At 44.1% G+C, this 71,464-nt stretch overlaps 3 protein-coding genes across 3 annotated transcripts in view; all 3 read left to right on the top strand.

Moving 5' to 3' along the window:
* The first annotated feature begins 24,188 nt into the window (after positions 1-24,188).
* On the top strand, positions 24,189-36,889 carry PLAUR (plasminogen activator, urokinase receptor). The gene is made up of 7 exons (XM_035119818.3): positions 24,189-24,503; positions 26,850-26,960; positions 28,195-28,341; positions 30,429-30,590; positions 30,726-30,863; positions 33,038-33,184; positions 35,681-36,889. Exons 1-7 carry the CDS (start codon positions 24,455-24,457, stop codon positions 35,941-35,943), a joined length of 1,017 nt encoding a protein of 338 aa, XP_034975709.2. The 5' UTR covers positions 24,189-24,454; the 3' UTR covers positions 35,944-36,889.
* Positions 36,890-41,215: 4,326 nt separating this feature from the next.
* LOC118087294 (uncharacterized) lies at positions 41,216-51,917 on the top strand. Its single transcript, XM_035119819.3, has 5 exons — positions 41,216-42,468; positions 44,800-44,955; positions 49,399-49,578; positions 50,346-50,480; positions 51,398-51,917. Exons 1-5 carry the CDS (start codon positions 42,390-42,392, stop codon positions 51,682-51,684), a joined length of 837 nt encoding a protein of 278 aa, XP_034975710.1. The 5' UTR covers positions 41,216-42,389; the 3' UTR covers positions 51,685-51,917.
* Positions 51,918-66,789: 14,872 nt separating this feature from the next.
* LYPD3 (LY6/PLAUR domain containing 3) overlaps positions 66,790-71,464 on the top strand; it is a 14,985-nt gene continuing 10,310 nt past the window's right edge. Inside the window, exons 1-2 of the mRNA XM_035119816.3 lie at positions 66,790-66,912; positions 66,990-67,133. Coding sequence (XP_034975707.2) covers positions 67,070-67,133 — 64 coding nt within the window. The 5' untranslated portion in view covers positions 66,790-66,912; positions 66,990-67,069. The remainder of the gene's footprint in view (positions 66,913-66,989; positions 67,134-71,464) is intronic.

The following is a 71,464-nucleotide window of genomic DNA, read 5'->3' on the forward strand; positions in this document are numbered from 1 at the left end:
AATCAACAAGTGTACACTCTTCCAAGCAAACACATCCCCATGTACAGGTGAAACTCAGAAAATTAGAATATCATTGAAAAGTGCATTTATTTCAGTAATGCAACTTAAAAGGTGAAACCAATATATGTGATAGATGCATGACATGCAAAGCAAGATATGTCAAGCCTTTATTGTAATTGTAATTATTTGTCGTTAGGCGGGTCAATTATAAATGGAATATAATTAATGAAATGTACCGGTAATAGCGATGTTTATTCTTGTTTATTTTTGTATTATTGTAACTATTTGTTTTATTACTGTGGAATTTCCAAAAGAAAGCATTTTTTAAAATTAAAAGAAAAATAAATAATAATAAGTTGCATTACTGAAATAAATGCACTTTTCGACGGTATTCTGATTTTCCGAGTTTCACCTGTATAGACACAGTCTGTACCCGTGTTCAGTGAAACATGGCAACAAGGCTATAGTTAAGCTGGTTTAATCATGAGTCCCTTTCCCCAGGGAGCTCTGCAATGGAGTGTTTCATGGGGAAATGCCAACAATCTAAACAAATCTCAGGCAGAGATTATCTGTGCGGTCAGCAAACTACAATTCCCAGTAGCTCCTTTGGAGGAACCCTGACTCTGAAATTGGCATAAATAAATGTGTTGTGTGCATAGGGGCCTCGTGTCCCATTGCCCTAAGGAGAAGAACCGCAACCACATTTCCCTACTTTTGTCTTTGTTAATTAATTTGCAATTGCCGCATGATATAACAAGTTCAGTTTCCATGGGGTGGGACAAAGCTAGGAGGGTTTGGAGTCAAGGGACCGTCTTCTTTGCTCCGTTTATTTATAACTCCAAGGCTTTTCCGTAACGGAAAGAACTTAAATTAGGGAGGAGGAAACCCAGCTAAATTCTTAGATTGCTAATTATAGAACCCTTGCTTTCAATGAGTTTGCAAGTGCTGCTGGAGCAAACGGAGTTTTCTCTAGGTCTAGACAAAAGTGTGACTGAAGTCCTTTACAGGCATTCTTAGCTTGTAGTGTGAGCACTTGTTGCTGGGGTGTGTGGGTGTATTATTGTGGTAGCAAGCTCTATCTCCATTCTGCACATATTTACTGTAAGATCTAACAACAACAACAACAACAACAACAACAACAACAACAACAACCAACCCCTGAAAAGAGATCTGTATTGGTGGAGAGTGGGAATGGTTGAGGAATGCAATATTTAAAAATTCCCATTTGAATTGATCTGATTCACGCCTCCCAATTTAATATGGGGTGGTCAAAACTAAGTTATCCACTGTAGGGAACAAGCCCCTGTTGAGATGGCCATGCTGTAACTCACTCTGTGTAGACTAAAGGTGTAAATATGTGTTATTAAACCATACAGTTGTACCTTGGATCCCAAACGCCTTGCAAGTCGAACGTTTTGGCTCCCTAATGCCGCAAACCCGGAAGTGAGTGTTCCAGTTTGTGAACATTCTTTGGAACCTGAACGACCGACAGGGCTTCCACAGCCTCCAATTGGCTGCAGGAGCTTCCTACAGCCAATCAGAAGACACACCTTGGTTTCCTAATGTTTTGGAAGTTGAATGGACTTCCGGAATGGATTCTGTTTGACTTCCGAGGCACCACTCTATTTCTAAAGGCACAAGAGTCTCCACCACGTTTAATATTGAGATTCTAAAGTAAGGCTGAATTTCTAAATACAGTTCTAGCTAGGGAGTAAAACGTGCCCGACTGAGGCCCTCTCTGATTGTTAAACCACTTTGGGGGTGGTACCTCTGTGAGGGGAATAGAGGTCTGCTAACAGATCTCAACCCCTTAACAAACTACAGCTTGAAGGATTATTTCCAGAAAGCTGTAACTGTTCAAAGTGCTTTGGAAAGTGCAAATACGCTTAGGAGTAGAATATGAATGCCACTCGGCAAATACAGGAGTAGAATATGAATGCCACTCGGCAAATACAGGATGGGTGACACCTGGCTTGAGAGCAGTACATGTGAAAAGGATCTTGGAGTCTTGGTAGATCCTAAACTTGACATGAGTCAGCAGTGTGATGCAGCAGCTAAAAAAGCCAATGCAATTCTGGGCTGCATCAATAGGAGTATAGCATCTAGATCAAGGGAAGTAATAGTACCACTGTATTCTGCTCTGGTCAGACCTCACCTGGAATACTGTGTCCAGTTCTGGGCACCACAGTTCAAGAAGGATACTGACAAGCTGGAATGTGTCCAGAAGAGGGCAACCAAAATGGTCAAAGGCCTGGAAACGATGCCTTATGAGGAACGGCTTAGGGAGCTGGGTATGTTTAGCCTGGAGAAGAGAAGGTTAAGGGGTGATATGATAGCCATGTTCAAATATATGAAAGGATGTCATATGGAGGAGGGAGAAAGATTGTTTTCTGCTGCTCCAGAGAAGTGGACACGGAGCAATGGATTCAAACTTCAAGAAAGAAGATTCCACCTAAACATTAGGAAGAACTTCCTGACAGTAAGAGCTGTTCGGCAGTGGAATTTGCTACCAAGGAGTGTGGTAGAGTCTCCTTCTTTGGAGGTCTTTAAGCAGAGGCTTGACAGGCATATGTCAAGAATGCTTTGATGGTGTTTCCTGCTTGGCAGGGGGTTGAACTGGATGGCCCTTGTGGTCTCTTCCAACTCTATGATTCTATGATTCTATGAAATAGCTAGAGCTCACATCCCCTCCTTATATGAGTGTGTGAAACTGTGGCCTCGACCATCTCTTTCCAGTAATAATGTTGAAACATTTGCAGAATAATTCCAGTAATAATGTTGAAACATTTGCAGTCTCCCCAGGAAGGGTGAAGTTTGAAGGATGATTAATACAAGCTGTTTGTTTTCCCCCAGGCCATGTGTATTTGAAGACACTGAGAAATAAGACAGTGCTGACTTCCGGTTTCTATCACCACCGAAACGGCAGCACCCTTTGCGAGCTCCGCAACAGGGTGATTGTTGAGAGAGGATTTTGGGGGGTAACGAGGGCTGCGTGACCCCCAAAAAAGCCAAGGGGGTGACTCTTGGTTGATCGTTTCCAGCGGCGTTGGACGGGACTCTTGGCATTCTCCAGCCAGCGGCAAGAGAGCGAAGAGACCCAGACGCAAAAAGGAATCAAACACCTCTCAGCAAGAAGCCCCTAAGCCTGAATCGGCGTGAGAGCGGTAAAAACCCCTTTTATTATTATTAAACCCGAGACGTGTTCTCAGCACTGAAAAACTATAAGGGTGGTGAAGAGACACGGAGGATAACTGGAGTGCATAAAAGGAAAGGAAAAGATAAAACAAAAGGTGCTGAGCTGAAAGGAAAGACTTTTTAAAACCGGGGGACAGTGATTGCTAAAGGAGTTTACTATCTCTGTATTAAAACAACCGGGCACGAAAACTAGAGGCTCAGTTTCTGTTTGAAAGTTGAAAAGAGAAAGACTCTCTGGAATAGAGCTTAAATTTGGGGAACACAGATTACTCTTAACGAACTACTTGGAATTGCTGCAGACGACTGCACAGCGTATCGCCCGCAAGTTGTAATAATAATGAAAGGGTTCCGCAAAGTGACGGAGATAGATGGTGTGGGACTTTGAATGGAGAGCTACTAAAACTGCGAAGTGAATTTAAGAGCGAGAGAAAAGCAGAAAACGTTACCTGAAACAAAATGGAGCAGCGTGGGACAAGGATGGGCGGAGACTATTAGGCTACTGGGACTGTGACATCAGAGGCAGAGAGAGGAATGGCGGGGAAGAGAGAGACTGTGTAGAAAGACGAGACGGCGGGAGAGTAGAGCAGCGACATCAGAGGCGTAGAGAGGAACTGCGGAGAAGAGAGAGACTGTGTAGAAAGGTGGAACGACGGGAGAGCAGAGCAACGACATCAGTGGCCATAGCCAGAAATGCAACAAGAGTGCTGCCAAAGGGAATAAAGTGGCAGAAAGAACTGCAAAGGGACTTAAAACTTTAAAAAAGAGAGGAGCAACGACATCAGAAGTCAAGTCGGAACTGTATTAACTGGATCGTGTGGAGGTGGGAGAGGATTAAAATGGGAAGTAAAAAACTTAATCAAAGCACATTGCTTAACCTGCAACAAGCAAGAAGGAACTCTGGGCAAGAAGGAGATATGGAGGTGAAAGAACTGATCCTAAGCTTGAAGGGAGATATAATGGAGATGAGAAAAGAATTTGCTGAACTTAAACTAGATGTAAATGAGAAAATGAGGGGGTTGGAGGAAAAATTGGATAAAGTGAATGAAAAAATAGAAGGGAATTCAAAATCTATAAGAGAATTGGAAACGCAGGTTAAAAAAATAGAGGAAGAAAACAAAGAGTTGGGAAAGACAACCCAAGAAAATAAGGATAAGGTGCAGCAGGTGGACGACTTGACAAAAAAAAACCTTGAAAGAAGTAAGGGATGGCAAAAAAGAGTGGGATAAAGCTAGGAAAGAAAGAGAGGAACAAAGGATACGTCAGGAAGCTACATGGGATGCGTTGGCCTTGCTACAGATGCAGGCCCAGGAGAAATCGCTCAGATTGAGGGGTGTCCCAGAAGAGTTAGAGGGGAACCTGCAAGAGGTAATAATAAAAGAAATAGCGGCATGGCTAGAAATAGAAGAAGAAGTGGTGACAGGAAATGTGGAGTCACTCTTTAGAGTGAACTCAAAGAAAGCTAAGGAAAATAACTGGCCGGGGGACTGTCTAATCACCTTCTACACAAAAAGACTGAGAAACAGAATGTTGCAGAAAAAAAAGGAGAGGAAACTAAAAATTGGAGGACAAAGAATTATAGTGATGAAGGAGGTGCCTCCCCGCTTTTTGAAAAAGAGGGAGAAATATCAGTTTCTTGCCAAAGTACTCAGAGCCAATTCTATCTTTTTTAAGTGGGAGTACCCTCAAGGTTTATCATTTAGCTACAAAGGGAGGTGGAGAAAATTTGTAACCCCTGAAGACGCTGATATATTTTATAGGAGATACAAATCACAACTAGGTGGAGAAAAAACTCCAATAGAAGGAGAAACTGACCAGGAAAAGGAGGAAGGGGAGGAAAGTGAAGACATTGAATAGAAGAGCTACAACTGGTTTTTTCCCCCCTTTTTTCCCCTCTTCTCCTTTTTTTAAGTTAAACCAGTAAATAAACGAACAAATAAATAAATAAAATTTGTGAAAGGTAACGCGTGCTGGAATTAATAATATGAATGTTAAATTAACTACATGGAATGTTAATGGCTTAAATGACAAAAAGAAAAGGAATAGGATAAGACATGTATTAATCAAACAAAAACTAGACATTATATGTCTTCAAGAAACACACATCAAAAAAGAGCATCAAAGATTGTTGATAGACCCAAAACTAGGAGTGGAGTTTATTGCAGCCGACGAAAGGAAAAAAAGAGGGGTGGTGATTTATGCTAAAGCGAACCTAGAACCACAACTACTATACGCAGACCAAGAAGGCAGAATAGTAATAATCCAAATTAAATATTTGGGAGAATCAATTGGTATAGCGGGTATATATGCACCCAACGAAAGAAAGGTGGAGTTCTACAAAAAGGTTGAGGAGAAACTATTAGAATGTATTGAAGGGAAAATGGTATTAATGGGGGACTTTAACGGAGTCTGTAATCCAACGATAGATAAAACTGGGACTGGGAAAGGGAAAAAGATGGGGAAGTTGCCCCAGACGTTTTTTGAGATGGTGAAGATGCTGGATTTGATAGATGGTTGGAGGGTCAAAAACGAATTTGAGAGGGAATATACTTATTTCTCCAATGCAAAAAACGTGGCAAGTAGAATTGATACAATATGGTTGACATCAGAATTGTTAGGAAGGATACAAGAGGTTAAAATTTTACCTAAAACCATATCAGATCATAACCCAATAACTTTACAGTTGAAACCAGAGTGGAAAGTTGGAATGAGGAGGTGGAAATTGAAAGAATCATTGTTGTACGATGAGAAAATAATAGAAGGAGCCAAAGAAACATTAAGAGAATTTTTTGAATTGAATAACAACAAAGAAGTGGAAAATAGAACTGTGTGGGATGCCAGCAAGGCAGTAATCAGGGGTTACTTTATAAAACAAAATGCCATAGTAAATAAAGCCAAAGAAAAAGAAAAAAAGAAAATAATAGAAGAGCTAGAGAAAAAAGAGAAAGATCTAAACAAAAACCCGAATAATGAAAGATTAAAGAAAGAAATTAATATGTTACGAGTAGACTATAAGACTAAAATAGAACAAGAAATGGATTGGAAGATAAGATCATGGAAACAGAACACCTTCGAATTTGGTAATAAGCCTAGCAAATATTTGGCTTGGCAATTAAAGAAAAAGAAAAGTGAGAGAATGATAAATAGAATAAGAGAAGGGGGAAAGACAATAGATAAGCCACAGGAGATAATGAAGAAATTTGTGAAATATTATGGAGAATTATATAAGCAAAAAGAGGAGGATAGGGAAGAAATAAAACAATATTTAGAGTTACATAGATTGAAAATAAATATAGAAGAAAAAACAAAAGAGATAGAAAGCCCAATCACAATACAGGAAATAAAAAGCATAATGAAGAAAAGCAAACCAGGAAAATCACCGGGTCCAGATGGACTTCCGGTTGAGTATTACAAAAAAATGGAAGGTATTCTCCTCAATCCATTAAAAGACCTGATGAACCAGACATTAGAAAAGGGACTAACTCCAGAGTCCTGGAAGGAAGCATATATTACGTTATTACCAAAAACAGAAGTAGACACAGAGATAATAGCAAACTACCGTCCGATATCCCTTTTAAACAGCGACTATAAGATCTTCGCAGGGATAATAGCACAAAGAATAAAAAACATCCTTAAAGAAATAATACATCCAAACCAGGCAGGATTCTTACCAGGGAGGCAGATTGCGAGCAATACAAGAAATGTAATTGATATTTTAGAATACCTGGAATTTAAAATTGATAAAAAAGCAGCACTATTGTTATTAGACGCCGAGAAGGCATTTGATAATGTCTCCTGGGAGTTCTTAAGAAAACAAATAGAGATGATGGGATTTAAAGAAAAAATACAAAATGCCATAGGAGCTATCTACAACCAACAAAAAGCTAGGTTAATATTGAACGGAAATGTGACGGACAGCTTCCTGATAACAAAGGGCACAAGACAGGGGTGCCCATTATCCCCCCTGCTATTTATAATGGTATTAGAAGTATTATTAAATAACATCAGAAATGAGGAAATGGTGAAGGGTATAACGGTCGGCAAAAGGTCATACAAGGTTCGTGCGTTCGCAGATGATATAATTATAACATCACAGGACCCTATTAAAAGTATTCCGAAAGTATTGGAAATCATTAATGAATATGGGAAGGTAGCAGGGCTAAAAGTGAATTATAAGAAAACCATGTTATTAACAAAAAATCTGGATAAAAAAGAAAAGGAAGAATTACAACAACTAACAAGTCTAGAAATAAGAAAGAAAGTTAAATACCTCGGGGTTTGGATTACAGCAAAGAGCCTAAACCTGTATGAAAACAACTACAAAAAAGTGTGGAACGAGATAAAAAAGGATATGGAGCAGTGGAGCAAGCTACAATTATCACTATGGGGCAGAATATCAGTAATCAAAATGAATGTACTCCCTAGGTTAATGTATTTATTTCAGGTAATACCAATACTGGGAGGAATGAAATGTTTTATAGAATGGCGCAAAGACATCACGAAATTCATTTGGAGTGGTAAGAGACCCCGTATTAAATACCAACTACTCACTGATAAAAAAGAAAGGGGGGGCTTCGCGCTGCCTAACCTTGAATTATATCACGCAGCAGCAGGGTTGGTATGGGTGAAAGAATGGATAACCCTGGAAAACCCAGAACTTCTAGACTTGGAGGGAGCTGACAATCGCTTTGGGTGGCACTCTTACTTGCTACATGAGAAGGTTAAAGCCCACAGGGGCTTCTTAAATCATTTGGTGAGAAAATCTTTATATACAATTTGGATAAAATATAGACGAATTTTAGAAAAAAACATACCTCTGTGGGCCTCCCCAATAAATATGATAACAGTCAAAAAAACAAATATGGATGAGAAAAGAGCTACCTACCATGATCTTTTGGAAATAAATCAAAACGAAATTAAATTGAAACAATATGAGGAAATCAAAGATCACCTTTCGGTATGGCTCCAATATTTTGAAATAAATCAAAGATTTAATGAGGACAAAAAATTGGGTATTGCTAAAGAAAAGTCTAAATTTGAAAAAATCTTAATGAATAAAGAAGGGAAACATATCTCACAGATATATGATTTATTGCTCGAGTGGGACCTTATAGAAGAACAAACCAAAACATCAATGGTGAGATGGGCCCAAGACTTTGGGTATAACATTCTCATGGAGCAATGGGAGAGGCTGTGGAAAAAGGACATGAAGTTTACCGCCTGTTACAACCTAAAAGAGAACATCTTAAAAATGTTGTACAGGTGGTATCAAACACCAGATAGATTAGCCAAAATGTACAAAAACCAATCCAATAAATGCTGGAGGTGTGGAACAGAAGCAGGTACACAAATACATATGTGGTGGAAATGTCCCATGATAAACAAATACTGGAGTATGATCTATGAGGAACTTAAGAAAATGATAAAAACAACATTTAAAAAGAAACCAGAGGTCTTCTTATTGAATATAATACCTGAAAATGTAAAGAGCGCTAACAGAACGCTGATGATGTATGGAATAGTGGCGGCAAGAATTCTGCTAGCGAGAATTTGGAAAAGTAATAACATACCCAGCAAACTCGAATGGCAATCGTTAATGAAAGAATATGCACAGCTTGCAAAATTTACAGGAAGGATTAGAGGACAGATGAAACAGAAAATTAAAAAGGAATGGAGATTATTTTATGAATACCTAGAATCAAATTAAATAATAAATAATTAAGCCAACCAGTAGAGTATACCTGAGCCCAAAACAGAACATCTGAAGACCAATGCTGTAGATAAATTAAGAATCGTGCCATGAAAATGAATGTAATCGATGAGGTACAGAGAAGTAACTGGAAGTCAAACCTCAATTTTTTTTTCTTTTTTCTATTCCCTTTTTTTTTCTCCCTTTAGTTTTTCCCCTTGCTTATCTTTTTCCTTGCCTCGTCGTCTCTGAGCTTGTTAGACGAGGTATATATCTTTATTTGTGTGTACTTCTGTATATTGTGATTTATTGTTTTTGTAATACTGTTGTGCACTGTGATTTTTAAATGGAAATCAATAAAATTCTTTTTAATAATAAAAAAAGAGAAATAAGACAGTGCTTGGTGTAACCAGCCTATTTTCTCCCCCAACCAGCAGAGGCAGCCAAACGCCACCAAACCCAAAGGGCATTTGGGGGCAACTACCATTGGCACCATGCCATTCCTGGATTTTGCAGCTGCTCCACTTCAGTGGAACAAATGGGATTTGCCTTCCAGCAAAAGGGATTCAGATGAAACTGTATGGTCCAAGGGTGAGGAAGCTGTGGCTCCAAGAACATAAGAGGACCAAGCCAGCCATTGTCTCTTAGCCCAACCCTACCTCACAGGGTTGTTGTGAGGAGGAAATTGGGAGGGAGATGGCCATGTATGCCAGCTTGAGCATCTTGGAGGAAAGGTGGGCTATAAATGGAATCAATAATATAATAAATTTTTTATTCCATTTTCCAATTTATCCAATTAAAATAATAATAAAAAACAATCTTTTATACAAAACATTTTAAATTTTCATCTTACATCTTGCTCTGCTGAGCTACGACTTCCCCCCCTCCCTTCACGCGGGTTTCTTGTTGACTCCATTTTTGCAGTTCCTTTTTGACTTTTTAAATTGGTTCGTAGGATTTATTTCAATCCTGCAAGTGTTTTTAAAGATCTACAGTTTTTCTCCATGTAATCCACATATTTACTCCAGTCTTTTTGAAACCTTGTCTCCCCTTGGTCGCGAATCTTGCAAGTCAACCTAGCGAGTTCAGCATAATCCATCATTTTAATCTGCCACTCCTCAATTGTTGGTAATTCCTGTAGTTTCCATTTTTGGGCTAACAAAGTCCTAGCCGCGGTTGTCGCATACATAAACAATACTTGATCCTCTTTTCTAATCTCTCCTCCTATTATTCCTAACAAAAATGCTTCCGGATTTTTGGGGAAAGTATATCTAAACATCTTTTTCAACTCATTATACAACATCTCCCAAAATCTTTTTACCTTGTCGCATGTCCACCACATATGATATAATTCGCCATCTCCCTCTTTACATTTCCAGCAAGTTTTGTCACTCATTCTATACATTTTGGCTAATTTAACTGGTGTTAAATACCATCTATACATCATCTTATACACATTTTCTTTCAAGGCAGTACATGCTGTGAATCTTAAAGTTTGAGTCCATAATTTCAACCACACGTCGTATTCAATATTATGCCCAAAGTCTTTTGCCCACTTAATCATCACTTCTTTTGTCAACTCGTCTTTTGTATACCATTCTAACAGCAAATTATACATTTTTGACAGAAGCTTTGTTTTGCCTTCTAGCACTTCTATTTGAAATTTGGACCTTTTGTCCTCAAATCCTATTTTCCTATCTTCCCTAAGAACATCATTTATTTGATGGTATTGTATCCATCCTGTTAAAACTCCTTTAATTTCTTCATAGGGTTTAAGTCTCCATCCTTTTTCAGTCCTTGTCAGGATTTCCTCATACGTGGCCCACCTCCCCTCCATATTTACTTTCTTAACTGTTAATACCTCTACTGGTGAAACCCACCATGGTTTTTTAGTCTCTAACAGCATTTTATTTCTTTCCCACACCTCGTACAGAGGTCTTCTTATCACATGATTTGTAAACCCAGTATGAGACTTCTTTTTATCATAACATAAATATGCATGCCATCCAAATCTGTTATTGAAACCTTCCAGATCTAGCAGATCGGTATTCTTTAGCGTTATCCACTCTTTAATCCAACACATACAAGACGCTTCATAATAAAGTCTTAAGTCTGGTAGAGAGAAACCGCCTCTTTCTTTTCTATCTACCAAAATTTTATGTTTTATTCTAGGCTTTTTCCCCTGCCAGACAAATCTTGACAAAATCTTCTGCCATTCTTGGAATTGTCTTGTACCCTTCACAACAGGTATAGTTTGAAATAAGAATAACATTTTAGGTAAAATGTTCATCTTTATTGCTGCTATTCTTCCTAGGAATGACATATTCATATTAGTCCACCTTTCCAGGTCTTTCTTTATTTCTCTCCATACTGGTTCATAATTGTCACTATATAAATTAATATTCTTTGCTGTCATCCATATTCCGAGGTATTTTACTTTTTTTGCCACGTCAAAACCATATTTTAGATGTAACTCCTGCTTTTCCTCTTTCGTCATATTCATTACCATAACCTTTGTTTTCTGTCTATTTAATTTGAATCCTGCTAATTGACCAAATTTCTCAATTTCTTCTATAGCTTCTGCAACACTTTCCTTGGGATTTTCTAATGTTAAAACTAAATCGTCCGCGAAGGCTTTCACTTTGAATTGTTTTGCACCTACTTTGATTCCTCTAATAGCGGAAAGGTCTCTTAATCTATTCAATAGTACTTCCAGGACCATGATGAATAATAAAGGAGATAAAGTATCTGAAGAAGTTGGTATCTGAAGAAGTGTGCATGCACACGAAAGCTCATACCAAAATAAAAACTTAGTTGGTCTTTAAGGTGCTACTGAAGGAATTTTTTTATTTTAAGGAGATAAAGGACACCCCTGTCTGGTTCCTTTTGTGATATCAAAATATTCTGTTAATGTGTTATTAATTATCAATCTTGCTTTTTGTTCTGAATATATTGCCTCGATCCCATTCAAAAATGAATCTTGCCAACCATCGATTCCAAATTCCTCTTCATGAACTGCCAAGATATATTATCAAATGCTTTCTCTGCATCCACAAACATTAATACTGCTGGCTTGTCTATCTTGGTTTCCAGGTACTCTATTACATCTATAATATGTCTAACATTGTCTTTTAACTGTCTACCAGGAAGAAAACCAGCTTGATCCTTATGTATCATTTCATTCAAAACTTCTTTCAATCTCTTAGACATTATATCTGCAAAAAGCTTATAGTCATTATTCAATAATGAAATTGGTCTGTAATTTCTAACTTCTAAGCCGTCCGCTCCTGGTTTTGGAATCAATGTTATATACGCTTCCTTCCATGTATTTGGGATCTTTCCTCCTGCAACAATATCGTTCATCACTTCTTCTAAGATCGGTACCAACTGTCCATTTAGAACTTTATAATATTTCGCTGATAGTCCATCTGGTCCTGGGGCTTTTCCTAGTTTCATTCTCATTATTGCATGATGTACTTCTTGTGCTGTTATCCTGTTATTAAGTTTCTTTCTTTCCTCTTCTGGGATTTGTTTCAGTCCATATTTTCTTAAGTAATCACTGATCTTCTTCTCCTCTTCTTTCTTTTTACAATACAACTCTTTATAAATTTTTTGAAAGGCTTTCTTAATTTCCTTTGGTTCCTCAGTCACTCTTCCCTCCATATTTATCTTAGTTATTATGTTTTGATTTTGACGTTTCCTTAATTGCCAAGCCAACAGTTTTCCTGTTTTATTAGCTGATTCGAATTTTTTTTGTCTCATCTGCTTTATTTTCCACTCTATCTCCTGATTGATCAACATAGAGAATTGTGTCTGTAACATCTTTATGTTATTTTTAATTTGTTGATTCTCTGGTTTATCTATCAGGTTTTTCTCATTTTCCATGAGACATTTCAAAATTTCCTCCTTCTTCTTTTCTTTCTTTCGTTTCAGGAAACTGTTTTGCTGTATTAGAAAGCCTCTCATCACTGCTTTGCTTGCGTCCCATACCATGTCAAGTCCAGTGTCTTTATGTAAATTCCAGTGGAAATAGTCTTTCAGGACATTCTTGGCTTTTTTCACAACCTCTTTGTCTTCGAAAAGCTCTTCGTTCATTCTCCACCTAAAAGAATTTTGGTCTTTGCTTTTCAATTCCATGAATATTGAGTTATGATCATAAATGGAATCAATAATAAAATAAAAGTCCCATTATTTTCTGATTCAGTAGTTTCTCTTGCACTCTAGGAAGTTTAGCTGTGACTTTGGAAACCGCCAAGGCAGGTGCTTAAGGGCTCGGCACCGTGAAAAAGCAAATTCCTTAAATGCTTAAGAGATGAGTGAAAGCACTTCTCTGTTCAGCCTCCGAATTACGTCATGGCTCCTGGTCAGATACCTGCTTTAATCCCAGCCTCATTCCTTGGCCCACCCCAGTGACGTTCCTCTCTGGAATGTGACTCGCAATCCCAGAGGGTTGTTCGTAGGCAACTCGGGTGGGAAAAGAACAGCAGGACAGTTTGGAGGGAAGCCTGCCAGATTCAACTGCACAGCCTCCTGGATCCTGGTATCCTCTAGATCAGGCATGTCAAACCTGCGGCCCTCCAGATGTTTTGGCCTACAACTCCCATGATCCCTAGCTAGCAGGACCAGTGGTTGGGGAAGATGGGAATTGTAGTCCAAAACATCTGGAGGGCCGCAGGTTTGACATGCCTGCTCTAGATGGTTTTGAGTTTGACTACAATTCCCATTAGTCCCAGCCATCATGGTGATGGGAGTTGTAGTCCAAACGACTGTCGGATGCTGGAGCGTCTAGCCCATGCACTTCCATTAAGGGTGGATAGAATCATAGATAAAGCAGGGCAAGCCCAAAAGAAAATCAGATGTGCACATATGGTTGGCTGGCACATCCAGAATAGACCCTAAATCCAACTCTCTATCATTTATTTATTTATTTATTTATTTATTTATTTATTTATTTATTTATTTATTTTCTATCTATACTGCTTTATATTTTTGAGAAAAATCTCAAAGCAGTTTACAGCCTATTTAATCAATAAATCAATAAAACAATCTGATGAAAGTCAGTTACAGGTAGGTAGCCGTGTCGGTCTGAGTCGAAGCAAAATAAGAAAATTCCTTCAGTAGCACCTTAAAGACCAACTAAGTTTATATTTTGGTATGAGCTTTCGTGTGCATGCACACTTCTTCAAAAAATGTATTTCTTGCATAGATTGGTTCATTGTTAGGTTGATTGGTTCATTGTTAGGTTGATTGGTTCATTGTTAGGTTGACTAGCCACTATGGATGTGGAATCTCTATACACCAACATCCCACACAATGATGGTTTACAAGCCATAAGGAACACCATTTCTGATAAAACCACAGCGGACTTTGCTACCAAACTCTGCCACTTTGTCCTTACCCACAACCACTTCAAATTTGGTGATGACCTGTTCCTCCAGATCAGCGGCACAGCCATGGGCACCCGCATGGCCCCACAGTATGCCAACATCTTCATGGCAGACTTAGAACATCGTTTCCTAGACTCCTACCCACTCAAACCTCTCTTGTACCTACGATACATTGACGATATCTTTATTATCTGGACACATGGACAACAGACCCTGGAAACCTTCCACCAGACATTCAATGACTTTCACCCCACCATCAACCTAACAATGAACCAATCTATGCAAGAAATACATTTTTTGGACACTACTATAAAAATACAGGATGGACGTATAGACACCACCTTATACAGAAAACCAACTGACCGACAAACATATCTACATGCTTCTAGCTACCATCCCAAACATACCAAACAATCCATCGTATACAGCCAGGCCCTACGTTACAACCGTATCTGTTCCAACTCTACAGACAGAGAATCTCACCTAAGAGATCTACAGCAAACCTTTTTAGAACTAAAATATCCACCTGATGAAGTTAAACAACAGATCAACAGAGCCAGACTGATACCTAGGGAGAACCTGCTGCAAGACAGACCCAAAAAAGAAAATAACAGAACACCACTAGTCATCACATACAGCTCCCAAGTTAAAACAGTACAACGCATCATCAGAGATCTACAGCCTCTCCTGGACAATGACAGCTCCCTTTCTCAAGCTCTGGGAGGAAGACCTTTCATTGCCTACAGACAGCCACCCAATCTTAAACAACTCCTCACCCACAATAATACAACCACCAGACTTAACATGGACACTGGTACCAGAGCCTGCAATAAACCCAGATGCCAACTTTGCTGCCACATACACCCGGACAACATCATTACTGGCCCCAACAACATCCAACATACCATCTCAGGACTATTTAATTGCTCATCTTCTAACATTGTGTATGCCATCAAATGCCAACGGTGCCCTTCAGCTCTCTATATTGGACAAACAGGCCAAACCCTACGCCAAAGGATAAATGGACATAAATCTGACATCAGGAACCATAAGACTGAAAAACCAGTAGGAGAACACTTCAATCTCCCAGGACATTCTATACAAGATCTCAAAGCAGCTGTTTTATTACAGAGAAATTTCAGGAACAGACTGGAAAGGGAAGTTGCTGAATTGGAAATCATTACCAAGCTTAAAACCATGGAAGCACCTGGGATGAATAGAGATATCGGATTCTTATCTCATTATGCATGATCAAGCTTTCTTTAGCACCTCAGCCCAGGACTAATTGCAGCCATCAGCAGCCATTAACACCCATCTACAGGTTTACCACTCCCATCAGCCCATCTCCCATTCCCACCCACCACCCTCTGTATATATATAGGGTCTGACACTTCTGTTTCTAGTGTATCTGAAGAAGTGTGCATGCACACGAAAGCTCATACCAAAATATAAACTTAGTTGGTCTTTAAGGTGCTACTGAAGGAATTTTCTTATGATGAAAGTCAAATATAGAGTATACAGTCAAAGCAACATAACAGAAAACTTAAATATTATCTTAGAACATTACAAAGGAGGTCAACTACAGAATACATATTTAACACGGAAGGGCTGGGTGAGTCTTAAAATCTAATAAAAATAGATAGGTATGTTTCAAAGTCCTCTCATTTAAACCCGATTAAAACATACGGTCAGGTCTCTTCCCCCAATACTGCCCACGTTTCAGAGTGCAGAAGCATCAATCCTGCTAGGTGCAGTTTTGCCAGCTGTTTCCCTGTGACAAACACAGCTGGTGAGCAGAGGGTTCGATCCTGCTCCGTTTGACTGCATGCGAGTGTTCTCCTGCTTGAAACAGAGACATACAGTCAAAGTTTGTGTATGAATGCACATACAGCATTGGTGAAAATAGCATGCAAAGATGGTATTTGTGTTAGATCATGGAAGCCAAGACTAAAATTTGGGGCATACACTCTTTGATGAGAGAACTCCAGCAGAGATTTAGCATTACAAATCATGCAGCAAAGAAAAGCATGAAAATATCTGTAAAACCTTTAAAGTGTGTCCTTCGAGTAAGTCCCCAAAATATCCCCTTTTAAATTCTCCTAGCTTTCCCACTTCCCTAGCACAGAGATAGACCACGTGTTTACTAAATCATAAAATGGTTTACTTACAAAACTGTTCAAAGGTCAGATTCATGTGCTTTTCCATGCAGCAGTTAGGAAACATGCACAGGCAGTTAAAATGTTGCTTAGTTAACAGAAGGCAAAAGTTTCTAAACTATTGATATAGGGGGCAGGGAACCCACTAGTTTCAGATTCCATTCTGATCTGAAACAAAAAAGACTGGCTGAGTTTGGACTGACCCGCTCAGAGCTCCTTACATACTGAAATCCATATGGAGGGAAAGAAATAGCAAAGGCTTGGTAACTCATTGCCTCTCAAGGTGAGGGGTCATGGCATAGGCTAAGCCTGGCAAAACAGCTTATTCAAAGGTTTAACTCCTTCATGTGCACTAATTAGATTCAAACATGATAGAATTATATGAGGCTGGAACCCTACAATTTGGACTGCATTAGGTTAGGGAAACCATTTGCCCAAAATTTGTATAATTAAACAAAAGTGCAAACCACTATGAATGTGCTAGATAAGAAATGCACTCTGAAATGCTGGCGAATTTTTGTGAAGACTTTAGAAGAAGAAGAAAATCACAAACTGAGATGGAAATGTGGTGAAGCATAGCTGCCAAGTTATCCCTTTTTTACAGGGATTTTCCCTTATGCTGAATAGGCTTCCTCGCAAGAAAAGCGAAAACTTGGCAGCTATGTGGTGAAGTGAATTTGAGATTTGAAAAAAGAAAAACAGAGAGAAACCGAAATTGGTGGTAATACACTCCTGGTCAGGAGCGTGAAACTGCCCCCGCTCCCTCTAACCATCACTTGCAAACCTAGTTCTTTTCAGAGTTCTGACTCTGAGCCACCCAAGAAAGATCCGCTAAGGCTGAGGTGAGTCAGCATGACTGGAACCCGAAAGCAGAGCAGAACACCACAGGAATCTCCTTATTGGGAAGGTGGCATAATTGCCTTGTTTTCAAACTCTTTGCTCGTAAAAGAGGCCATCAAGAGCCTGCTTCCTTCTGTTTTCTTCTTAGAGAATTTGATTTAATTGTGCAAACCTCTCTGGATGCAATTTGGGTGTATGAAAAAGGTTTAAGCATATTCAACAGCAATTTAAAGCCTGTGACTTCCCCCAGAGAATTCTGGGAACTGAAGTTTGCCCCTCACAGAGCTACAGTTTCCAGCACCCAAAACAAACTACAGTTCCCATGATTCTTCAGGAGGGAGTTGTGGTTTAAATATGCACTTCATGGGTGGCGCTGTGGTCTAAACCACTGAGCCTCTTGGGCTTATCGATCAGAAGGTCGGCGGTTCAAATCCCCACAATGGAGTGAGCTCCCATTGCTATGTCCCAGTTTCTGCCCACCTAGCAGTTCGAAAGCACGCCAGTGCAAGTGGATAAATAGGTACTGCTCCGGCGAGAAGGTAAATGGCGTTTCTGCGCGCTCCGGTTTCTATGTCTGTGGACAAACGCCGGCTCCCTCAGCCTGAAAGCGAGATGAGTGCCACAACCCCATAGTCACCTTTGACTGAACTTAACCGTCCAGGGGTCCTTTACCTTTACCTTACCTAGATATGCTTTAATTTCATTGTGTGGATTTATACATTTAAGACAGTGTCAGAAATTAAAATGCATCCACCTGGCACCATTCAGAGAAGCATGGATGCTACTGGGTAGCCTTTGGGGATGCATTGAAGGTCCCAACAGAAGGAACTCCTTCCAGAGGACCCCCTCTGCTCAAGCCCACAACTGACCTGTCCAAACAGCCAGCGTTTTACCCAAACAATAAGTAACATTGTGCTCTGTGAGGTAGCAGTTGTGAGTGGCATTGTCCCTTCAACTCATCCCAAAAGTTGGGTTTCTGGTATAAATCAGAATTCAGATTGTTTGGGTTTCAAGACTGCTCTATGTGGTCAGTATAAGGGAAGGCTTAGTCAGCAGTGATTCAAACAATTATGGGATTAAGAGTGCCCAGGGGAATCCAGGAGAAAGGGGAAGAAGTCTGTCTGCTTTTGCCACATGGCCTTCCCATAGCTGCCAAGTATCCCGTATCCGCCGGGAAAACCCATTTTTTCTTACCGTTTCCCGGCGGTCTCCCGTTTAGCGAAAAATCCCGGTATTGTCCCTTAAATCGGGATACTTGGCAGCTATGAGTGGAGGAGAATGCAATTGTTAGCAACCCTAATTACCCGGCCATTTTTCTGGTGCCGCTTGCCCTTCGATGGGCACCAGAAAATGGCGGCGGCGGTGCCGGAAGTCGCTTCCGCGCATGACCGAAAGTTGCGTGACGCGACTTCCGGTGGCGCTTTGCCCTTCTATGGGCATCAGAAAATGGCGGCGCCGGCGCCGAAAGTCGCTTTTACGTGTTTCCGGTCATGCGCGGAAGCGACTTCCGGCGCTGGCGCCATCATTTTCTGGTGCCCATAGAAGGGCGAAGCACCATCGGAAGTTGCGTCACGCAACTTCCGGTCATGCGCGCACTGCCGATCCCGGATATTTATGACCCGGACTTGGCAGGTATGGGCCTTCCTCTTTCCCCCAGTTGCCTCATATGCAGGGCCGGTGCTAGGGTTTTTTGCGCCCTAGGCGAGATCACCTTCTGCCCCCCCCCCCCAATTTCCAAGAGTTGTTGACCTTTTTTAGAAAAAAATATAAGTGGAATAAAAAATAAAATATAAATAAATAAAAATAGACAATAGAAAAAATAGAAAATAGAAAAAAATTAAAAAGTAGAAAAAATAAAAATAAAATAAAAAATAAAAAGAGAGTTCCTTGGTTGTTGGTGAGGGGAAGTGGAGGCAGTGAGAGATTTTACTTTCTTGGGTTCCATGATCACTGCAGATGGTGACAGCAGTCACAAAATTAAAAGACGCCTGCTTCTTGGGAGAAAAGCAATGACAAACCTAGACAGCATCTTAAAAAGCAAAGACATCATCTTGCCGACAAAGGTCCGTATAGTTAAAGCTATGGTTTTCCCAGTAGTGATGTATGGAAGTGAGAGCTGGACCATAAAGAAGGCTGATCGCCGAAGAATTGATGCTTTTGAATTGTGGTGCTGGAGGAGACTCTTGAGAGTCCCATGGACTGCAAGAAAATCAAACCTATCCAGTCTGAAGGAAATCAGCCCTGAGTGCTCCCTGGAAGGACAGATCCTGAAGCTGAGACACCAATACTTTGGCCACCTCATGAGAAGAGAAGACTCCCTGGAAAAGACCCTGATGTTGGGAAAGATTGAGGGCACTAGGAGAAGGGGACGTCAGAGGATGAGATGGTTGGACAGTGTTCTCGAAGCTACCAACATGAGTTAGACCAAACTGCGGGAGGCAGCAGAAGACAGGAGTGCCTGGCATGCTCTGGTCACGAAGAGTCGGACACGACTAAATGACTAAACAACAAACAACAACAACAACAACAACAACAACAACCACTCAATGCCCACCCCCACTCCCAGGGCAACGCACACAAACGAGCAGGGCAGTCTCGAGCAGGTCGCGTACCCTGGCGCTGAGGGGCGGAGATCGCTCCGGCGCCCCCGCCCCGCGCCACCGGGACTCTACCTAGAGCTGGTCCTGCAAATGAGTAATTTTGCGCATGAATTTATTCGGTTTGGGATCAAAGTGCTGCAAGGGGGATTCAGTAAAAAGTTCCTATTTTTGTCTGCAGATTGGGGAGGATTCTTCATGGTTGCCAGGGAGATATTTATCCAGCCGGGCGTGAGAAGGGCTGATTTCCTGGAACCGCTCGCCTTTGAAGGAAAGAGGCAGCCGGATGCCTGCTTTCACTTTCGATCCTCCGCTATCTCGCCACCCAGACAGAGGCGAATCTCACGTTATCGCCTAACCTGCCCCCTTGGACATGAAGCGGGGCATTGGTGGCGACGCCCATGAGGCTGGATGCAGCATCCTGTTCTCAACAACATATATATGTATATAATTTGGATGAGAGATTCTTTGGGGGACTGTTAAAGTGGTGTAAGAGTGCTTTAAATAATGCTTTAGTTAAAATTCCTGCATTGCAGGGGGTTGGACTAAATGACCCTCAGGGTCCCTTCCAACTCTACAATTCTAAGGTTCTATGAATGCCTATAGACAAGAGATGAATTCTTTTTTTAAAATACCTCAAATATGTGACAAGATGTAACCCTAGTAGTTGGATAAACTTGTCTGACTATGGTGTGTGTGTGTGTGTGTGTGTGTGTGTGTGTGACTGAATTGGCATTAGCAGGTATATGGAAAGAGATGTTGGAAGCAAAGTTCTGTTTGGAAAAGAAACAGAATTTTTTGCCACCTCCACCTCTTTCTTTCTTCGGCTGAGTTTCTACATTACCATTCTTTTGACAGGTAGAAATTCAGGAGGTGGGGGAGGATGTGAGTCATTGAAATGAATGTGCATTGCTAACTTAGAGCCGTACATTTCATTGGGTCTACTCTATGAGCATGGCCAGCATTTGAAGCAACCCATTGTAATGGATTGCTTTGAAGTCATTTCATTATGCAGCAGGTCAAGTAATTTATAGCCACCTAATCCCCCCCCCCCGCCGCCGCCCATGTCCCTTATTTTGCCTGACCGAAGGTGGCAACCCTCATTCCAGGGATCGCGCCCAAAGCCGAATTTGCGTACTGTATAATCAAAACAGATTGGGAGCAATGGGGGGTGGGATTGCCAAAGTCTTTTTCCCTAGACGGCCGCCCCCTTTTTAACTTTTTAAAAAGCCAAGTGCATAAAGCTAAATGCACACAAGTTAAACACATGCAAGTTGCGGGCTTACTGTGCTATTAATCTGAGTTGTTGGAATGATTTAAAATATTGTTTGTAATAAATAAGCTAACAAATTAAAGTGGTGCTTGAAAAAACAAAACAAAAACCTGCCCAATGACTCTTGGCGTTGTCCATGTTCATAGAAGTCGGCTCGTTTCAGAAGTGCCGTAACTGAGGAGTGCCGCCTCCTGCCTCCCTCTCTGGAGGACTACAGTTCCCGTGATGATCCGGTTTGATGAGGTCACCGCTTCCCCGCCCGCTTCCCATGCTATATGTGTGTGTGTTTGTGTGTCGGAGTGGCCACTGCTTCTTCTGCCTCTGCCGCTGACCCTGAGGGCTGCTGCTCGGATTCTTGCCCCTCCGCCCTTGCCGCCTTCCTTGCATACCTGGGCTCATGGCGCTCTGCCGGCCGGTGCCGTCACTGCTGCTGCTCATCGCCTCGGAGGAAGTGAGCATGGCCGGAGGAAGTGTGCGAGGAAGGGAAAGGAGCTGGGTGCGCGCTCAGGTTCCCCCTCCTCCCTGCCTACTTTGATTGGTTTGACTTGAGTGCCCCCCCCATTTCTGGCTCCATCATGTGGCACGGCCCTGCTCCCCCTGCAGGGCATTGCAGGGAAGCGCCTCTGCAGCAAGCAGCAGCAGGAGGAAAAGCGGGTGGCGGTGGGCAGGCTGGCAGTGCCCCTCCATGACAGTGCCCTAGGCAGCTGCCTAGCTCGCCTATATTGATGCACCGGCCCTGCTCATACGCAGAAAGTCTGAAGAACATCGCAACATTCAGTTCAGCGCTTTGTGTAGTTTCCTCTGCAAGAGCATTTCCTCAAATGTGTTTGCATCAAGCAGCCATGGAAGGATCTGTCCATTTCAGTTTCCTCAGTTTCTCATTGTTCCAATCTTAAATTCAGTTCTTCACATTTTGCAAATGTTTATTTTTAAACCCCTCATGAAAAGTCATCATGTTAGTGCAAATTTCATCTAAAAGCAACACTTTTTATATGCAGTTGTGAGCAATGTATGTTTCCTTGCAAACAATTTCTCCATACGTAATGCATGTTTGTGCGTCATTTTTCACTAATTTATTCATTTTTATGCACACTTTCCCCTAACATGTGCTTTTGGGGGGGGGGTAAACATTGGTTGGCTGATGAATTGCATTGCAAAATTCAGATATGTACAAGTTTCAGAGGATAGTTGTGTTTTGGTTTGCATAATTCTTCAGAAAGTGAAAATGTGATAGATTCAGATTCGTATGTGTACTGATTCGAAATTCTCCTCCATTCCTAGCATCAAGTAATCTCCACAAGCTTATTTTAAAAACAACAACAACAACTTTGCTCTTCAAAACTAAAAACATTCCAAAAGTTGCTAACTATTTAAAGCCAACCATTGAAATTTTAAAACCACCATCAGCCACCATAAAGAGACAATTAAGTGATGGAACGTTAGCCACAGTAAGGGACTATGGAGGAATTCATTTCAGTTTGCCTTTAAACGCACAAATTACCTCATTTGAACTTTCTGGAAAAATACTCAAGTCAAAACACAGTCATCCATTGAGATCCACTTTGGAACTCCCTGCCTCTTGAGATCAAGCAGCCACCTTCTCTGTATTCTTTTCGGTGCCTGACTAAAACACACATGCCTTTTCAAGTAGACCCATCAAATTCAGTGCCAGCATTCATTTCCTTAAAAGCTGCCTTTAATTTAAATTTTTAGGCCTGAGGGAACTTCACCAGGCTGAGTCAGATGCTGTGCTCAGTGTGTGGTTCACAATAGACGGTGATTCATGCTACATCACCAAGAGTCTACTTGTGTGTTTGTTCATGTACACCTGAAATCCTACGCTCACTTATCGAGAGCAAGTCCTGTTGAACTTAGTGGGGCTGGGGCTTATTTCTGAGTAGGCACTGCAAAGTACAGTCATACCTTGGAAGTCAAACAGCTTAGTTCCCTAATGTTTTGGCTCCCGAACATAGCAAACCTGGAAGTGACTGTTCCGGTTTGTGAACTATTTTTGGAAGCCGGACATCCAGCAGGGCTTCCGCGGATTCTGATTGGCTGCAGGAACTTCCACACACCCTTACCTTGGGAGTACGGCTCACTGAACTCAATGCAGCTTTCTTCTGAGTAGACAGTTATTTACTAGATGTAAGTCAGCAGCTCCAGATGACCCCGCTCAGCTAAGCGCTGGGGTGGATTTCACCTTGCAGAAACGAGCCAACATTGCTGATGGGCCCTGCACCCCTTGGCAACATCCGAAGGCACTGATCCACTGGGCCCAGCACTGGCGGCAGCAACAAGCAGCTCTGGCTCACCCAGCCCTACCCATTGCCACCCCACAGCTGCATTTATCTGACCTGGGGGTTCTGGATCACGGGCTCTGCTGGTCAAAATGGGAGGCTCAGCAATTGCCCTCTCCCTCCGGAAACAAACCAGCACTGCTCTAAGAAAACACATGTGGCAAAGAGAGAGAGAGAGAGAGAGAGAGAGAGAGAGAGAGAGAGAGAGAGAGAGAGCGCATTAGCCCTACTGGGCTGCCCTCTACTCACTTGTGATTGGCCAAGTGGATACCCCGTCAATCAGGATTTTTTTTTATATAAAAAAGATTTTCCCCTCCACTTCTCACTTCCCTCTGTGGCCCCCTAGCCTTGTACTATGCCCCCCCCCCGTTTGCACGATTTTCACCTGGGGTGAAATTTGTTTTTGTTTCAAATGCTACACCAGTTGGCCACCCGGGGCTCCATAGGGGCAGAAGGGTGGAGGTGTCCAAGATGATGTTCCCCAGCTCTAAAATCGTATAAAAGGCAAGAACATGGAACCTTGCCCCATTCCTGCTTTTTATTTAATCTCCCTCCCTCCCTCCCTCCCTCCCTCCCAGGACTGCAAGGGCTCAGTGGAGGTGAGGCTTGCTTCTTCTTCATTCTGGTTTCACATTCTCCAGGGCTCTGTGCTGACGATGACAGTGCATTTCAGCGAAGAGCCTTGAAACCTTTAAGACATAACCAGCACACAAAGGAAAACTGTCACCACTTTCCCTCAGTTCCCCCCCTCCCTCTTCCTGCATCAGTCACATCATTGACTGCGTCACCCTCTGAGTTCTGCATAGCAGAAATGATAAAAGTTCCTTTCCAATTGATTTCAGGGGTGGGGCCAGAGGGGGGAAAGAGTTTTCTTTTTCTTTTTTTAAGGAATAAGCAGAGAGAGAAAGAGGGAGAGAGGTTGGCAGAACATTCTTCCTGTACAGAACAGAGGAACCAGCCGGGGACAGCAAGCTAGATCTGTGAATTAGAAGGAAATAATAACTTCCCTTCTAAACCACATCCATGGAATTGTTTTGGTTCAGCTTCTCCCTGTCTTTGATGGTAGCCCACGGTAAGTCTTGTGTGTGTGTGTGTGTCTTACAGATTATCTTCTGCCTAACGGCTGTCTGCTGTATCACATTGGTGTGTTTCCCCCCAGAATGGTGGTTATGTCTTTTTTAGAATCCTCAGTTGTTTTCCAGCAGAGGAGAGGAGCAAAGTTCAGTTGTGATCAGAATGTGTAACTTTCGGGGGAAGGGAGGGCGTTCAGTTCTCAAACCTCCTAGATTTTTATTTTTGGTATCATTACAAGAAAATGTGGGTCTGGTGTGCAGACTAGAGGTGTAAAGCAGAGGAGAAGTGGTGTGCTGACTGGCAGGCAGATCACCCATGGCAAAAAAGCAAGAGAGAAATGGTTAGAGCATTTGCCCGGTATGCAACTGTCAAAGTTTCATTGTAAGCATACCCCCCCCCCCTGCAAGCATGGTACAGTATATTTATATTGAAATTATGGTTTCCTGCAGTTTAACTACAAACACAGATATCTCTGACTACTGTACTTGTTAAGATCCCCCTGAAATTCACCTAGTAGCATACATACTGAAAAGTATTTTAAAAGCTGCTGAACCATCATTTCTCTTGCATGGATTAAATATTGGTCTCAACCTCATCTCATGTCCCAGGATTTGATCCCTGGCCTCTCCAAGGTAGAGCTGGAAGAGGTTCCAGCTGAGATCTTGGAGACCCACTGCAAGGCAGCATAGACAATACTTGTTGTTTAGTCGTTTAGTTGTGTCCGACTCTTCGTGACCCCATGGACCATAGCACGCCAGGCACTCCTGTCTTCCACTGCCTCCCGCAGTTTGGTCAGACTCAAGTTGGTAGCTTCGAGAACACTGTCCAACCATCTCATCCTCTGCCGTCCCCTTCTCCTTGTGCCCTCCATCTTTCCCAACATCAGGGTCTTTTCCAGGGAGTCTTCTCTTCTCATGAGGTGGCCAAAGTTTTGGAGCCTCAGCTTCACAATCTGTCCTTCCAGTGAGCACTCAGGGCTGATTTCCTTCAGAATGGATAGGTTTGATCTTCTTGCAGTCCATGGGACTCTCAAGAGTCTCCTCCAGCACCATAATTCAAAAGCATCAATTCTTCGGCGATCGGCCTTCTTTATGGTCAATAGACAATAGACAATACTAAGTTGACACAAAGGTCTGGTGCTCCTAATTCTGGGCAGAGAGCAGCGTGCAATGGTTGGAGCAAACAAACTAAAAGGAGAACAAGGTGTTTTATTCTTAACTGGAGAAAGGGGGAGAATCTCAGCTGAGGGGGAAACTATGAGGATCTGGGTGCTTGCTGTGTTGTGTGCATGTGAATACAAGCTTGGTCCAGCAATTGGGGAGGGCCACGTGCTTCCCAGCCCTGCAGTAAATCAACTGTACAATTGCTTCTTGAGCTGTCACATGAAAGTAAAAATAGTCATAATTTTAAATTGGAGAAATCCTTTGTTGAGCCCTGACTCAGACCAAAGCCTTGCCACCGGACCCCATTTCTTCACACCTGACAGATGTGTAATATATTCACATCCTGTTGAGTTGGACATTTCCAAGCAGAAGGAAGGAAATGCCCGGTCAGGCAGGAACATAACCTTAAAAGGCGTGATGAGTGATGCCAGGGGGCTAAGGATTTCCCCATCCCCAGCAGTACTCGTGTCCTCACACTACCCTTGTGACAAAACAGCACCCTGGCTCAGCAGAGCCTCCAACCCTGGAAGGATGGAGCCTCAAAGACTTGACCCCTTCCCTCCCCATTTCGCTGTCCCTCGTCCTCTCATCTGTGAGCTATGCCACACAAGTAAGATCTCAGCGAGGCCAACTTCACCCTGAAGAGCACTCAATTCCAAGGCCCACATGTTCTGAGGAAACCCCCCACACACACCTCATGTGAAAGAACGCAGGAGGAAGTTGTGGGGCTCTCTGTGTGAGCCCCTTGATATGCCGTGCTGTCATGCACCATAGCCATGGGCCAACACCTGCATGTTCACCTGGCATAGGAAGGGGCTCCACTCATTTCAAGGACTGCCTCTCCCCATACGAAATGGCCTGGAGCCCACACATGCCATCTGTGGGCCTTCTCTGTGTGATGGAGGACCCGGGGGTGGCAACATGAGAACGGGCCTTTTCAGTGGTGGCTCCCCACTTGTGGAATGTTCTCCCCAGGGAGGCTCACTTGGCACCATCTTTACACATCTTTAGGTGCTGGTCAGATTGTCAGCATTTCTCCTGCGAAATGGGCATTTTTTGTGGCCACTAGAGGAGTTTCCTAGCCCCCAGATTCAAAAAGGTCAGGGACACACACACATATACACCCCAATTTGCATTATGCTGAACCTGGTTTGCTAATGGCTTCCCTTCTCTTCTCTCAGTCGCTGGACTTGAATGCTATGCTTGTGATGGCGACAGCGACTGCCAGGAAACGGAGACCTGCGAAGAGTACCAAGAGCAATGCAGTACCACCATAATGACTATACTGGCCCGTGAGTATTTTTGGCTGTGAGGATTGGAAGGGGAGGAGGACGAGGCAGATGAGAAGGAGCTGGAGAGCAGAGGTGAAGAACCTCAGCTTAGGCAGAATGAGTGTCAAAGGCAGCCCTCGAGGACAAACTCCCTCGTTCCACCTCTTGAATCATGCCCTTCATAAGCCCAGCTTTGCACCCTCCTCAAAGGTTTTTGCTTGGCTTGAACTCTGCCAATGCTTCATGCTTGGCTGGATGGAGCATGGTGTGGAACAGCATAGGCAAACTCGGCCCTCCAGATGTTTTAGAACTACAACTCCCATCATCCCTAGCTAACGGGACCAGTGGTCAGGGATGATGGGAGTTGTAGTCCCAAAGCATCTGGAGGGCCGAGTTTGCCTATGCCTGGTGTAGAAACTAGCCGACCAAACAAAGGTAACTCCGCCCACTTTAGCCTCTGGCCCCACCCACCAGTGGCATGCGGTGCCTGGAAAGTTGCCCAGAAAGGAAACTTGCCTCAGAAGGGAAAAGACACCCAAACCCTGAGATAGATGTTTTTAGAAGGATGTGAAAAATGGAGAGAAAGGAGAACTCTCTTCTCCTCATGATACCAGAACTGGGAGATCACCCAGTAAAAGGAGAAGAAACTTACTTTATTGTTTCATTTTCGAGATATATTTTCCTTTTTTTATCAGTGGGGGTCTGCTTGTAATGTTTTTGTTTGTGTTGCAAGTGAATAAAAGGGATTTGGTCAGGTGTGGGGGAAGGGCTGGTGGCCAAAGGGCAAAGGGGAGGGGTGGGGTGGGGTGGGTGTTGGCAATCAGAGCGAGAAGCTCTGGTAGCCCTCAGTATTTATATCTTCTGTGTGTGAAGTGAAGCAGCAACACACTGTTTTGCTGGTCTATAGCATGTTGTGTGTGGACAGTGGCGGTGACGAGCACCTATTGGCAAGTGCTTGTGACGCCACCCACACTCCGGACTCTGGAGAAGCTTTGCACCAACTTTTTAAATGTCAATAAATTTTATTTCAACGAAGGATGACTATGTACAAACTTATATGTGCCACAGTCTGTGACAACCAAACAGAACCACAAGGGGAGGGCCAAAACTGAGAACTAATCTGGTTTGCATATCTGTAAGCTGTGAAACAGGATTTATGCTATGAGCACTAAGTCTGTGTTTAGGAATGTTGCCTTCTAAGAAAGGGGGGGGCAAGAACGGTGCCTTCATTTTCTCTCTCTCTCTCTCCTTGCAGGATCTAAGATCTCCAGTTACATCCTGAAGGGCTGCGATGTGGGTGGGAAGCCAAACAGCTCCATCTCCCACCTCTCTGGCAACCAGGTCGTGTTCTTGGCGGAGGAGCACTGCGGGACTGAGCTCTGCAACCAGGGGGTGCTAAACGGTCAGTCCATGTGAGCGGAGAGGATTTGCTCTGCAGGCCATGCTGCACATTAAGTTGGAACCGCATGAACAGAACTCCCAGGAGAATTTTGTTTTCCCAAAAGCAACTGCGAGGGTGGGTTTGGAACAGGTGGAGGGGCAGTAAGCCTTTGCCCCAACACCTGTTCTGGTGTGTAAGCAGCCTCACCCCTGGAGCCGAGCTGAATCACCCCCATGCCAAATGACTCCTCTGTCACAGGGTGTTGGGGAAGCTGCAAACCCCACCATATCCGTGCTGGCTGGGGCTACAGAGTCCAACAGCTTCCCAAGGGTATCAGGCTGGGAAAGGCTGGTCCCAAGACCAAAGTAAGCCTTTTTCTTCTATCCATTCACATGCATGCATTTGAACCACTAAACCTCATGCAATTAGATCAGCTAATTTCGGTAACCGGGTCACAGTTTCAGCCCTGATGTTTCCCTCGCCATGCACATTAAATTTTATTTATCAAACGTCAAGTTGGCATTGCCCGGCTGGCATTCGTCTGTCTCAAGAGACAATGGAGGACAATGAAATCAAACCATTGGAGAGCTACAGTGCCTGCTGTGGCTGCAGAAACTGATACAGGAGAGACATATTTTTCTGCAGCTGGGGCAGATGAAGGCATACAATTTGTGCTGCTGCAGATGCACCCTGACATTTCGTCTCTCTGAGTTCCTCCCAGCGGTCATTCCTCCTCTGGCCACTACTATGGACACACATTATTTATTTACTTATTGCCTGCTGCGACGAAAGTCCCTCTCACTTTCCGTCTTATAACTCTGACCTCTCAATTATTAAAAGCACTAGCAGAGATTTCTGAGGTAAATCAAACCTCCCACTTATCCCTCTAGCCTTTCTTTAAACCCTCTAGCACTTGTGGGTTTTCAAAAATAAAAGAGAGTCCTCTTCCAGCCTAAACGTGACCAGGTACCTATACTGTATAGACTTGGGGCTATAAATAAGACTGTTCCTATGTGCGCTCAGATAAGGGTTTCCCTTCACTAGAACCTCCCTTACTGTAAAGCTAGCCTCCTTCCTGAGGTAACTTTATTATCGCTCAGAACCTGTCTCCTCCTTTAGCCCCCCCCCTTTCTTGGTGCACTCTCAGCCACAAACTAACCTTTCTCCTCTAAAAGGCAGTTTTGACAGTTTAAAAGGGTTCCCCACCACCTGGGTTCCTGGGTACCTTAGCTGGAAAATGAAATAGACGATTACTAATGTGACACTTTAAAGATGGATATTTATTGGCTTGAATCTTAATGGTTGCTTTCTGGTAACATTGGTACAAACTTAACTTCACAGGTAACGTTCTTGGTAATCAAATAACAGAATACCTATCCACTACTTCATCTACTCTAAAATCTACCTTCTCCACAACCACCCAAGCTCCCACACAGAAAAACCCCCAACCACCAACTCACATAACTGTTGCACATCATATTTTAAACCCTCGGCAGTCCCACCTCCAGCGGAATGTTGCTGCCAGTCACCAGGGAGACTGGGTTAACCTTTCAAGCGGCCTGCTTGGAGAAGCAAAATACAACAGAACATTTCTTTAAAAACAAAACAAAAAAAACCAAACACGTCACACCTGCCCTTTACCTTAAAGTCCCAGGGTGGGTTCCTACATTAGAACAAACTGTCAACACTTTAAAGAAACTTTATGCAGAGTTTTTTAGATGTAGATTTTTATACAAGTGAACTCAGCGCCAATTCTCATTTTGCTTAAGGTGTGTGTGAAATTCAAGAAGTAACGAAAAACACAAATAAAGCAGGTGGAGGGAGAAAAGAAAGAAGAATGCATCTATCTAGACTTTCTCTTCTACTCATATTATTTTGTTTAATGGGAAAAGTGAACGCACATAAAAAATAAGATTTACATGCTGACAAAATAAAAGATTGCATGACTGTGTAGGCTTGGTCTCCTTAAATCCATGCGCCTATATAAAATTGTTTGATCCCAGTCAGATGAAAATATATCCAAATGCTTTGTGACTGTGGTTCACCTAATAAATTCAGCCCTGATTTTTCTTTCTGCTTCTCTCCCTGCTCCTTTCTTCAAACTGCAGTCGTGGACATGCTCACTGCTCGCGGTCGCCCACCAAATCCCTTGAATTGCTATTCCTGCAGCTCAGCCGACCAGACCTGCTACAACTCCAGCCATATGCAGATGCGCTGCGCGCGGCCAGAGGAGAAGTGCATAGACATCACGTCCTTCACTGGGACAGAAGGTGAGCTCCTGAAGGCCTTGGTTTGATGGGGTTCTTCCTAACCTCCTAAGAGAGGTTGTTGCAATGAAATTTGCACCAGTGCCTCGTAGAGACAAAAGGCCACAATTACAGCCACTGTTTTCTCCCAACTGGCAGAGTTTCCAGGGGACCAACAACGCATCAAAGGCTGCAGCTCGCTCACCCACTGCCAGGAGCCTCTGGGCTTCCACAACCAGAACAGTTTCCATCTGATCAAATGTTGCAATTCCAGCCAGTGCAATGATGGCACGCAAGGTAAGGTTTTGGATTCCAGAAGCAACGAAATGTTTCTGTGTATTTTGCCAACTCCTGATGGCATTGTTCTTGCTCAAGGGGGAAGACAGAGGACTCAACTATACAGCTGCAAATAAAATGTTTTAAGTGTGTTGCAAATGTGAACCTAGATGGTGATGGTGAACTATGGAAAATTCAGAGTATTTTTCAAAACGTTTTTAAAAAGCCATTTTCACAACATTTTTTAATATGTGTCCAGATTCCACCATAGTTCTGTGCATAGCTGCCAAGTTATCCCTTTTTTAAAGGGATTTTCCCTTATGCTGAATAGGCTTCCTCGTGAGAAAAGGGAAAACTTGGCAGCTATGGTTCTGTGTGATACTATAAAGTGTTAGCAAACCAATTCATTCCCCTGAACCCCCATAGTTTTCTATTTCCCTTTTCCAGATGACCATCAAATATAGCACCATACTTTTCAACAATTTTTCCAACGAAAATAGGGACACCCTATTTCATAATAATTCCACTCTGGAATTTAAGAACCTCCCTATACAGACAGGGCTGCCTTCAAATTTCTTCTAAAGGTTGTATAGTTACTTATCTCCTTGGCTTCGGGGTTGCATAACTCCATACCCATCAACATTTTTCTGATGAAAACAGAGACGTCCTAAGGAATCAAATCAGGATCAAATCAGAAACCAGGATGGCTTCTGTAAATCCTGGACTGTCCCTGGAAAATAGGGACACTTGGAGGGTCTGTAGTAGCCACTGAGCATCCTCAGTCCTCACTGGGCTGTTGAGCAGGGTGGGGTGTGTATATATTTTTTGTTCTTCTGAAAACTTCAGAGTTCTCCCTAGCATGCCAATACCTCCCTAAGTTCCTATCCTATCAGCACAGCATCAGCACTTGAATTTGCTATTAAAGGGAATGAGGCTCAGAACCAAGGGTGGTCAGGTGGCATCTGTTATATAATATAGAAGCCTGGTGCTTTTAACAGCTGTGTTGTGTCTTTAAAGTCAACACATGCAGCTTTCCTGACTGCCGCAAGTTAAATATCAAATACTAAATACATACTGCTTGTTGATATGGTTGCTACCTAGCCTGTGTTTTTTGTAATCAGATGTGGGTCCGAGAGCTAGTAAATTCTTTATTCCACCCAGAATCTAAATATGAAGTGGGGGGATTAGGGTCAAAAGGAGGGCTGAAACCCCATCAGTTTGGGGGCAAGGTCAGGTCTGGCCCACCTATGAGGCAAGGTGAAATGACTGCCTCAGGTGGCAGAATCCACCAGGGCAGCAAATTCCTGTATAGATCTTCCTTCCCCCTTTGTTCCTGATGTAGGTCTTCCCTTACCCCTTATTTCTTCATGGTGTGTGTGTGTGCAATTTTGGGGTCTGCCTCAGGTGCCAAAAGGTTTTGGACTGGCCCTGGGCAAGGCAAAACTCACTAGCCCCACAGGTGTTGTTCACACATAATGCTAATCCATGGATTGCAAAAGGATTGTTTAAATCAGGGTTTCGCAAACTTGGGAAAACTCTCCAGCTGTTTTTGGACTACAATTCCCATCAAGCTGGTCCTGCTAGCTAGGGATGATGGGAGTTGTAATCCCAAAACAGCCAAAGACCCGATTATGGGAAACCCTGGTTTAAACCATTGCTCAGCATCATGCCTAAACCCTGCTCAAGAGTTCAACTATTTCCTGCCAACAATTCATGATTCAAAGCTATTGTTACTTGTTACATTAGAAATCTTGGTTTGTTTTAACAATGTCTCAGCATGATGCGTGAACCCAACATCAATTCCTAACCATAGTTTCTTTGACCACCCTAACCCGGCTACAAAGGCATGGTGTAGGAACAGCTGGAAAAGAAACCAAACTTTGGGGAAACAAGTTTGGGGGAAATAACCCATGGTTACCTCAAAATTTGTTCAACAAACCATGGCTTAAACCTGCCATACAGTGTCTTTTCAGGTGGCTGCTGGGCTGGCGCCCACAATTTCTTTCTTTTATTACCCATGATGCCCTGGGATAGTGCTACACTGTGGTTGCACCCCTTTAATAATGGCTTCCATTTTTATTTTTTATTTTTTAAAAAGGACCCAAATTTAAAGCCATAAATATGTGGCCTTGGTGCAGGCAGCCTGGGGTGAACTTTATGATGGTACTGAGAATATTCACTCATTCTGCCTACAGACTACAAGGATACCCCACCCCACCCAAATGGGGTCACGTGTTTCAGTTGTGAGGGGAATTCCACCCATGGTTGTTCCCCAGATGACATCACTAAGGTGCAGTGCCAGGGTGTGATGACCCAATGCTTAGAGGCCTCAGGGATACATGGTGAGTATCATCTACTCATTCTTTCTCACTCCATCTGGAGTTTAATGTGACCAGGTTAATCCCAACAGAAAGAGGCACAGAGCAGAGGTTTTCAACCCTTTTGAGCCCACGGCTCCCTTGACCAAGTGCCTTCTTTCTGCGGCACCCATGTGGGGCTCAGGAGCAAAGTTATGTCAACCCTTGCCTGCAGAGCTGGCAGCCTCTCACCCCTTTTTTAAAAAACACCCTCCCTTGTGGAGTCTTCCCTCCTCTCTTCTCCCCTCTTCTTGGCCAGCTGCTGCTGCCACTCCTGGTCTCTGACCTGCCCTCCCTGCCCTCAAGAGAGGTGCCTCTTCACAGTGCCCCACAGGGGCCTGGGAAGCACCCCCTGGCCATCCCCAGAGGTACTATTCGCCTGGGGAACTTGTAGCCAGGGCTGTTGCAACGAACAGCTGCACCAGCCTTTGGGAGGCAGAGACACGAGAGGGCATCAGAGAAGGGAGGGAAGGAAAGAAAGAAAGAAAGAGGGACAGAGGCCTGTGTTGACTGCAGCACCCCTGACCATCATTCAAGGCACCCCAGGGTACTACGGAACACTGGTTGTAAATCACTGGGATAGGACAATTATGTGTTCTTTGAAGGGGTGGGAACAATTACATCCATTTAGGTGAATGCACATCATTTCAATGCTCTCAAAACTGGCATGGGGAGGCAGACAGTCTGCCAGAAAGATAGGGAAGGGGGAGGTCATGCTGCTGAGTCAGGGCCAAATCCAACAAGACATATTAGAGCTATAATCATTCCCAGGGCCGTCTTAAGCTTAAATGGCACCGTGGTGCAGGGATCCCTCGGGCACCCCGCCCACACCCCCATGTTTCCCTCCGGGGCGGACAGCACCTCTCCCTTGGGCCCCTTTGCGGCCCACCTCGTATTGCCAGTGGGCGGCCTGCAGGAGCTGCCAGGCTTGGTCAATGGCGCAGCCAGCGGCCACCACGAACTGGCCGATCAGCAGCTGCCGCTTCAGCTCCTCCGAGGCGCCGTCCCCGTCCCCCCGACATGGCGCGCCTTCTGCTTCTTGCCTACCGCGGGCAGGACCGACGCCGGTGACGCCATACTCGCGCTCCGCCGGACTCGCTGCCAGCTGTGGTCCGCCTCCACCTGCTCGGCTGAAGCGGCTGCACGGTGCTGCCACCAGGGAGCCCTGGGTGCTGCGCTGACAGGAGGCTCAGGGCTGGCTCCCCTGCAACGGCGCCTGCAGCCCGAGAAGAGGCCTGATGTAGCCGGAGAAGAGGCAGGCGAGGGTGGAGTTGACAGCGGGGTTTCAGGGCGGCTCCTCCAGCAGGAGGGCGCGGCGCAGCATGGCGGAGGCGCCCTCCAGCACCCTCCAAAACTTGCCACCATGGCGCCTTGCGCCAGTAGCCTCTATGGCTAAGACGCCCCTGACCATTCCCCACCCCCCTTTGACAAGCGGTTCCTCAGTAGCTCACATCTAAGGCCTTCCAAGCAGACTTCAGACTTCTACAAGGAAAGTCTAAGGAAAGTTTCACCTGCTCAATGTCACTCTTTGGACAGGTGTTCATGGAACGGGGCGGGGGCATGCACACATGCACAGGGTGGAAATCCTCCACAACGTACACTTACCTTTTGGTTCAGCAACAAAGTGATCCAAGTAGTCACCAGGAGTCAGATGATGAGATACAAGCAGGAGAGGATGTCCAAAAAGGCTCCCAGTCAGAGTCTATCAATTTCATTTTTTTTTCAATCTTAAATTCAGGTCCCCACATTCCACACCAGTTGGAGAGGGTTGTTTGTTTGTTTTTGGTAAAGTCCTCATGAGAATCCACCAGCATTTTAGCATGGATTTGTCTTTATATACATGCTTTCAATGCATTTTTGCCTAAAGTACACATTTTGGCAAAGCATATTTCCCCTATTATAATCCTAGAATTGTAATGCTGGAATCACAACTAAAACATCAATGACAGATGGCCATCCAACTTCTGCTTAAAAACCCAAAGGAAGGAGAGTCCACAACCTCTCAAGGGAGACCATTCCACTGTCGAACAGCTCTTACCATCAAAAGGTTATCCCTGTGTTTAGTTGGAATCTCTTTTCTTGTAGCTTGATGCCACTGCTTCAAGTTCCACCCTTTGAAGCAGGAAAAAACAAGCTTGTTCCCTCTTCCATATGACTGCCCTTGAGATATTTAAAGAGGGCTGTAGTATCTCCTCTCAGTCTGCTCTTTTCCAGGCTAAACATACCCCTTCAACTGTTTCTCATAATGCATGCTTGCATGTTGTTTTCACTAATATATGCATTTGAATGCACACGCATTTTTGTACCCATTGGAAAACTGCATCGCGACATTTGGAAAAGTGTGCATTCCAGAATATGGCTGCGTTTTGATTCTCAAATTGTTTCAGAAAGTGTGCAATGGGGAGAAAATTGGCATTTAAATGAGAACTGAAACCAATTTCTCCCCATCTGTCACTAATCACTGCTCATTTCCACATTCAGGCTCTACTGGGCAAATCTCTGCCGTCAAGGGTTGTGCTTCGCCATCCTGGTGTGACAGTCCTTACACTTCCGTCTACAAGAACCTGGGTGCTATTCACAGCCGCTGCTGCACTGGTGACCTCTGCAACAATTGGATTGTCGATGGGACGCTGAAACCATCCCCTAGGAGCCAAGCCAGCTGCAGAGTCTCAGCCCAGCACACTTTGCTCTCAATGGGTCTTTTGATCCTTCTGACCTTTCTCCTCTCCTCAGAGAGCTCCTGATCTCCACCGCTAAGATCAGGGCATATTCCAGGCCAGGATGTTCCAGGGTTTTCTCCCCGTCTTCCAATATTAGAATGCAGCTGTGAAGAAAACACGCGACATAAGAATGGACCGCCTCTGAGCATACACAGAGTGCCTTTGCCCACACCACCGAGGAACTACAGCCCACTCCTATAACACTTTGGGGATTAAGAGGCAGACCTTCCAGGTTGAAGTTCTAACCAAGCACAAGTTCCACGACCTTCTCTTTTTAAAGTTGCTGCAAACGAGAGAAGGGGAGAGTCGTCTTTTGTTTGGCTCCTGCTTGAGGGTTGTCCACTGTGAGAACAGGATGCTGACCTACAGTAGATGGGGCCATCTTCTTACATTCTGATGTCTGGGTAAGAAGCCCCATTGCACAAAGCAAGGCTTGCTTTTGAGTACTGAATCAGGCAGTACGTTATTTGTTGAGAAAGGAGTGGAGTGGAGAGTGGCGGCTGGGGAAGAGCGAGACTCAGGACTCCTGCGTTCTCTTCTCTGCTCTCTGTGTTGCAAATTAAGGCAGAGGAGCTCGACACCTCTCCTGACTAGAGAAATCCTGGGGGCCATAACTTTTCTTTCATTTTCGAAAACAGATATATGCAAAACAGAAACGTCCCGCCTTATTATTTATTCTTTTCGCACTGCTGTGGAGGACTGCAGGACTCTTTCAAGAAACAAGGATTTGTCCCATTGTCTGTTTAAGATCTGGGAGGCAATTTTGGGAAGCAAACACAAGACTGTTCAGAAAACCAGAAGTTCCATCAGACGTGGGAAATTGTGCAAGGCACTATCTAGACGCCATTCCGGTTTGGACTTCCTGAAGTTTGTTAACCACAGGATGTAGTCACTGCCCTTTATTTTATTATCCTTATACGCGTTTGAACATTATTTATCTTAATAAACTATTTTTATATTATTTAAAGTATACGCTTGTGTGTCAGCTGTTTTAAATGTAGGGCTGGGGAACTCCGGACGTTGTTGGACTCCAACATCCATCAGCCCCTGCCAGCATGGCCAACCATCAGGGATAATGGGATCTGTAGTCCAACAAACTTGCCAAGTTCCCAGGTCCCTCATCCATAAAGGAATTGACCCTACACAGAACAGTTTCTGCTCTCATCCATGACATATATTTATAGTACTATAACTAAAACATCTACGGCTTCCTGCAAAGAATCGTGGGAACCATATTTTGTTGAGGGTGCTGGGAATTGTAGCTCTGTGAGGGATCCCCTAAAAATTCTCAGCACCCATAACAAAATGAAGTTCTCAGGATTTCTTTTTTTTGGGGGGGGGACCCATGGCTGTTAAAGGAGTATTAGAGTGTTTGAAATGTGTAGTGTATGTTTGACCTTCTCCCTCTCTCCCTCTCCCCCTCTCTCCCTCTCCCTCTCTCTCTCTCCCTCTCTCTCTCTCTGTGTGTGTGTGTGTGAGAGAGAGAGAGAGAGAGAGAGGGAGAGAGAGAGAGAGAGAGAGTCTCTCGCTTCTTTTGTCCACATCCACATGTACCTTTAAAGCATTATGATACCACTTAAAAAAGTTATGCCATCCCCAAAAAACCTGGGAAGTGAAGTCTGTTAAGAGTGCTGAGAATTGTTAAAGGTTAAGGGAAATGGACCCCTGACCATTAGGTCCAGTCATGACTGACTCTGGGGTTGCAGCGCTCATCTTGCGTTATTTGCTGAGGGAGCTTCCAGGTCATGTGGCCAGCATGACTAAGCCGCTTCTGGCGAACCAGAGCAGCGCACAGAAACGCCGTTTACCTTCCCGCTGTAGCGGTACCTATTTATCTACTTGCACATTGTTAGGAGACCACTATTCCCCTCAGAGAGCTACAGTTCCCAGAATTCCCAGGGAAGAGGGACTGGTTGTTAAACCACTTGGAGACACTGTAGCCCTGTAGCCCAGCTGGATCAGTCAAAGGGCATTGCCTATGCACACTCACAGGTTCTATCTGCACTAGGGGAGCGGGTGGCGCCATGGTCTAAACCACTGAGCCTCTTGGGCTTGTTGATTGGAAGGTCGGTGGTTCTAATCCCCACGATGCATTGAGCTTCCGTTGCTGTGACCCAGCTTCTGGCAACCTAGCAGTTCAAGACAAGTACTGTAGATAAATAGGTACCACTGCAGTGGGAAGGTAAACAGCATTTCCGTGCCCTCTGGTTTCCAGCACGGTGTCCCATTGCGCCAGAAGTGGTTTAGTCATGCTGGCCACATGACGCGGAAAACTGTCTGCAGACAAATGCCAACTCCCTCGGCCTGAAAGCGAGATGAGCGCCGCAGCCAATAGTCGCCTTTGACTGGACTTAACCGTCCAGGAGTCCTTTTCCTTTACCTATCTGCACTACATATTTAAAGCAGTGTTCAAAGCACTTTTAAATGGTCCTGGCTTCTCCTTCAAAGAATCCTGGTTGTTGTAGTTCAGGGGTCAGCAAACTTTTTCAGCAGGGGGCCAGTCCACTGTCCCTCAGACCTTGTGGGGGGCCAGACTATATTTTGAAAAATATATATGAATGAATTCCTATGCCCCACAAATAACCCAGAGATGCATTTTAAATAAAAGGACACATTCTATGCATGTAAAAACATGCTGATTTCCGGACCGTCCGCAATTGGGCCGCATCTGGCCCCCGGGCCTTAGTTTGGATACCCCTGTTGTAGTTTCTTAAGGGTGCTGAGAGTTGATAGGAGACCCCCCTCTTCCCCTCCCAGGGTTGCTGTTCTCAGAGTCCCCTGGAAAGAGGGATTTATTGTTAAACCACTCTGAGAAAACATTAGCTCTGTCATGGGAATAGGGTGTCTCCTAACAACACTCAGTATCCTTAGCAAACTACAGCTCCCAGGATTCTCTGGGGGAACCCAAGACTGTTTACAGTGTTATCCTAGTGATTTAAATATACAGTATGGCACGAATCCCCCCCCCCCCGCCCCTTAAACTTCATTTATTATTGCAGACTTGCACCTGGCTGGCATTGATCAGGAATCCTGGAAAATCACTGGTTAAAATCAGTGTAGGTTCTGTTCACCATCCAATTTGGCTATGGTGTCTTAAGAAGTATCTAAATGCTTAGCAAACAAACCATTTCCCAAGAATTCTTTCTTCTTCTTCTTCTTCTTCTTCTTCTTCTTCTTCTTCTTCTTCTTCTTCTTCTTCTTCTTCTTCTTCTTCTTCTTCTTCTTCTTCTTCTTCCTCTCCTTCTCCTTCTCCTTCTTCTTCCTCTTCTTCTTCTTCCTAGAATTGCCACTCTACGATAAAGTTATCAAGGCAGCTCCCAATTTTGCAGTAGGTGTGTGGGACCAAACTATACCCAAGAACGTCTCCAGTGGGACTAGGGAAGAGTCCAGCCTGAAAATCTGGAGATTCGCTGCCAGTCACTGTTGCCACTACTGAGCTAGATAGACCAACACTCTGACTCAGGATAAGGCAACTTCCTGTGTTCTTATGATTTCTCCTAGAAATGATATTTCCTTAGATACAGGTGGGTTTCTGTTTTAAGAACATGGGGTGCCCCTGGGAAAATTGATTTTCCCAGACCTCCCTCTGTGCTACAGCCACTAAAGGATAACACTTTATATTCTAGTTACAGGTAGGTAGCCATGTTGGTCTGCCGTAGTCAAAACAGAATAAAAAAAAGTCCCTTCCAGTAGCACCTTAGAGACCAACTAAGTTTGTCATGGGTATGAGCTTTTGTGTGCATGCACACTTCTTCAGTTGCGAAATGAGGTATCTGAAGAAGTGTGCATGCACATGATAGCTCATACCTATGACAAACTTAGTTGGTTTCTAAGGTGCTACTGGAAGGATTTTTTATTTTGTTTTACCTTTTTAATCTCTCTCTTTTGCCCTGGCCACCTGCCCACTTAGCAACTTCACCAACTTCTAGTTCTACAGGTCTCCCTTCTTCATGATACCAGTCATTTCCTTTGCAAACGGGCAGACATCCTTTGTGGCACCCCAACATTTTAAAAGACAATGGGACTGCCCTCTGAAAGCATTTCAAATAGAGGACTCCCCACTGCAATGTAGAACATATGACCATCTTGTTTCAGCCCCTATCTGGACAACGGGCAGACATCCTTTGTGACACCCCAACATTTTAAGAGACAACGGGACACCCACCACCTTGTCCAGATAGGGGCTGAAACAAGAATGTCATATGTTCTACATTGCAGTGGGGAAGTCCTCTATTTGAAATGCTTTCAGGGGGCAGTCCTCTGGTTGAAGGTGACCTGTATCTGAAGGGCTTGTGTGGTCTATGTCTGTTGGTGACCCCTGATCTGGGAAAACCATTAAGGGGTCCCTATGTGAGACATTGATCTCCTTTCTCCCCCCCCCCCCAAGGAATCTGCCTTCAATGTGAACGTTGTGAAAGTGCCACCCGGTCGTGCTCTGGGCCTCTGCAGACCTGCAAAGAGCCTCAGAGTGCCTGCCTCACCCTCACAGTAGAGACCAGAGTGGGTAAGTGGCTCATGTTTCGTGGGCTTGGGTGGAAGGTTACCATATTTTTCGCCCTAGGGGACTCTGCCTTTAGCTGTTCCTCTTTTCTTTTTCTCAGTTTAGCTTACCTCACAGTGCATGTTGTGAGGTAATCATGAAATAACCCAGTCATTACCAGCTCTAGGGTTTGCAGGGTCCCCAAAGGCACAAATTAACCAAGAGTTCCTGCAGTTAGGACCCCTGAGATAGCTGGTTCTCTCCTTCTTCTCATGCAACCAGGCAAAATGAGGAAAGTGGCCACTTACAAAGGATGCACCAAGCTTGAGTATTGCCCTCCATTTAACACTCTCAACTGGAGTTACTGAAAAAACAGAAAAACAAAAAACTCTCTAGCCTTTCCAACCTACAGGCTACTAATCAAAACAGGTATCTGAAGAAGTGTGCATGCACATGAAAGCTCATACCAATGACAAACTTAGTTGGTCTCTAAGGTGCTGCTGGAAGGAATTTTATTTATTTATTTGTGACATTATATTCTATTTAGAGCAGGCATGTCAAACCTGCGGCCCTCCAGATGTTTTGGACTACAATTCCCATCTTCCCCAACCACTGGTCCTGCTAGCTAGGGATCATGGGAGTTGTAGGCCAAAATATCTGGAGGGCCGCAGGTTTGACATACCTGATTTAGAGGTATCTATTATTTTATTACATTGCCAGATCACTGCACAGAAATTTGACACCATGTAAGGTGGGAAGGGGGAGTTGAAATATCCCTTGGGGACTGCACTCTTGCTTTTGAAACATCAACCTGTTGGGCAAATTCCTGGATTGATTGATTTGAAGAAATGAAGAGAAGCAAGCTGGGTTCGGAAGCCCACTCGATTTTGCTCACATCTGAGAGCTGTACAAATGGTGCTGTGCCTTAAGGGAACATCAGAGAAACAGGAAGCATCTAAAGATTCCTGGGAATTTTGCATTTGCATTTGGTTCCAGGAACATTTCCACACTGCACACCTCTTGTATCATGGGGAGGGCAACCTTCTCCAGAGCAGCTCTTCTGTTCTCAGATTTGAGAACCACCTACCCATAGGACCTCTGTCTTGTCAGGATTGAGTCTCCACTTACTGGAACTCACCCACTGTACCACTGTATCTGCCAGTCTACAGCCTGCCCAGCCTCTTCTAATGCAGCTGGCATTATTGATGCTCCAAATCCCACTTCCAACAGCTTCCAGTAGAAGCAGTGTAGTGCAGTGGTTAGAGAGTTGGACTAGGATCTAGGAAATGGGGTACAAACCCCCAACTCAGCCATGAAACTCACTGGGTAGCCTTGTGCCAGTCACTGCCTCTCAGAAAAATGCAGTAAATAAATGCAACAAATAAAATATGTGATAAATTAATAATATTCAGAATCATGAAGTTGGGACCAGCAGGGTCTAGAAAACAAGCCTTATGAGGAACAGTTGAAGGAGCTGGGTATGTTTTGCCTGGAAAAGAGGAGACTGAGAGGAGATATGATAGCCATCTTCAAATATCTTAAGGGCTATAACTGTCTTGGTGATTTTTAATATCTTTTTTCCAGGGAGGTAACATCAGGCTGGGGGAAAGGAGAGGAAGATAGGGTGGGGAAAGAGTGTGGGGAGAGCAAGAAAGGGCCTGTCTCGCCTTGTACCAGAACAGCTGGTTTGCCATTGCTCTGGGGTGCCAAATTTTGGCTTCATATGGGGCTCCATATTGCCAGAGTCTGCCTCTGTGGCTGCTTACAGTTTCCATAGACTTCCTTCTTCCTTGCATAATCCTGCCCTTACCAGAACTGCTCTTGTATTTCAGGAAGTCCCTCCTGCTATTCTCTACCTAGCATGTTTGTGCACATTATATATATATAACCAAACAGCCCAACTCTCTCAGATCATAGACTGCTTTCCCTTTCCTCCAAGACTCATCAGAAAATTGGTTCTTTGGCTCAGAGGGCCTCTCGGCTTCAGACCATGGAGGGTGTCACGTTGAGATGGGGAGCTGCAACAGTTGTACTGCAAGGACTGCTGGCATTGATCTTTCTTCTTTCAGGTACAGTACCAGTTATTGCTATTAGGATGTCCTCGAGTTGCAGACCTGGGTGGTTGGGTGGCTGCCAACTAGATTTGCATGGAAAACAAGAAGGAATCTTAAGGTGTATGGAAAAAGTTCAGAAAGGGGCAACCAAAACTCTTCAAGGGGATGGAGCGACTGTCCTATGAGGAAAGTCTGCAGCATTTGGGGTGTCTTAGTTTAGAGAAAGTATGAGAAAGAGTTCACATGATAGATGCTCCAGAATGATGCGTGGCATGGAGAAAGTGGGTAGAGAAACATTTCTCTCTCCCTCTCAAAGCACTAGAAATCGTGGACACCCATTGAGACTGAAAGTGGGCAGATTCAGGGCAGATAAAAGAAATACCTTCTTCACACAGTGCAAAGTTAAACTATGGAACTCCCTCCCACAAGACACAGGGATACTCACCACCCACCTGGATGGCTTTAAATGAGGAATAGGCTGCCTCTCAGCTTGAGCTCTCTGGTTCTTCTCAAGAGCTGGGATAGCTCAGCTGTTAGAACATGAGAGGCTTAATCTCAGGGTCATGGATTTGAGTCCCACATTGGGTGACAGATTCCTGCATTTAACATGTACATGAGGACTCTCCTTAAGGGCATGGAGAATATTAACTCTTGCCCTTCCAGACTCCTTCCAGATCTTGTAGCTGAGCCAGCGTCCTTTTAGATCAGCGACAAGAGAAAGGATTGATAGAGTACTGTACTGTATTTAAGCCACTGCTCTGTTGTGATTCTCTGCTGCAGACTAGCTTAGCCGGGTACTTTAGATCTGAGTCTAATGCACTAGGATTTTTTTTCTTATATTATTGTAAACAAGCAAGCAAGCAAACAAACAAAAACCAGGACATTTAGTCAAATTTTAAGAATCCTCCCAGGCAGAAATTTCAGTACTGAAAATGAGGATGTGCCCAGGAGAAAGAGGACATATTGCAATCCTACTCAGGAGGTTTCCTGGAAAGTGAATGTGCTATGACTTGCTTAAGTCACCTTTCGGTGACTGCTGGTGGGGAGGAGTGTCTCTTTGAGGTGAGTTTAGCCCTCTCTGCAAGAAGGTTTGGGCTGTGTCAGGAAGGCGGAGTCATGTCCCGCAGGAGGTTTCCCGGAAAGTGATTTGACTTGCAATATGCTGGAACTCAGTAGAGAGGCAATGACTAAGCAGCCTAATGTTGGGGTTTAAAAATTGTAGGAAAATTTACCCAGGGAAGAATAATTTGGATGAGGAACTGTGAAGTACGACTCCCATGGAGCTGCCTGCCTCCTCCTCCCGCTCCTCCTCCTGGTTCAAACTTTGTTTTCAAACCTGCATTGTGCTGTCAGTTTTTTTAAAAAATCTTCTTCATTTTTTAAAATTCCGTATTAGGATAAGTTCAGGTTAATTACAATGACTTGTTCGGGGGAGGGGTGTAATGCCTATAATTTGCTTTTGGTTTGGTTTTTGTTTGTTTGTTAATATTTTTATTTATTTATTTATTTATTTATTTATTTCATACAAGAATTTACAAAAATTAACAAAAATTGCCATAAACAAACCAAAAATACAGTAAATAATAAAAAATCAATACATAATAGAAATACATTTTCATCTCTTCAGACACCCCCACCACCCGTCCCTCCACACACCCTATTGTGCTTTCCAGCCAATCTTATATTGCACATTTTTCTCTTTCTTTGCTCATACGTATACCTATGTTCTTACTATCGATTTTGATATTCATTTGTTTGAACCTTCATAAATCTACTGAGAGGTCAGCATTCTCTGCAAAACTTGCTATATAATCTTTGAATTTTTTCCAATCTTTATCCTTTTTTGTTCATTTATTCCTTTAATTTCTGCTATTTTTGTTGCCAAATTATAATATGATATCATTTTTATTTGCCAATCCTCTTTGCTAGGTCTCCTATCACTCTTCCAATTCTTTCCTATAAGTAGTCTAGCCTATAATTTGGTTGTCATTGTTCTGTTTTGTAAGTTTACATCTGACTGGTCTTGGTGTGAGTTGAAATCCAACATCTGCCATTGAACTAGATGCCCCTCATGGTCCCATCCACCCCATGATATAATAAATCTCTAGGACTGGCCATTCTTGGATTTTTGACATTTTTGAATCCTTCTTTGGTATCCACACATCAAAGCACTCACTCGGGCTCCTCCTTTAGGCCTGTGGTTCAGAACAGGCACTTGGTGCAAATTTCTGCCTCCAAACAACTTCTGCTTTCACGTTAAAAGGGGGCAACCAATTTCAAGGCAGAAAAACATTGCTAATAGCTTCTCCAGGATCTCATACCCTTTCTCCCCACAATTCTTTTCAGGAATTTCTGCCTTGAAGTGCCATGGTTCCACAACCATGAATCTTACCACTCCGCACAAGGGAAACTCCTCATCTCGTATCACCCCAGAAAGCGGTATTACCAACTGCTCCAGTACTGAGAATGTTTGCACAGATGTCCAACTTATATTAACTATAGGTAAGTGCTGTTCTGCCAGATGGATCCTGTGTGGCTGCTAGATTTTTGAGAGAGGAAAACCATGGAATTGCTTGCAACCCATAAAATTCTTAGTGGCTTTTTTTTTAGCAGATATGCTAAAGACAACATAAGAAATATCATAAACATCCGAGAATGTCTGGAAAACCGAAGGGATAAACAGGCCGCGATATTGTCTGTTGATGCGGAAAAAGCCTTTGATATGGTTGCGTGGGATTTTATGTTAAAATTAATAGAAGATTTGAGATTGGGGGGGGGAATTGAAAAGGCAATCAATGCTATTTATAGGACTCAGAAAGCCAGTTTAATTATAAATGGAAGATTCACCAACAAAATTAGTATTAAGAGGGGCACAAGACAAGGCTGCCCCTTGTCTCCGATCCTCTTCATTATTACTCTTGAAATCTTGTTAAATAATATAAGGGATGAGGACAAAGTGAAAGGAATAGATTTGTAATAAAAGGTATAAAGTTAAGGCTTTTGCTGACGATATCATCATTACAACAGAAGATCCCATCTTAAGTATTCCTAGTGCCATAAATAAAATAGAAGAATACGGAGAGCTGGCAGGATTAAAAGTAAATTACGATAAAACAAAAATCTTAGTAAAAAATTTGGAAGATAAGGAAGAAAAACAATTGCAGGATATTACAAAGTTAAAAATTAGCAAAAAAATTTGAAATATTTAGGAGTGCAGATGTCAATCAAAGGAATAGATTTGATTCAAGAAAATTATATAGAAACCTGGAAGCAAATAAAGAAAAAAATTGGAAAGAAATTAAAATTATCGTTCCTGGGTAAGATATCGACGATTAAAATGTGTGTTGTTCCTAAGATGAATTATCTCTTTCAAAATCTGCCATTATTGGATATGGAGAAGCATTTTAAAGACTGGAGGAAAGACATTGCTAATTTTATATGGAATGGGAAGAAACCCAGGATAAAATATAAGATCTTAATAGACCATAGAGACAGAGGGGGATATGGGTTACCAGACCTTGAAATTTACCACGATGTGGTGGCGTTAACTTGGATAAAAGATTGGATAGAATTAAAGAATTCGGACTTATTAGATTTGGAAGGGGAAGGGCTAGCATTTGGATGGCATTGGTATTTGCAGAAGGAAAAAATTGAGAAAAAGAATATTTTTATGTTTAAAATTATTAGAAAATCTTTATTTAAAGTCTGGACGAAATATAGGAGGTATTTTGAACCAAAAACACCTTGGCGGCTTTCCCCTGTAGAATTAGTAGCAGTAAAGAGACGAAATATGGATGATAATTGGCCAACTTATTGAATGCTTATAGAGGAGAAAGATGGAGTATTGAAATTAAAAGATTATATAGAAATCAAAAAATATAAAAATAATTGGTTACAATATTTCCAAATTAATCAAAGGTTCCAAATTGATAAAAAAAGTGGGATTTGAAAAGGGCAAATCAAAATTGGAAGAAATCTTAATCGACAATAAAGAAAAATATATTTCAAATTTATATCAAATATTGCTAAAATGGGAAACCGAGGAGGAACTAACTAAAAGTTCTATGATTAAGTGGAGTCAGGATCTCGGAAAAATAATTAATGTACAAAAGTGGGAACAATTGTGGAAAAGAGACTTGAAATTTACCCCAAATTATGATTTGATAGAAAATCTATTAAAAATGCAAAACCAATGGCATCTAACGCCGGCCAAATTGGCTAAAATGTATCCGGGGGCCAGCAACATATGTTGGAGATGTCACAGAGATGTAGGTACTTATGTACATGTGTGGTGGAATTGTAGTCTTATCAAGGAATTTTGGGAATTAATATATAAAGAATTAAAAAGAATCCTGAAGTATTCGTTCAAAAAACAACCAGAAATCTTCTTATTAGGAATGCTAGGTGACGACATAAAACCCAAGGATAGATGCATAGTAAGCTATGCGACAGCCTCAGCAAGGCTACTGATAGCAAGAGCATGGAAATCTCAAGAGGTCCCAAATAAGGAAGATTGGTTACAAAAATTATTATTATATTATAATTTTGCAAAAAAAAAAAACCATGAGGCAATAAAAGAAATGAAATTGGAAGAAAGTGAAAGTAAGTGGAAATTGTTTAGGGATTACATAAATACATTTGTGGAAAGACCGACTCTTCTCTTAGATGTATAAGGGTTCTAGAAATTAGATTAAATAGATTATTGAAATAAATATTATACATTACAAATAAATAATTATAGAAGGAGCACAGTGTGTGGTCAACAAAGGGTTTGGTACTGATAAGTCCAGTACAGGCTGAGAAGTAACAAGGGTGGGGATTGCATAGCTGCCAAGTTTTCCCTTTTCTCGCGAGGAAGCCTATTCAGCATAAGGGAAAATCCCTTAAAAAAAGGGATAACTTGGCAGCTATGGGATTGGGAGGTAAAGAGGGAGGTGGGGGTGGGGAATATGTATATAATAATATGTTAAATTGTAATGGAGATGTAATTTTTTTTACCATTATTATTTCTGCGTGTGATTGAAATATTTAATAAAATCTTTCTATAAAAATAAAAATAAATAAAAAAATTCTCAGTGGCATTACCTGGGGCCTGAAATCAGGCTTTGCAAGTTCTCCCACTACTTTTGGTGGGCATTGCTTTGGGTTCATGCAGGGATTTTTTAAGACTGGAATCCATCCAATCGCAATTTCTTAGAGCCATCCTCAGGATCCCCCTTCTGTAGCGGGTGCGGTCATGCGATTAGAGGCTGGCTGCCAAGCTTTTCGGTACGTGGCCCTGAAAGCGAAGCTTTGGCTATGGCTTAAGCTATCCTTTAAACCCGTGGGTTTGGCTCCCTTGATTGAGGGATGATTTTCAATCATCCTGGGAAAGGGAGGTCTTAGATGAAGTACAGACTTGCAGTCTGTCACACCCTTTACTTGGAGTCTATGACATACAGTCAAGCTAGAGCCGTGATTGCTCAGAGATTGGGCAATATTGCTAGACAAGAGGACATAGCCTGCGTGAAACCAGGGATGTTCCTGGGGGAGCAGATCTATCAGGTTACACCAGCCCCTTATCTCGCGGTAATCCACTATGTGGAATACCACAGACTCCTCACTGCGGCCAGACTGAACGTCCTCGAATCTGCGGTATTATGGGGAAGGTACAGGGGAGTGCCATACGATCAGAGAACTTCCCACTGTGCCTTGGGTGAGGTAGAGTCCACCGAACATATCCTCCTGAGTTGCCCTTTCTATGTAGATTTAAGACAATGTCTCATAGCCCCATGCCTATCTCAATTTAGCTGTCTATCCAGAGAAAGTCAGGTTGTACATTTGTTGAATAATCCCACTGGTAAAACAGCTTTCTTGGTAGCCAAATTTCTCTTCCTAGCTCTCAAGTGTCGTAAGAGTAAAATCGACTGCATTGATGCAGGTTTATCTGTATAGCCTTTATTAGTGCTGCCCATGTTTTATTTTAGTTTTTAGATGTCTTAGATGTTTTAACTTTGTACTGAGAATTGTATCTTTTTTAACGACGGTCGAATAAAGAATGATGATGATGAAATCATGCTTTGCATGCATTCAGAATGCCACAAGAGTAACCTTCCGCAGGTTTATAAATCTTGGCTTGTTATTTCTTTTTGATATCCTGGTTCAAAGGTTTCAACCAAAGAACTTATTTGCATGCCAGAACTTTTCAGATATTCTGGACTGCATGCTTGAAATACGATATGCATTTTACATGCCTCAGTGGAGGATTTGGAGATGTGAAGGTGTGGGAAAGCTCTGGATTTTGCAGGGCTAGAATGCAGGCTGCTGTCCTATGGGAAGAGCCACACCCACCCCTCCATCCAGTATTCCTTCTGCCCCTTGTGTCACAGGCAGGTGGCCCACAGATGTTTGGCCACAGACATGGGCTGGTTTCCAGCCCAGCTTTTGAGGATGGAAACAGCTGACAGGAAGTGTGTCACAAGGAAACAGGAAGAAGTGGGGAGTGGGAAGAACTGCCAGCACTTTCTAGGGCTACTCTCATGAACTAAGTCATGAACAAACTCATGGCACCAAGCTAGACATGAACCAGAGAAAAAAGGCAGGGGGCTTTGGCAGCCCTCCCCCACCCTACATAGAGTTGCCCATACATCCAGAATTTTCCAGACATTCCTGGAATTCAGCCATTGGAAATAGAAATTGCTGAAATGTCTGGGCATCAACAACTTTGGGCAAAATGAAAAAAGCTCAACAACCTTGGCAAAAACAAACAAAGAAACAAACAAAAATCTTTTGTGTCCGGACTTTCAGTTTTTGAAATACACGACTAAACAACAACAACACCGCCAAAGCATGTATAAATCACCCCAAGAACAATAATTGCCAAGATAAGGTCTTTGGAACACCCTGCCACAGCATCAATCTTTTGTTTGTATATATACATCTCCACCCCCCCACCCCCTGTTTTAGATAAAGACGTTTTGATAATAAGCTACAAAGGCTGCGCCAGCAAGGACCTTATGGATGAAACAAAATCAATCAACTCTGGTGATCGACACTTTGCCATCCAGTTCGACCAGAGCTACTGTTTTGGTGACCTTTGCAATGAGAAAACGAGGGAAGTTCCCAAGACCCCTATCAAGGACAAAGGTATTGGGGGGGGTGAGGGAGGGTTGAGTGCCACCTGAGAAGAAAGTGAGAACTCACAGTTTCACTTCTTGGGCAGGTGGTTGTCAATAGGGAGGCTTGGATAATTCAATTTTGGAGATTTCTAAGGCAAGTGGCCCTGTTCCCCAACTTTTGGGATCATTTGCCAAAGAAAAGGTAACCCCGCTTCTCAAGAAATGTACAAGATGGTGTTCTTTAGAGTGTAATTTAGGGTGTAATTTAGCAGCGAGAGCATGCAGAAAGGTTTGGAGGAAGCTGTGGGGGGAGTGGGAACATGAGGTGCACTGTAAGGCAGGGGTGAGCAGGGGGGTGAGTGAGGGGTAAAGGGAGGGGACATGCTCAGGTGTGGGGTTTGGCAAAGGGTGTGGCTGGTTTGGCAAGTGGAGAAAGAAAGGGCAACAACCCCCAATATGTGCAAAGATTCGCACACATTTTTAAGCTGGAAAATTGCCTTGCAAAATTCGCAAAAGTTCAGATTTTGAAGTATAACGCCTCGCTTTACGCATCCACCTAAACACATACCAATTCATCTTGGTGGGTTTATGCTGAGTATGATTAAGATATCCAATCCTTTGAAAAGGGCAAATTAAGTAGTCTCACATTGATATGCAAAGCAAACCAAAATATTCTCCCCCTATCATCATTTAAGAGACAGAAAAAGGGGGAGACACCTACAAACTGAGTGACGATTTTAAATCCAGTCTCCCCCCAAAAAACCTCATGCTCTTCATTTTGATTTCTTACTCCAGTAACTGGGTCCAACCAGTGTTACACAGGCTTTGAGTGGAGCGCCACTAGATACATCCAGGAGACTACGAAATGTGGCAAAGACTACGACCGGTGTTACGAAGGCAGCATGAACGTTACTATTTCAGATAGAAATGGTGAGTTTGCATAGGAAATTTCTTCCACAGCTCCTGCCCTCCAGAACGTCCCTCCCTCCCCACAAGCTGAGTTCACTTCCAGTATCAGATCCTGGCACCAGACTAATTTCAAACACTGCTGCCTATGTCTTACTTGAAGACTCCTTTTTTTTTGCCAGCCCTGGTGCCCTCTAGAGGTTGGCTGGGGCTGATGGGAATTTGAGTCCATGAAGTTGGTGAAGCCTGATTTTGCAATTGTCTGCTGATTTATTCCCTCTGTAGGGTGGTCGGTTGATTGCAGGGGGCCTTTGGTGATGTGACATCTTAATAATACCTAATAATAATAATAATAATAAATCAGCAGCAAGCAGCTCTGAGAATTTGGGAACACTGAAAAATAGGATGTGACAAGCTGTTTCTAAATGAAATAAATGCATCTTACCAAGTTCAGATGTGACTGGGGCCCATTGATGGAGATTCCTTTACATGTACCAATATGAACATTATTCATGTGTATGGCCAAAGCCATTACAAAAGTAAATGACATAGCAGAATAAAAACAGAATAAAATATACTACACAGTTGAAATAAATAAATACTTCTTAAAGCCAAACATTATAGAATCATAGAACATAGAATTGTTGAGTTGGAAGGGAATCCAATGGCCATCTAGTCCAACCACCTGCAATGTCAGAATTTGTCCCCCTGAATAATTAAACTTACACCCACAAACCTTTCACCTCAAAATTGCACTCTCAGGCAAAACGGGATGCTTTTTCAGAGGTGTGGGGGCCCCTGCCCCCTAATAACTCATACCGGTAGGTGTGGGATTCCCCTCAAGCTCCATGTTCTTCATGATTCCCTGTGGTGTCTCAATGCATGCCCCTCATGCCTAACAATTTGTGTCTTTCTTGTCCTCCCTTCTATTCCCACAACAGGATTCAGCTCTTTTCCCATGAACATCAGGACCTGCCAGCGCTCAGCTTGCGATGTTATAAAGAGCCAATCCTTCGGCCCTATAAATATCACCAGCGAGTCGGGGCCTTGCTGCTCCGGCAGCAATTGCAATTGGGAGAAGAATGACTTTGCATTCACGATAGTCAATCATGGTGTGAGGACCAACCCATACCTGTCTTATGATCATTATGGGTCAGGTTTCCAAGGGCTCAGCCTTCAACTTTGCCCTTTCCTGGTAGTCCTGGGAACCACGATCCTCTGGATATAAGGGTGAGGAAGGGGGTCTGGGAGCACCTGAACTGCTGGAACCTGCATTTGGGTTTGGAAGGGCTGTGTTGTGGGGAAGGAAGGGAGGAAGGGAGTTAGAATCATAGAATCATAGAGTTGGAAGAGACCACAAGGGCCCTCCAGTCCAACCCCCTGCCAAGCAGGAAACGTGACCTGTCCCAACCAATTGCATGTATGGCTCATATGTAGAAAATAAAAATTTATTTTGGATAACCACCGCCTTGGGGGTCTGATTCTCCCTCGCAAAACCAAGCAATTTGCTTGCTTCCCAGGACCCTACAGATTTCGGCTGCGATGGCAAAATACGATGGGCCGTATTTCAAACAGTGAAAATCCAGACAGAAAAGTTGTTGTGCTTTTACTTTGGCCAAAGTTGTTGAACTTTTTGAGCTATTCTTATGGATGATTGGTGAAAACAGCACTGCCGACATTGGCTGCCATACATCCAGATTTCCCCAAACTTGTTTCTGATTTCCACCAGGACATGGCTGCCAACTGCTGATGGACTTATGGGAACCCTAGCTATACCCAACTAAATGTTAGTCGGAACAGACCCACTGAAATCAATGCACCCAAGTTAGCCATGCCCATTAACTTCAATGGGTCTCACTGCTCTCCATAGGACTGGCATTGGAGGCAACCCAGAAAGTACATATTCAATATACAGTGGAATCTTGGGTTAAGACGGGGATCCGTTCCGGAGGCCCAGCCTCAACCCGAAAACGATGTGCAGGGCAAAGCACTGTGTCTGCGCAGGCATGCAGAGCAGTTTAGCGCTTCTGTGCATGGGTGAGCAGCAAACCCGGAAGTTACCCGTTCCAGTACTTCCAGGCTTGCCACGGACGTTCACCGCGATGGACACTAGAGGAGTCGGATGTTTGCGGAGGTTTTACTATAATAATATTGTTATATTTTGGGGGGGGGACCCCTAAAGCCTAGAAATTAATAAATGTTTGGATGTTGATTATTTGGGAAATGAAGGGAGAACAGAAGCTGCAGAGGAATTTCTGGACTAGCCTATGCAAAATGACCTGGCCAAGCAAGAATCATTAAGGAACAATAGGGGGCTCCAGAGGGCCATTGGCAATGCAAGAGAACCGTCCTTCCCCCCTACCCTGAGGTGTGAACAGAGACTGGGGGGGGGGGGGGGTTGGAAGGTTGGAAGGTTGCCTGGGTAACCAGGTGTGAGGTGACAGGAAAAGAGAGTTTTGAGCAAATACTGCTGGGAATAAGAAGAAGGAAGAAGGCCTTGGGTCCATCTTTGGCAGGTTGGCTAATGGCTGGCAAAGAGAGATGCCTTGGACATCCTCTTGAAAGAGCTCTACTGTACGATCTGGACTCCCTCCATGCAGACTTAAGGTGTAAAAATGTGAATTAAGCATATTTATTAAAGATACAAGTCTCTGCCATGTCTCAATTCTCCAAAGGAACACAGACTCTGAGTTAGTTCCTGGAACCCCATGGGCTCTTGCCAACATTTGGCAGACAGAGGGGGAGGCATCCAACTTTGGGGACAATATCAAAAATCGTCATCCTTTCTATCAATGGTAATTTATTCTATAATTCTGTGATTCTATGTTCCTACCGCTAGAGGGCAAAGGTAACACACAACAGTTGTCCCCTGAATTCTTTCTTTCTGACCCTACCTGCCTGCAGACTGTCTTGCCAGAGCGGTGCGTGCTCTAGTTATCTCCCGCTTGGACTACTGCAATGCGCTCTCTTATAACGCTCGAACTCAGGGACGCCCAATGAAGCTGAAAGTTGGAAGGTTCAGCACAGAAAAAGTACTATTCCGGCGTATAAGACAACTGGGCGTATAAGACGACCCCCAACTTTCCAGTAAAAATATAGAGTTCGGGATATACTCGCCCTATAAGAAATATGACCCGGCATATAAGACGACTCCCAACTTTTGAGAAGATTTTCCTGGGTTAAAAAGTAGTCTTATATGCAGGAATATACTGTATATTTCTGTGGTCAGATAGGGGTTAGGGAGTTCAAACCCTGCCTCTCCACATTGCAGTGAAATATATGCATATCTACTCAGAAGTCATTCCCTCTCACCTCTGAGTAGCCATGGTTAAAGGTAAAGGTAAAGGGACCCCTGACCATTAGGTCCAGTCGTGACCATAGCTGCCAAGTTTTCCCTTTTCTCGCGAGGAAGCCTATTCAGCATAAGGGAAAATCCCTTAAAAAAGGGATAACTTGGCAGCTATGGTCGTGACCGACTCTGGGGTTGCGCGCTCATATCGCATTATTGGCCAAGAGAGCCGGCGTATAGCTTCCAGGTCATGTGGCCAGCATGACAAAGCCGCTTCTGGCAAACCAGAGCAGCACATGGAAACACCGTTTACCTTCCCGTTGTAGCGGTTCCTATTTATCTACTTGCATTTTGACGTGCTTTCGAACTGCTAGGTTGGCAGGAGCTGGGACCAAGCAATGGGAGCTCACCCCGTCACAGGGATTCGAACCGCCGACCTTCTGATCAGCAAGCCCTAGGCTCAGTGGTTTAACCACAGCGCCACCTGGGCCTTCACATTGCAGCGAAATATATGCATATCTACTCAGAAGTCATTCCCTCTGACCTCTAAGTAGCCATGGTTAGTATTTATTTATTTATTTATTTATTTATTTATTTATTTATTTATTTATTTATTTAGAGCATTTGTACCCTGCTCTTTAGCCAAAAAGATTCCCATACAATAAGCTACAAAATATAGTCCCTTCCTGCACACAAAATCAAACTCAGGCCCCAATTCTTAAACAGCTGTTCTTATAATGACCTGCTGGTACAATTCAGAGGTAGGATACATAGGGTATAGGGTGACATTAACTAGCACAGGGTGGTTCTATCATTCGGCAGATAGGCTTGAAGCTGCTCTATCTCCTTGCAGAGGATGCAATCCTAGGTTAGAAGTGAGTAGAGTTACAAAGTAGCTTTCTGACATTTTTGAGTAAGACCCGTTTCCTGCTATTTCCATAAAGATATTTTTTACTAGAGGCTTATGTGAATTGCTGAAACAGGCACACAGCCTAAAAGGTAAAATATAAATATATGTATATATTGCATTTTTTTGGGCAATTTACTGTTTGCTTTGAGCCTTAATGTAAATCTCTGAATAGTTATTCTAAAGTTCAGTTTACATTGCTAGACATCATGTGAGAGGAGGTTTTTTTCAAAACTAAAATTATTCAAGAGTTATCTTAGGTCCACTATGAGTCAAGCTCAGCTCTCTGGCTTAGCCATCTTGTCAATTGAAAACAAAGTAGCGAAAGGAATTGATTTTGATAATGTGATTTCAAAATTTGCAGAGAACAAAGTTAGGGGGGGAAAGGTTTTAAGTGCTTATGCTCACAATGTTACGTAAATAAACACTTGAAACTGTGTTTATCTTATTTTCCCTTCTTTTCATAAATTCACTGTGGGCGGGGGGGGGGTGACAAGAAATTTTCCGCACCGGGTACCACCTGACCTTGCTACGCCAATGGCTGAGGGAAGAGGAAGAAGGAGCTCCTTTGGCCACATCGCCATGCAGGGCTGATGGAGCTTTTTCTGTGTGTGCTTGGCGAAGTCAGAGTCCATGGAACTCATTCCTCCACATTCTGGGAGCTGGTGCCCAGAGCACAGAGGAAGGAGCTCTCTCGGCCCTGGTCCCGCAAGGTGCTGTGGCCAAGGGAGATTCTTTTTCCCTAGGCGCACAGGGCTGTTGGGTTTCTGTGGTGGGCTCCTTCACCTTCTGCGCCCAATGTGCCCCCCGCTGCATAAAAGTTCCCACAGTCTCTGTGCCACAATTGCTTTGCAGTTACCTCTGCCACCCTTGCTGAGTCACAACACTCCAGCATATATCTCTGGACTAAATTTGGCAATGGGGCTGTGGATGCTTTAACTGAAGCACTACAGGCCTGTGTTCATGTAATAGCCATGTAAAATCTGCTCAAACTGCAGAGTATCCATTGCTCATTGTACTTGCTCCTTCAGAGACAGGGCGGCCTCCATCCAGAACAAGCACCTCACCTTTCTCATAGAATCGTGGGATGTAGAGTTGGAAGGGACCCTGAGGATCATCTAGTCCAGTATTATGCAGCTGTCCCAAATGGGGATCAAACCTGCAACCTGGGCATTGACAGCTCCACACTCTAACCAGCTGAGCTATCCAGAAGCTATCCACCCAAAGAGCCACTTCTTCCAAGGATTCCAACAAACCTTCCCTCTGGGAACCTTGCACTCTCAGCATCCCCAAGGGTCTGCACCGCTTCCTGAGCCTCAGCACCACCTTCCGAAGGATGCTGTGAAATGCTAACATCCCAGGCTCCATCTCCATCGGAGAGCCCTGGTCCCAACTTCCTGGACTCTCCACTGACCCCTGGTGGCCCCCTGACAGGAGCTCAAGGACAAGCAGCCATACTCATCACCATCTTCATCTGGAAATCCTGTTTGCACCGCAAAATTTCGAATAACTTTGCATTACTTGGTTTCAGTTGTATTATTTCCCAGACATTTCCAATTCCTTCATTCCGCCTCCAGAATGACAATTACTTGGCTTTGCTTCCCACTGAAACACACTCACCATGGGGGTGGGGGAGGTTAAACCCTCCCCAAGTTCTGGCTGGGCTTTCTTACTTAACATCCCAAACAATAGCGCCTTTCTTTTTCCTCCTTACGTCAGCTTCTGGGCACAGAAGTGACTCAATCCATACCTGTCCTTTTCTCACAGGCTCCCTGAGGACATAATGCAAGTTGCACAGCTTCCTGTACGCCTGGGTAAGTCTGGGACACAGAGAAATGTGGCGGCCAGAGGCACAGGCAGGAAAAAGGCTCCTGTTTGTTTTTTGTTTTTTAATGGTTCTGTAGCTTATCTTGTTCTTGCATGACAAGATAATGCCCCAAAATGCGTGCAGCACATTCTTGAATAGTGGTGCAAAGGATGATGGAGGGTCTCCTGTTCTTTTAACTAACAGCTGCATAGAATTGAAAAAAGCAACTACCGGTAGCTTCATAGACAAATATCACATCTAATTTGGCCCACCGGCAGGTGTTTTTTAAAATGGATTCCACTAGCAAACAGATTGTTCCACATGTATCTTAATTTCTTCTCTTTTGTTTTGCGTGTCCACTTGAAAAAGAAGCAGAGTACATGTCTTTTTTTTAAAAAAAAAAAGTCACTGTTTTAGACACCTGCTAAAAGCATTTTTTTATTTCAGCAAGCCTGTCCAGACATATAATTTAGTTAAGAGCATAGGACGAGCCCCGCTGGATCAGGCCCAAAGTCCATCTAATCAAGACCAAACAGCTGCTTCTGGGAATCCTGCAAGCAGAACCTGAGCACTGAAACTCTCCTTACTTGCAATTCCCAGCAATTGGCATTCAGTTATGTATACTTGTTTTCAAAGTCTGCTGATTTTATCTTTTTCCCCTTTATAATTGACGGTTATTACTTCACTGCTTTTTGTACACCACTTACAATATATATATTTAATTGGTTTAATGAAGTGCCTTAATAAACTAATTAACGTGTATTTAAAAAAATAACAACAAAACATTAATTTAGAAGCAACCATTTCAAGACACATCTGTTGAGTTTTATTATTTGTCGAGCTTAAATATATTTATTTATTGAACTTACCGTATACCCTGCCCTTCTTCCCCAAGGAGCCCAGGGCAACAAATGCACCATTTTAAAATAAAAACAAAGCAACAGTATTCTAAAACTGTTAAAATATTATTTTAATTAAAAAAAAATACCCTAAAAGCAATTAAAGTTAAAAACATTCTTCCATCCAATGGTGGGTTTTAAGTCATTAAAGCAATGAAAGGGAACCTGTGGCTGTCCAGTTGTTGCTGGTCTTCAACCCAGCCAAGGCAGCCAGTGGTCAGAGGATGATGGGATCTGTAGCCCAGCAACATCCAAAGGGCCACAGATTCCCCATTCCTACTACATCAAAGGATCTGTGAAGTCAGAACGAAAATACTGTTCCTACGAAGCTTATGCTGCATTGTTCAGTCCCATTCAACTCAGTCACCTGCCTTTTCTGCACAAGAGATATGTGATGGTGGTAGGTGACTGAGAGGGACAGAGACAAAGAAGCTCTCAAGTTTTATAAAGTCCACTGACCACCACCCCTTCCTACTGATTCATGTAGGTACAAATGATACTGCCAGATAGAGCTTTCAATGTACAGTATAGCAAAGGACTATGAGACGGAGTGAGAGATTTTACTTTCTTGGGCTCCTTGATCACTGCAGATGGTGACAGCAGTCACGAAATTAAAAGACGCCTGCTTCTTGGGAGAAAAGCAATGACAAACCTAGACAGCATCTTAAAAAGCAGAGACATCACTTTGCCGACAAAGGTCCGTATAGTTAAAGCTATGGTTTTCCCAGTAGTGATGTATGGAAGTGAGAGCTGGACCATAAAGAAGGCTGATCGTCGAAGAATTGATGCTTTTGAATTATGGTGCTGGAGGAGACTCTTGAGAGTCCCATGGACTGCTAGAAGATCAAACCTATCCATTCTTAAGGAAATCAGCCCTGAGTGCTCCCTGGAAGGACAGATCGTGAAGCTGAGGCTCCAATACTTTGGCCACCTCATGAGAAGAGAAGAATCCTTGGAAAAGACCCTGATGTTGGGAAAGATGGAGGGCACTAGGAGAAGGGGACGACAGAGGACGAGATGGTTGGACAGTGTTCTCGAAGCTACGAACATGAGTTTGACCAAACTGCGGGAGGCAGTGCAAGACAGGAGTGCCTGGCGTGCTATGGTCCATGGGGTCACGAAGAGTCGGACACGACTAAACGACTAAACAACAACAACATGAGACGGAGCAGGAAGCTGAAGGGTCTTGGGGCACGGGTGGGTTTTTATCACTCCTTCCTGTTGAAGATTGTGGTCCAGAAAGAGAGGTGGAAATACTGAAATTAAATCATTGGCTGGGCAAGTGGTGCCATCAGGAAAGCTTTGGCCTCTTGGACCATGGTCTCAACTATGTTGAGGACAGACTTCTGTCAAGAGATTAGTTGCACCTCACAGTAGTCAGAAAGAACGTGTATGCTAAGAGGGAACCAGGAGGAGGGCCTTCTAGGTAGTGGTGCCCTCCCTGTGGAACACCCTCCCTTCAAATGCCAAGGAGATAAAGAATTACATAACTTTTAGAAGACATCTGAAGTCAGCCCTGTATCGGGAGGTTGTACATTGATGCTCTCACATCTATCGTTCTGCCCACTTTTACATCTGACCAATGGAGACTAGTCCATTAGTGGGAATGCACCACTCCCTTACCAACCTCAATCTGCCCTCAGCAAGCCCCCACCTGCCTGCCTTCCCACCTACAACCAGCCCAGGGAGTAGCACTTTCTGCAGCACATTCCTCTTAGACTTGCTCAGTGTTGCTACTTGTAGAACTCTGCAGGGAGAAGGGGGAGAAGGAGAGCAAAATTAGAATTACTTGGCTTTGCCTCTCATTGGCTCCATCTACCGATGGCCTCCCTGTCTTCTGTCCTATCAAGTTTGAATAGGCATCAACCACCACTGCATTTGATCCTACCCAGCACTGGAATGCAGCCCCCAGAAGTTTGCTCACAAAGGAATGTGTCTGTCAGACTGAAAAATGTTCATTGTTGTTGTTTAGTTGTTTAGTCGTGTCCGACTCTTCGTGACCCCATGGACCAGAGCACGCCAGGCACTCCTGTCTTGCACTGCCTCCCACAGTTTGGTCAAACTCATGTTCATAGCTTTGAAAACACTGTCCAACCATCCCGTCCTCTGTCGTCCCCTTCTCCTAGTGCCCTCAATATTTCCCAACATCAGGGTCTTTTCCAAGGATTCTTCTCTTCTCATGAGGTGGCCAAAGTATTGGAGCCTCAGCTTCACGACCTGTCCTTCCAGGGAGCACTCAGGGCTGATTTCCTTAAGAATGGATAGGTTTGATCTTCTTTCAGTCCATGGGACTCTCAAGAGTCTCCTCCAGCACCATAATTCAAAAGCATCAATTCTTCGGCGATCAGCCTTCTTTATGGTCCAGCTCTCACTTCCATACATCACTACTGGGAAAACCATAGCTTTAACTATACGGACCTTTGTAGGCAAGGTGATGTCTCTGCTTTTTAAGATGCTGTCTAGGTTTGTCATTGCTTTTCTCCCAAGAAGCAGGCGTCTTTTAATTTCATGACTGCAGTCACCATCTGCAGTGATCAAGGAGCCCAAGAAAGTAAAATCTCTCACTGCCTCCATTTCTTCCCCTTCTGTTTGCCAGGGGAAGATGTTCATTAGCCTGGATCTACTTCCTCCTGTTTTGTATAACATGTAGCATGACTCTTAATTACAACAATTACCTTTCCATCAGGAAGGAAGGAAAGAAGACATTGAGTTTCTGGAAATAGCCCTGGATGCAAAACAGTTGGAGGAAGGAGCTGGAGGAACCGAGAGTGCCTAGCATTATGAGTCCATGCCTAGCTGCTCCCCACTTTTCTGGGTGCTGCAGAAGCTGTCCAACAGGTTCTCCTGCTGGTCTCAACCCTTAATCTTCTGAGTGATGGGGAAAATGGTAACTGGTGAAGGGTCAATGTTGAGTTGATGTCAGGAGCTGGCAGGAGAGCGGGTTCATCCACAGGTCAGAAGGGAGACTCAGTGACTTAAAGTAAAGCCAGCAGTTTTGTTCAGGAAATTAGCATACAGCAGAGATCACTCAGGCACAGCCGCCTCTGTGAAGACGTTCCCAAGACTGGCTCTTGGTGCCCCCTCCTCCTTCTAACCCTCCTCTTCCAGATGTCTTCCAAGAAGGCGCAAACTCCAGCAGGTGGGCAGGTGGGGGGGGGCTCGAGCTTGTCTAGCTTTCTTTTCAGCTACGTGTAAAGCTCTGGAGTCAAAGAGGAAAGGGGGCTCAATGCAGAGGGACCAGGCAGCTGCTGTGAAGCTGTGGCACCATCTGGCCCCTCCTCATCTTCTCCTTCAGTTCCTGAGCTCAGGGCCGTCTTAAGCATATCGGGCGCCCGGGCGCCGTGGTGCGACGATCCCTCCGGCCCGGCCCTGCCTGAGCTCAAAGTGTGGCCCTGTGCATCCAGTTCCCTGCCTGGGGCAATTCTTCTTCTTCACTCAAGCCTCCTGTTTCTTTTACCTCCCGACTTCCACCCTCCTCTGATCTGTCTTCTGTGCCCCACCACCCCTCGCCTGGGCCTGAGGCTTCTTCCTCTGTGGCTTTTCTAGGGAGTTCCTCAGCTCAAGGTCCCCTGATAGTCGATGTGCCATTTCCATCATCCATGAAGCACTGGCAAGAGGCCAATGGCAGAGCCAGCCCATTTAAAGGGCCTGCAATCCCACACCCTCCCAAGATAATAATAATAATAATAATAATAATAATAATAATAATTATTATTATTATTATTATTATTATTATTATTATTTATTTATACCCCCGCCCATCTGGCTGGGTTTCCCCAGCCACTCTGGGCGGCTTCCAACAGAAACATTAAAATACACTAATTTCTTAAACATTAAAAGCCTCCCTAAACAGGGCTGCCTTCAGATGTCTTCTAAAAATCTGGTAGCTGTTTTCCTTTTTGACATCTGATGGGAGGGCGTTCCACAGGGCAGGCGCCACCACCAAGAAGGCCCTCTGACTGGTTCCCTGCAACTTGGCCTCTCGCAATGAGGGAACCACCAGAAGGCCCTCGGTGCTGCACCTCAGTGTCCGGGCAGAATGATGGGAGTGGAGACGCTCCTTTAGGTATACTGGACCAAGGCCGTTTAGGGCTTTAAAGGTCAACACCAACACTTTGAATTGTGCTCGGAAACGTACTGGCCCTATGAGATGCAGAAGCCCGTAGGAAAATCACTCTCCCACCCCTGGCTATAGTGCCCCACACCTCCTCCTTCACTGCCCCACGCCTCCAGCTTGGAAATCCTTCAAAAAGGCCACCATAGCTGGGATTGGCCCATATAGGCAAAGGGTTGTATTCCACTAAGTTCTGCTCAGAGTAGACCTGTTGAAATTAATGGACCTAAGTCATTGGACCTAACCCTAACATTGGACCTAACATTAATGGACCTAACCCATTGATGGGAAGTCAATGGGTTTACTCTAAGTAGGAGTCTAAGTTTGAAAACAACCCGGTATGATGTGCTGAGCCTGGTTTGCATAAGGATGTCAGTGACTTCCCATCCCAATGGTAATCAGATCTATACAAGTTCAGCTTCAACTTCTCCAACAGTATCAGGCATTTCCAGATTGCCACTGGATTATCCCTGGACCCATATTTTCCACAATACTATACACTTATCTATAATTTTCACTCTTTTGTTATGGATCCTTCTCTTTAAATGAGATCTAAACTGGACAGTTTAAGAGGAAATCTTAAACTGAGAAATTGTCCTCTGAGAGACCTTCAATTCAAAACTGAGGACCTGCCTCTGTTAAGTAGGACATGAGATTAGCCTAGAAGTCAGTTTGAATGAGTCTAATTGGATAACACCCACAACCCTGGAGGAACACATTGACACATGCAAGACAAACCAGTTCAGATTTAACTGCCAGCCAGGTAACTGCAGGGCCCGTACCAATAATAAAAAAGTCTCTGTTTTTCCTAAAGTGAATAATTTAAATATAGGTTTATAATTACAACAGTATCTGTCAAGGCAACAAGGATGTAAATTTCTTCCAGTTTACATCCTGGAGTTCCCAAAACTGAGTTGTGGAATTGTTGGGAACACAGCTTCTTCCCTTGTTGAGCAGGGGATGTGATAGGCTGAAATTCCACAGGTGCTCCTGTACCAGGCATGGAATTGCAGCTTCACCTGTTGAATAGCTTCCTCTTCTGTGGTGAGGAGCATAGGAGCATAGGAAGATCCTGCTGGATCAGGCCAATAGCCAATCTAGTCTACTATCCTGTTCTTACAGTACTACAGTTGCCTACCAAGAGCATGTGGGGAAGGTGCAAGCAGGACTTGACCCCAAGAGCACTCTGCCCTCCCGGTATGCAGAATAGCAACTAGTATTCAGAAGCAGGGCCGGCCCTACGGGCAGGCTGGGTGGCGCAGGGTGCCAGGGCGCCTGCCCGCCAGGGGGGGGCACTGCGGAGGTGCGCCTGCCCGCATGCCGCGCAGCTGCGCCCGTCCGTGCAGCTCCACCCACCCACCATGCTGGGAAACGGGACAGGGCGGGGGCACCAGAGGGATCCATCGCACCACGGCGCCAGGGCGCCAAATATACTGAAGACGGCCCTGTTCAGAAGCATTCCTTCTGTAGCATTACTGCCTACAGGCTTGGTGGCAGAACATAGTCATTATGGTGAGTAACTCTTGATAGCCTTCTCCTCCATGAATTTGTCCAATCCTCTTTTAAAACCACCCAACGGTGGATCTACACTGGTTGTTTATAGCATTAAAAATGTGTTACAGCGGTACCTTGGTTCTCAAACACCTTGGTACTCAAACAACTTGGATCCCAGCACTGCAAACCTGGAAGTAAGTGTTCCGGTTTGCAAACTTTTTTCAGAAGCTGAACGTGCTCCGTTTTGAGTGTTACTCTTCCAATTTGAGGGCCACACTTCCGTTTTGAGTGTTACGCTAAGGTCTGTCTGTTTTTGCTATTTATTTTGTGGTTTTGTTTTTGCGGCTTTTTGTTTTGTTTTTGTGGCTGTGTGGAACCCAGTTCAGCTACTGATTGATTGATTGATTGATTGATTTTGTGACTGCACTACATTGTTTATTGCTTTCATCTTATGGATCAATGGTCTCGTTACATAGTAAAATTCATGTTAAATTGCTGTTTTAGGGGTTGTTTTTAAAAGTCTAGAACGGATTAATGCCAGGGGTCCGGAAAAATTTTCAGCAAGGGGCCAGTCCACTGTCTCTCAGACCTTGTGGGGGGCCAGAATATATTTGGAGGGGGAATGAATGAATTCATATGCACCACAAATTACCCAGAGATGCATTTTAAATAAAAGCACACATTCTAGTCATGTAAAAACACCAGGCAGCCCTCACAAATAACCCAGAGATGCATTTTAAATAAAAGGAAACATTCTATTCATGTAAAAACACGCTGATTTCCGGACCGTCTGCGGGCTGGATTTAGAAGTCGATTGGGCCCAATCCAGCCCCTGGGCCTTAGTTTGCCTACCCATGGATTAATCAATTTTGCATTACTTTTTTTAAAAAAATTTAAAGACTTTATTGTTTAAAATAATACAAAGTAGAACATTTTGCATTACTTTCTATGGGAAAGCGCACCTTGGTTTTGGAATGCTTTGGTTTTGGAAAAGACTCCCAGAACGGATTAAGTTTGAGAACCAAGGTACCACTGTATTAAAATGTGACACCAGGTGGTGCTGTAGAGCAGTGAGCCTTCGACAATGGAAAACTTCATTGAGAGTTATATAATGTTATATTTCATAACGTTTTTACAGATCAGTGTAGATACAGCCCAAGTACGTGGCCAGCACTGCTTCCTTTGCATTGTGTGGAGAAGCACTTTCTTTTATCGGTCTTCCATCTTCCAACATTCAGGTTCACTGAGGGTTCACAAGTTCTGCTGCTACAAGAGAGGGAGAAAAACTTGTCTGTATCAACTTTCTCCACACAACACATATTTTTATAAACATAAGAAGATCCTGCTGGATGAAGACAAAGGCCAATCAGGTCCAGCTTCCTGTTCTCACAGAGGCCATCCAGATACGTGCAGGAAACCTTCAAGCAGGACCCAACTGCAAGAGCTCCTGCAGTTTCCAGAAACTAGGATTCAGAAGCACTACTGCTGCCCAGAGGCATAGCAAGGCCAGGTGGTACCCAGTGTGATTTTATTTTTTTTGGCACTCCCCCCATTGCAATTTTTGGGATGCGAGTACCGCCTGCCAGAGGGTGCCAGGCTGATCGCTGGCCATATTTGCACAATCAGTGGGTGAATTTTCATGACGACAAACACACCAATCCCGAAAATCCACCCGACGTGGGTGCGAGTGCCACCACGCCAATCAGCCCAGGGGAATTTGGTCACACACACACCAGGCATGACACCCGGGGTGGACCACACACCCCGCTTCCCCCCCTTGCGATGCCCCAGCTGCTGCCAGTCATGGAGACAAACCATCGCCATCATGGCTAGGAGTCATTGTTAAAGCATAAGAGCCTTGGCAGTAAAAAGTGAAAACCACCATAAAACAACACACAGAGAGACATAGAGAGAGCGAGAGAGACGTTGTCTAGAGCTCAAAAAGTAAGCCAGAACTCCTGACTTAACTTCTCATTTTCATTTTGTACACCCAGTTCACCCATCACATCCAATTTCTCACACTAGATTGGCATGCATCACATATGTTCAGCCAACCACGTGGGGGAATGCTGCAATGGTCTGTGCTTGCATGTGTTCTGGCATGTTCGGTACGTCACATGATGCTCCAAAGTCATAGGTGGAGGCCAATAAATCAGGTTAGGTGCTCAATCAGATTAGGTGCTGAATCACAGTTGCCGACTATGCTGAGTCACACGCAGTCAGCCCCATTCTTTCCATGATGCAGAATCATCCACACTAATTCTGGAGGTGGAGCAGGGACCACCTTAGCAACAGGGACCACTCCTACACCTGAGTCACCCTGTTGCATTCTGGAGTTGCGAATTTTTCCTATGCTTTTTGCTGTGCCTCTAAAAAACTGTTTCATTTACAGGCGTTAGCAGGAGACAAACTTTTCTCTTTATAATACAAAAAGCTCCACTAGGCAGCTTCTGCAGATAAAGCCGTTCCTAAATCAGAACTATACCTTTCCAAGATTATCTTACTTCCTCCTTTTTTATCACTTAAATTCAGAATGAGCAGGGGAGCTGCTAGGGTTGCCAGACTCAATAGAGGACAGGACTTCTGTTCCTTTAATTGTCCTGCTCTCTTTTGAGTCTGGAAACCTTAAAGAGGAACCAGCAGACCCTTTGTTTAATTTCCAAGGCACAGAAGTCCTGTTCTCTATTGAGTCTGGCAACCCTAGGAGCAGCTGAGGAGAGTTGATTCCCAGATTTTCAGAAGCTTATCACAGTTTCTGATTTGATCCCAGAATGTTCTGCTTTTTCTTGGGACATCCCTATTTTCATCGGAGAAATGTTGGAGGGTATGGAGTTATGCAACCCCCAAGCCAAGGAAATAAGTAACTAGGCAGAGAACCAGGCAGAGGGCCTTCTCAATAGTGTTCCCTGTGGAACACCCTCCCATCAGATGTCAAGGAAATGAACAACTATCTGACTTTTAGAAGACATCTGAAGGCAGCCCTGTTTAAGGAAGTTTTTAATGTTTGACATTTTATCATGCTTTTAATATTCTGTTGGGAGCTGCTCAGAGTGGCTGCGTATAAATAATAAAACAGTAATGCAACCTTTAGAAGACATCTGAAGGCAGTCCTGTATAGGGAAGTATTTTTTCAATGTTTAATGTTTTATTAGGTTTTTTTATATAGGTGGGAAGCCACCCAGAGTGGCTGGGGCAACTCAGTCAGAAGCATAGCTGCCAAGTTTTCCCTTTTCTCATGAGGAAGCCTATTCAGCATAAGGGAAAATCCCTTTAAAAAAGGGATAACTTGGCAGCTATGGTCAGAAGGGCAGAGTATATCACCATCACCATCACCATCATTAAATAAGATATCCCTATTTTCATCGGAGAAATGTTGGAGGGTATGCTGTAGCTGAAATACCAGTTTCTGGAAACCGCAGTGTGGAGAGAGTGTGTTTTTGTGCTCGAATCCTGCTTGCAAGTTGGCCACTGTGAGAACAGGATGCTGGACAAGGCGGGCCATAGGCCAAATCCAGTAGGTTCTACTTATGTTCCTGTCAGAATCCCCTGCCACAAATGGAAGCAGACCTTCCAACCCTCTCCCTCTCCCAATGCTGCACCACTATAAGGAGACAGTGGAATTCCTTATCTGGGTAGCCTTACGACAGCATCTTCTGTAACCTCTGCAAGCTTTCTCCAGGTCCCGCTTGCTGCCCAGACTTGCCCACAATTATCTTCCCCTGCCTCGAAGCCCTGGGCTAACAGCATCAAAAGATATCCCACAACTGGCTCTTCAGGTTCCCTGATGGAGACACCTCCACAATAACCGGCCTTAAAATGCTGAGGAAGGGAAGTGATGGGCCCTGGGCTGGAGAGGAAACATGAAGGAAGGAGGGCGGAGGCCGGGTAGTGGAGTGGAGATGCTTTGGGCCATCATCAAAATACTGAGCAACGCAGCTTAGAGGAGGTGTGTCTCATGGGGGAGCCTGAGATGCCCCGCCCCAGCTGTCTGCTCATATTTAATGTCTTAGCTTCCTCTTTCAGACATTGACGGCAGGAAGACTGACGGCAACACAGGTGGAGAAGATCTGAAACAAGTCCTGGAGGACTTAACGAGCAGAGCAATGGGCACTCACTTTCTCCTCCGTGCATCCGTCTTTCTAGTGGCGGTGACATTCTTCATGAAAGGTAGGGGTGATGGAAATCTCATCCGTTTGGCTGTGGCAACAGGATCATGCCAACATGGAACCCCATAGAATCTGGGGTAGGCCTGGATTAGTGGCAATGCTGTAGAGTGGGGTGTCGGGGTGATGAAGTAAGGTAGGGTCTCTCTTGTAGGATCTGTGAAAAATTTAGGAACATGAATGTGCATGGCCTTTTTACCCATGCCTAAATCCTAGCAGAGGACTAAAAAAAACCCTCCAGGTTTCAGCTGAATAATCATATGACTCAATTGATTCATTGTTAAACTCTGGTTCAATAATACAAGAAGAAGCCTGAGGGATCAGGCCAGTGGCCCATCTAATCTACCATCCTGGTCTCACAGTGGCCACCCAGATACTTGTGAGAAACTAGCAAGCAGGAACTGAGCAGTTGCCCCTCCAGTAGCTTCCAGAAACTGGTAATCAGAGGAGGCAGCTAATAGTAATCATGGTATATCATGTAGTAATCATGGTAATCTATAGATAAGGCACACCTTGTGTTTAGATAATGCATACATGCGACACTGAAAGCTTTATCTTAGCCGAGGCATTTCCTGTTTAGGAAGATAATGCCTCCAGTAATGGAGGGGATGCCAGGGAAGCACAGATCTGGGACTTTTTTCAAAGCAGGAGTGATGGTGGCATCTGCCACCTGAGTACCAGCGTAACCTAGGGACTTCCTTGCTCCAACAAGTGAAAGAGGCGATAACAAGGCTTTCAAGTTGTTTGTGACAGATTAGCACAGAGGAAGTCAGAGAACGAGATTCAAACAGATGTTTCTTTTATTTTCTATGGGGTTCTTACCCCATGCTAGCACTTTCGATGGTAACATTGCTTTGCAATGTTTTAGCATGAGCTAAACACTTCATTTCAGCTGAACAGGGGTCTTTTGTGGATGCTTATTGTGTTTTACAAGTCAGACCTATGTAGTCTTAATCTGTGAAGACTATGCATAATAATCAACTGGACATTGTGCTGTTGCTGTGTGTGCAACATCACACACACATCTCTATCAACCTATCTATCATGGATCAACGCAGCTACCTGCATCAGGGAAGGATCGGGCTTAGTGGTAGAGCACCTGCTTTGCATGCAGGATGTTCCTGGGTTCAGTTTCTGGCACCTCCAAGTAGGGCTGGGAGAGAAGATCTGGAGAGATGCTGCCAGCCTGTGTGGACAAATCTGAGCTAGATGGACCAATGGTCCCACTCTGTATAAAGCTCCTCTGCTCCATTTTTTGACTCTCCTTTGGGGGCTGTCATGAAAACTTGATGATGAGAATAATAAGTTTGTTGCACTTCATCATTTAACACTACACCACTGAAGGACACATAAGATGGAGCTTGCAGCCCATAGCCACATTAACACAATTTACTTGTTAAAATAAAAGCATGTGGCCTTATCAACGGGGAGCACCTTTTTAACCTCTCAAAATGTTAGCCACCAATGAGTCTAACCACCTCACAGGAGAACTTGTATCCTTAATTATGGCTCTGGTCTGGGCCATAATTACCCTTGGCTAGTCTTACGCAACCTCTTCTTGAGGTAGGAGAAGCTGTTGCCTGCTCTCAAGGATGGTATGTTAGTGGCTACTGAAGTTTGACTTGGTAGACATGGGTTCAGATCTCTCCTATCTCTTAAGCTTGTTGTGAGGCATTAGGCCAAGGGCAGAGAACCAGTCCCTTGCCCACAAATGCTTTGGGGCTCCCAGCTCCCATCAGCATCAGCCATCTCAGGCAATTGTCAGGGATGATGGGAGCTAGAGTAAGGTTACCAAAAAAAATTCAATGAATCCGGGGACACTTTTCAACTTCAATGGATTTTGTATGGGGACTGATTTGTAAATCCAGGGACTGTCCCCAGGAAATGGGGACGCCTGGTAACCTTAAGCTAGAGTCCAACAACATCCACAAGTTCCTCGCCTTATCACAATTTCTCTGCTCAACCTACCTCACAGGGTTGCTGTGAGGATAAACTGTGAGGATTGCCTCATGTCTGTCACCATTAGCTTCTTAAAGGAAGGGTGGAACCTAAGGCTGTTAATTAAACAGCCCTGACCGAGGGCACAATATGGAGACGATCGGCTTAGATTTCTTTTCCCAACCCATCACAAAGGCCCATCGGGGCTGGTTATGAATCCATCCAAAGGTTTCATTTTATCCTCATCACATCTTTGGGAACGCCAAGAGGTGTGGCAAAAGCAGGAAGCCACCGAACAAGCACAGACTTGTTCCAGTGTACGGTCTGAAGGCACCCAAGGCCACCACCTTGCTGAAACTATGCAGGTCTGGCTCTGGTCAGGGCCTGGATTGGACTCTGCCTCAGAAACAACATGTCTGCCGCTTTGGGTTCCACAATGGAATAAAGGCAGGATACAAATGTAAGGGAGGAAATAACGTGAGCTTATCGGGCTGGATGTAACAACCCCAAAAGGGCGCTGAACATCTGTAGTGTTCATCCATGTGTGAGGATAATTTTACCACAAAACATCTGGAGGAGCAAGAGCCTGCCAAGATTCTCCTCACCTCATGGGCAGATAGCAGAATCTACAGCTCCCAACATGGCTAAGTTAGGCTCTCCTCAACAGGCCCAGTGCAAGGCATTGCACTACCTCTGTCTCTGCCCTATTCCCTTCCTTTTTCTCTCCTCTCCTGATCCCTTCCCTGCTTTTGCCATCACAAAAGAACCAATGCTGGTAGTAGTAGTAGCAGTAGTAGTAGTAGTAGTAGTAGTATACATTTATTTATTTATTTATTTATTTATTTATTTATTTATTTATACATACCCCGCCTATCTGGCTGGGTTTCCCTAGCCACTCTGGGTGGCTTCCAACAAAATATTAAAATACAGTAGTCCGTCAAACATTAAAAGTTTCCCTAAACAGAGCTGCCTTCAGATGTCTTCTAAAAGTCTGGTAGTTGGTGTTCTCTTTGACACCTAGTGGGAGGGCATTCCACAGGGCGGGTGCCACTACCAAGAAGGGCCCTCTGCCTGGTTCCCTGTAACTTGGCTTCTCGCAGCGAGGGAACCACCAGCGTCCGGGCAGAATGATGGAGGTGGAGATGCCCCTTCAGGTATAGTGCACCAAGGCCCTTTAGGGCTTTAAAGGTCAGCACCAACACTTTGAATTTTGCTTGGAAACGTACTGGGAGCCAATGTAGGTCTCTCAAGACCGGTGTTATGTAGTCTCGGCGGTCGCTCCCAGTCACCAGTCTAGCTGCCGCATTCTGGATTAGTTGTAGTTTCCGGGTCACCTTCAAAGGTAGCCCCACATAGAGTGCATCGCAGTAGTCCAAGCAAGAGATAACTAGAGCATGCACCACTCTGGCGAGACAGTCCACGGGCAGGTAGGGTGTCAGCCTGCGTACCAGACGGAGCTGGTAAACAGCTGCCCTGGACACAGAATTGACCTGTGCCCCCATGGACAGATGTGAGTCCAAAATGACTCCCAGGCTGCACACCTGGTCCTTCAGGGGCACAGTTACCCCATTCAGGACCAGGGAATCATCCAGGTTCTTTCCTCCCTCCCTCCCTCCCTCCCTCCCTCCCTCCCTCCCTCCCTCCCTCCCTGTCTTGCTTCAAGAAGGGCCTTGGGGATCCTTCCACAGTGTGAGGCATTCTGGGCAAGGTGGCTGGGAGACATTTTGTGCCCCTCCCAGGTACCTGGTACTTGAAGCTTTTCCCTTCCTATCATTGCCTGGAAAACAATGATGCAAGCAAATGGGAGGTCCCGGGGGGGGGGGGTTGCCGGTTCACATACTTGCCATCTGAGGCAACTGTTGCAGCTTCCCTCATGAGAGGACCAGCCCTGCCCCTCACTAAGTTACAGCTTGGCCATTTGTATTGAGTGCCACATCACTGAGAGACATCTGAGGGCAGCTTTCAGCTTGGGCCACTCATGGTCAAACCCAGCCTGTCCTCTTCTGTTCAAATGTCAAAGAGAAAAAGCCAAGGTCAAGAAGGTCAAGTCTATTATTAGGCCTGTGGCCTGTTTGAATAGATTCTTTGTAAATAAAAAAATAAAAGCAGCGTTTTTATTGACAGCTCCAGGGTTTTTTCCCCAGGGGGTGGGCTTGTAAAAGGAACCTTCAATGGGCCACACTGAGTTTGCATGTCTACCCACTCGCTGTTGCCAGCTGCTGTGGCTTCTCAACCTCCTCATTGCTGCCAACTGTTTGCTTGCCAGGTAGAGCCAACGAACCGCCAGGCATTGGCAACCACATCCCTCTCTCCTCACCCCTTGCTTGCTCTTGACCTCTGGGCCAGAGTGAGAGGCAGGTGACAGAGCAGGTCACTCTGGTGAGGAGGAGAAGGAGG

This window comes from Zootoca vivipara, chromosome 6 (assembly GCF_965207765.1).
Source record: "Zootoca vivipara chromosome 6, rZooViv2.hap1.1, whole genome shotgun sequence".
Taxonomy (NCBI): domain Eukaryota; kingdom Metazoa; phylum Chordata; class Lepidosauria; order Squamata; family Lacertidae; genus Zootoca; species Zootoca vivipara.

What these genes read in the sequence shown, in the direction of transcription:
- PLAUR (XM_035119818.3), top strand. Translation starts at nt 24,455, where the DNA reads ATGGAATTGTTTTGGTTCAGCTTCTCCCTGTCTTTGATGGTAGCCCAC. An exon ending in GTCTTTGATGGTAGCCCACG is followed by an intron (nt 24,504 to 26,849) that starts GTAAGTCTTGTG and finishes CTCTTCTCTCAG; the next exon opens with TCGCTGGACTTGAATGCTAT. An exon ending in GTCCTTCACTGGGACAGAAG is followed by an intron (nt 30,591 to 30,725) that starts GTGAGCTCCTGA and finishes CCCAACTGGCAG; the next exon opens with AGTTTCCAGGGGACCAACAA.
- LOC118087294 (XM_035119819.3), top strand. Translation starts at nt 42,390, where the DNA reads ATGGAGGGTGTCACGTTGAGATGGGGAGCTGCAACAGTTGTACTGCAA. An exon ending in ATTGATCTTTCTTCTTTCAG is followed by an intron (nt 42,469 to 44,799) that starts GTACAGTACCAG and finishes AATTCTTTTCAG; the next exon opens with GAATTTCTGCCTTGAAGTGC. An exon ending in GACCCCTATCAAGGACAAAG is followed by an intron (nt 49,579 to 50,345) that starts GTATTGGGGGGG and finishes TTCTTACTCCAG; the next exon opens with TAACTGGGTCCAACCAGTGT.